The sequence below is a fragment of the Nicotiana tabacum genome, chromosome 15, assembly GCF_000715075.1.
Source record: "Nicotiana tabacum cultivar K326 chromosome 15, ASM71507v2, whole genome shotgun sequence".
Lineage (NCBI taxonomy): Eukaryota > Viridiplantae > Streptophyta > Magnoliopsida > Solanales > Solanaceae > Nicotiana > Nicotiana tabacum.
This window is the reverse complement of record NC_134094.1, coordinates 85,341,699-85,413,787: the sequence shown is the minus strand read 5'-3', so window position 1 is coordinate 85,413,787 and position 72,089 is coordinate 85,341,699. Positions and strand designations below refer to the sequence as shown.

The 72,089-nt window shown below is 38.0% G+C and overlaps 1 protein-coding gene and 1 pseudogene across 1 annotated transcript; both read right to left on the bottom strand.

The window, feature by feature from the left end:
* Positions 1-37,885: 37,885 nt before the first annotated feature.
* On the bottom strand, positions 37,886-39,836 carry LOC107800337 (beta-D-glucosyl crocetin beta-1,6-glucosyltransferase-like; annotated as a pseudogene).
* A 2,770-nt stretch (positions 39,837-42,606) lies between these two features.
* On the bottom strand, positions 42,607-52,550 carry LOC107800344 (chaperone protein dnaJ 6). The gene is made up of 8 exons (XM_016623500.2): positions 52,286-52,550; positions 50,215-50,313; positions 50,014-50,115; positions 43,919-43,975; positions 43,725-43,831; positions 43,555-43,637; positions 43,096-43,186; positions 42,607-43,021 (listed from the first exon to the last, which is right to left on the bottom strand). Exons 1-8 carry the CDS (start codon positions 52,406-52,408, stop codon positions 42,826-42,828), a joined length of 858 nt encoding a protein of 285 aa, XP_016478986.1. The 5' UTR covers positions 52,409-52,550; the 3' UTR covers positions 42,607-42,825.
* Positions 52,551-72,089: the final 19,539 nt, after the last annotated feature.

Genomic DNA, 72,089 nt, shown 5'->3' with positions numbered 1-72,089 from the left:
CGGTGACTTGGGACACCATAACAATTATTCCAAGTGGCAACTCTAATTAAAATAAATAATCTCATTTCAAATAATATCACTTTAATTGAAAAAACTCCTTATCTTCGAAAAAAGGAGGTATGACAGCTCTGGCGACTCTACTGGGGATTATAACCCAGAACTTCTAGTTCAGTGTTTAGAATTCGAGCTTGTTATGTGATCTATACTTAGCTTTATTGATTGTATGATATTATTGTATTTGCGAGCCTAATGTGCTAATTGTTTTTCATTTACCGCTTTGATATTGTTTGAACTGTATAAACTGTCTTCATACGCCTCCTTTATGAGTCTTCTGAATTATTGATGCACAGGTGCGCGTGACCCACTTTTCTGTTAGATGTCATACCAATTAGAACGAGACTGGTTCAGTAACTAGGTCGGATAGGCTTTCGTGCTCTTGGTACGTTTCCCCCACCTCGGCTCAAGCTGTCCGCTTGGGTAAGCGAGGTCTAAAACACCCTCTAAGATTTAAACCTAGAATAACATAGCCTCATGGCAGATCCCTAGTAGGAATATTTATTTGCATCACGTGCATTTGACTTTAAGGACTCAACACAGGGGTTGGGTCCGTCTAGGACAGGTGTATCTAAAATTACAGGACCATCCTGATGCAAGTTATGTGCTACTTGTGCATTTTATTTGATTCGATTTGTGCATGTTGAACGGATTCTAAAAATAAGAGAGAAAATCGAGGAAAAACCACGATAGAGAGGTAAGAGAGAGAAAATTCATCCAGTTCCTAAAAATCTCAGTATTTGGAGAAAGAAAAAAAAAAGAAAAAAAAAGATTTCTTGAAACTCTGCTGAAATTTTGAAAGGGTTTTACAAAATTGGCCAAAAATTACAAAAAATATTATTTTCCTCTATTTTGACATAACTGACCGAACTATGCAGGTCTAATTTTCACCGGATGTGAGATACATATGTAACCTTCATCGGGTCTGGCCCCCACTTTTCAAAAAATCCGAAATATTTTTCTTTTCCTTAATTCCTTTTTCAGAAGTCTTTCCTTAGATAATCCCAAAAAAGAAATTTTTTAAACCCAAAAATATTTTCCTCATTTTTCAAAAAAAAAAAAGAGAAAAAAGAAAGAACAATCAAAGTCCAAAAACACGATTTTCCCTTATTTAGAAATCTTCATCCCAAATTTTCAAAACATCCAAAAATATTTTTTAAATCCAGATTTTAAAAAACAAAATCAAATCAAATAGAAAAAAAAAAGAGAAAAAATGAATATTTGAATTCCAAAAAATTTTCGTTCTTCTTCGGACGTTTATCTTTCGGAAATAAAAAGAAAAAACTGAAAGCACAAAAAATATTTCTTAGAAGTCTTTATAAAAAGAAGAAAAGAAAAAATGGGTCAGTCTATTACCCAATCTCCCCGAACTACTTAATGATCCGATTCATGCGGCGTCATGATTAGGCAATCCCCATCGGATGCGATCATAGCCATAAACAAAACTGAGCGAAAAATCAAAAAAACAAATTGAGTGGAAAACAAACAAAGATAGAAAAAAAAAATAAAGAGTGACAAAAATATGAGGAGAAAACTCAAGAGAAAGGGAGAGGTCAAACCAAAAGAAAGCCGGAAATGAAATAAAAAAGTTACAGAGTGGAAAAGAGATAATGAAAGTCAGGATGAAACACGCAACCGTTCAAACACATGGTAGAAGCATTTAACTGTTTAGGTCCATTGCATCTCAATGTGCGATTTCCTATCTGTTAAACATCTCAAAACTAACAAGGTTGTTGCGTGCGCAATTTAGCCAGGTTCTATTCAGGTGGTTCGTTTTGTTGATAATCTGGCTTCCCATCCTTTCTTCACAAGATCCAAAGGAAAGGTTCTAATGGCCTCCAAAAGCAATCTACCAATTATCAATCCAGAGGATAGCCCGGCACCGGCTATTCCACAAACACAATCAGCAACTGCTGAAGAGAATAGGATGTTGCGTCTCCGCATGATGGAAATATGGGACACCTGGTCTAATGGTAGGGAACCGCCGAGTGCAATCCCTAGGTTCCCTGAGTTGATCCCAGGGTCAGGTGGGGCTACCAACGTCCCTGTGTCCAACCCCTTCATCTCGTGCGGGTACCCTCCAATGATGTCTAACGGTCCTGGCATACCTTCTGTGGTTCGCCCCAAGCGCCAGTTTCCAGAGCACCTCCAGTATAGTTCTCTGCAGTGCTTGTCTTCACCGCGGCGCAGCCAACTGTGCCCAGGTCGTGTTTTGAACCTCCGACTTTCACATTCCAGGGCCCACAATTTCAAGAGGATATGACCTATGTTACTACGGACTCATATACTCAACCTCCACAATATGGGTTTCCAGCTGAACTGAAAAGAATGGTCAAATATCCCGAGCAGGAGGAAATGGCTCAGAAAATGAAAAGCCAGGAGCAGAGTTTAAAGAACATGCAGGACCTGAGTAGCCAAAAGAGTGTCTCCTACTTCGACTTGTGCATGTTTCCCCCCGTCCATTTGCCAGTTGGTTTCAAAACGCCAAAATTTAAAAAGTACGACAGGCATGGAGACCTGATCGCTCATTTGAAAAGGTACTATAACCAGCTAAGGGGTGTTGGTGGAAAAGAAAAACTTCTAATGGCATACTTTGGAGAGAGTCTGGTAGGAATGGCCTCTGAATGGTATATGGACCAGAAAATCGCTCATTGGCACGTATGAGATGACCTTGCCAGAGATTTTGTCTGCCAGTTTCAATACAATGTGGATATTGCTCCGAATAGAAACTCCCTATCTAATCTGAAAAAGAAATCCACGGAAAGCTTCTGTGATATACTGTTAAGTGGTGCGAGCAGGTCGCCCGTGTGAAGCCTCCAATGGATGAGACAGAGATGGTCACACTTTTTTTAGAGGCAGACTACTTTTAGAACATGATGTCTGCTATGGGAAAGCCATTCGCTGCAGCCATAAAGATTGGATAAATAGTTGAAAATGTGTTTAAAATGGGTTAAAAATAGGCCGAATCTTAAGTCAAGCCGCCTTCAAGGCAACGTCACAGGCTGTTCAAAATGGTTTAGGGGGTTTGATAAACAAAAACAGGAGAGAAGAGGGAGCCATGATGGCTTCGAGCTCGAGGGGGCCCGCGGGTCATTCAACCAATCATACATTCCTCCCAAAGTCCCACAGCACTATTATCCCCATTAAGATGTTGCTTATGCCATGGCATCGCCTCCTTATGCGATGATGAACGCGAAACCTTACACGCGGCCACAACATTATACACAAAACCGACCTCCACCTCCCATAAATGCATGTCCGCACCAAGCTCCATATAATCCTTAACAAAATGTTCCCCAATACAATTCTCGCCCAAGAGAGCCTCTCAGAAAGAATCAGTTTACCCCTATTGGTGAGTCATATTCAAGTTTGTTCCAAAAGCTAATCAGGCTACATCTGCTGCAGCCAGTGGCCCCAAACCGGCCGAACCCTGAGTCCCCCTCGCACCGAGCTGATGCTAGATGTGAATATCACTCCAGAGCAGTGGGGCACGAAACAGAGGACTGTTGGACCCTCAAGAGGGCAGTTGAAAACTTGATTGAAGCTAAATGAATCGTTCTTCGGGATGAAGAGGCTTCTAATGTGACTAATAATCCTCTACCTACTCAAAACAACGGGCCAGTCATTGGAATGATCTGTGATGATAGGGAATTTGACCCGGCACTGAAAGCCATAGTATCCATCGCCGCAATAGAAGAGAAGCCTAAAAGTAGGCGCCAAACCTGAACGTTCCCTGTCAGATGGGAGTCCCGATAGCAGGTCTTGCTGTCCTTTCTGCGTCCGGATTATTTCAAGGTGTAATCCGGGTGTTTTACTTTACTGCTTTACTTTCTGATGTAAACCCTTCTATCTTTTTTTAAAAAATTCAAATAAATTAAATCAATAGTTCATTGTCCACGAATATCTCTTTTATTAATCTTGTCACTGCTCTTATTCTCTTTTCAGTTATGTTAAATGCAGATTATAATAACATGACATGCTTGCGGACTAAATGCCTAGATCCGAAAATGCTATCCGACTTCAAAATAATGAATCAGGAAGTGGAATCCAATGAAGATAAGGTTAAGGAAATAAAATAGAGAATCGGAATAGTATGAGAATAAGCCTAAGCCAAGTTCGAATGAAACCCGCAGAAATTGAAATTCTCTCTCTTCAGATTCGAAGCCGAGATTGAGGTTGAAGAATGGGTCAAGACCCGTTTGGAACAATTAACTTTGATTGATGAAAACCGATTGGCCGCAATATGCCACGGGCAGTTATACCAACAAAGAATGGCATGTGCCTATAACAAGAAAGTACGACCTAGGAAATTTGAAGTGGGACAAGTCGTTCTGAGACGTATCCTCCCACATCAAGAAGAAGCTAAAGGAGAATTTTCTACAAATTGGCAAGGTCAATACATTGTCATAAGAGTGTTGCCAAAGGGAATTGTACTTGAGTACCATCGAAGGAAACGTCCCCGAGACGACTGTCAATGCAGATGCAGTCAAAAGATACTATGTTTGACCATTTAATCAGCATTAATATTCTTTGATTGGGATGACAAAGGCTTTCATTCTCACTATCCAAACACTATCAACCATTTGCAAACCCCTTGAGTCGGTTACCTTTCTTTGATTACCCTCTTTGGAACCTCGAAATAAAGAAAAGGCGAAAAAGAAAAGAAAGAAAAAAGAAAAGAAGAAGAAAAAGGAAAAAAAAGAAAAAATTGATGATGAAAAATAATGAAGAAAAAGAAAAAAACAAAAAACAAAGAAAAATAAAAGAAAAGAAAAAAGAGAAGAAAAGGAAAAAAAACAAAAATCAAAACGAAGTTCATGTTGATTGAACTACGTTCGATCTGATTCCGAAAGGATACGTAGGCAGCCTCACTCTAGGGTTCGGTCTCACCAAACAAAAAATTCACATTCCCCACAAGTCGAAACTGGGGCAGCAGTTACGATGTTTTGGCGATGATTTCATCTGGAAGGTTCCATAGTTGTAGTTCAATCAAAAATTCTTTTTACTCAAATCCCTTTCAAGTCCTTCCGACCAATCCGCGAGAATGATTAAGAATTAGAGGTCACAGATATTGGACCTGGAGCTGTCAAGAAATGAGAGAAATAAAATGAGAGAGTCTTATTGGTGAAAACTCTCACGGGCACTGTAAAGTGATAGTGAGTAGAGAAATTAAAAAGAAAAAAAGAAAAATAAGAGTCTTGTTAGTGAAAATCTGCAAAGGGCACTATAAGGCGATGGCAAGAAGAGAAATGAGGGAGGTCAGCTGGTGAAAACTTGCAAAGGGAACTACTGATCGAAAAAAGGATCCTCGCAGTCATGGCATCAACACAGTCCCAGGCAGAGCTTCTCGATTTTGAAACAAATGTTGTGATAAGTTTCTTAGAGTCGGACGGTTTACACGGATCATGCATCCAGTCCAAAAGGCATGTCATGTTTATTGAAGTCCGCATGTACTCCCAGATAAGTCTTTTTTTCTGTTCCCCGAAAGGGACACCTCTTGTTTAAACTCATTCTCTATTCCGTTGTTTGTTTTTCTTTGAGTCTCTTTCGGTTTAACTTCGTGTCAGAATAATGGCAAAGAAAGAATGGAAAGACCGGTTACAGGGCTCTAGTTTGAAGCGAGCGGATACATTCAAAATGCACTCAGCCTCGATAAAGCATCAAGTCGATCCCGATTGGCCATGATTGGTAGATGCTCTGAAATTAGAAATTTTGAAGAAAAAAAAAAGAAACAAAGTTAAAGTTGAAATGCCCACAAAGGCAAAATAAAGTTGGAAATGTTAAGTCCCGCTAGGAGACTAGCCGTCATGGCAAAAGTTTGAAAAGCCAAAGGTTCTCCGGGGTCAGAAATGCAGTTGGTATTCAGAAAACAACCAGTTGCAGCTAAAATCAACAAGAAAATGGGCCGCTATCAAGAGACTGAAACACTCAAGGCCACAAAACCAACCACTATTTTAAACTGAAAATTGTTCTTTGTTGCAAAATAGGAAACACACAATGAAGGAAAAACAACCTTGAAAAAAAGCAGGTGCCAATGAAAGGAAATCGCGCGGAGACTAAAACAGCTTTGCAACAACAAAAACTCTCAAAAGGGAAGTCTTATCAAAATTCTTTCCCGAATTTTACTCATTTTCTGTATTAAAAAAAAAATCAAATCAAAATTTCAAAATCATGGTAGTATAGGGTACACCAATCTCTAGCTACATTATCCAAAGTAGGGTACACCATTCCTTAGTTGATGATATTTTAGACTTGGGTTACACCACTCCCTAGTCTCCTTACTGGTATAGGGTATACCAATCCCTAGTTGTGTCTTTCAACATAGGGTACACCATTCCCTAGTTGAATTGATCTTTAATGCATGGTACACCACTCCCTTATATCTTTATTTATAGAATTGAAACGCAGGGCACGCTATTCTCTGATATCATTCTTTTAGACATAAGGTACACTACTCCCTAGTCTCATTACCAGTATAGGGTATACGAATTCCTAGCTATGTTATTTCCAATATAGGGTACACCACTTCCTTGTTGATTGATCTTAAATATAGGGTACACCACTCCCTGATATCTTTATTGATAGAGCTTAAATGCAGGGTACACTACTCCCTGATATTATTCTTTTAGACATAGGGTACACTACTCCCTAAATGATGATATTTTAGACATAGGGTACACCACTTCCTAGTCTCCTTACCAGTACACCAATCCCTAGTAGTGTCTTCCACCATAGAGTTCACCATTCCCTAGTTGATGATATTTATACATAGGGTACACCACTCCCTAGTCTCCTCACCAATATAGGGTACACCAATCCCTAGTTGTGTTTTCCGACATAGGGTACACCACTCCCTAGTTGATTGAACTTAAACGCAGGGTACACCTCTCCCTGATATCATTACCAATTGATCTTAAATGCAGGGTACACCACTCCCTGATATCATTATTATTAATAGAGCTGAAATGCAGGGTACACCACTCTCTGATATCATTATTATTGATAAAGCTGAAATGCAGGATACATCACTCCCTGATATCATTATTAGACCTAGGGTACACCACTCCCTAGATAGGATAGAAGTGTACACCACTCCCTAGATTACAATACAAATATAACCTCTGTCTGAAATACAAAATAGACAGGCTAAAATAAACGAATATGATGGAGACTCTGCATGTTGCGGATTGTAATCATGGAATGCAGCTCACTATAAAGTCCCCTCCGCAGCTACGCCTATGCGCCAAGATGACCACCAACAATACTTGTTTCAGCACCTGCATAATTAGTCTAGAAGTGTAGCATGAGTACGTAAATCAACACATATCCAGTAAATATCTAGCCTAACTCCGGAGAAGCAGTGACAAGGGATCGACATCGACACTTATTAGTGGTCCAATAAATCAAGTATGATTATAGAAGTAGGCATGTAGGAAACATGGCAAGTAAGAATAGTGAAAACATATATAAGTACATAATATGATCCTCAACTGAACAGTAAACACAAAGTCCTCATATATCAGATACTATCTCGAATGGAATACATCATGTTCAAAACCAGATAAAATGTCACCTCTCAAGTCAAGAAAACTCACGGGTACACTGACTTCTTATCAAATATTACGTACGATTCTGCCGAGGCGAGCGGCCCGATCTCATAAGAGTGTTTCATAGAACTGTCGAGGCTAACGACCTGATCCCATAAGAGTGTTTTACAATATCCAGCCGAGGGAATGACCTGATACCATAATAGTGTATTGCAATAATCCTGTCAAGGCAAATGACCTGATCCCTTTAGAATATGATACATGATACTGCTCAAGCGAATGGCCCGATCCTATAAGAATATGTTACTCTGCCGAGGCGAACGGCCCAATCCCATAAGAGTACTGTTGAGGCGTTCAGCCCGATCCCATTAGAATATACTTTAAGGGGTCCTTGACCACACTCACGAAATATATGTGTGAGTTATGAAATTCAAGAAAGCTTTCCGATGAATACGCACAATGCGGGAGAAATCAGTGAAGGGATATAATTTCTACGGTTAATCAAGTAGCTCGTCAAGTATCTAAAATACCAAGTCCATTACTCTACGCAAGTCTAGTCTCAGTGTGAATTAAAGCATTTAAACAGGAAAGAATAACTAAAATAGTACATTTAAAGCATGGCGTGAGTCTAAGTCTACCCGGACATAATCAAGAATTCTAGTATACACACGGACACTTGTCACCTCATATGTACGTAGCTCCTATAACATGTAGAACATAACAAATATAACATCTACGGGATAAATTCTCCCTCACAAAGTTAGACAGGATTTACGTCGCTCCGAAATTCGATAACCGGCTCCAACGCCCCTCTAACTCCTCAAACCAATGCCAAACGATTCGAAACTAATAAAAAAATATGCAAACCACTCAAAATATTCTCCAATACTCATAATTTAATAATTTATAGCAATTTCAAACTCTACTCGAAAAGTCAACAAAGTCAACCACCGGGTCCACGTGCCTGGATTCCGAAATTTTTTGAAGATAAACATTACCCCTAGCACCACGAACTCAATATATAATTTATTCCTAATTCCATGTCGAAGTCAAAATTCAAAATTACTATTTTTAGGTTTTCTTCTAAAATCCAACAATTGCTACTTTCATGTTAAAATCTATATATAATCCATGTATTTAACTCACAATGAGTAAGAATTACTTAACTCATGATAGATGATGAAAATGGCACTTCAAAATCGCTCCAATGAGAGAAACGAGATAAAAATGAGCCAAAACCCGATTTGCATTCTTATACACTACCCAGGTGATGCCTTTCGCGATCGCGATCGCAAAGCAAAAGCTTCTGCTAACCCAAAAATAGCCATAGCAATCGCGTATGTACCTCCGCAATCACAAACCAAGAATAGCCCTTTCATCGCGAACGCAGAACAGCATCGCGCTCGCGAAGACCAATTCACCCAGCCCGGCTTCAATAGCTACACAAACGCGGGTTACCACTCGCGAACGCGAAGTCCCAGCCCAGGGCACTTCACAAACGCGAGGCTCCTATCGCGAACATGAAGATAGACGCCCCGACTTTTGATTACCTTTCGCAATTGCGACCCTTCGTCCACGATCGCGATTCCTACCGGACACACCAAAAACCAGCAGCTTAGAAACATAGATATATAGTCTGAAACCACCCCGAAACACACCCGAGGCCCACATGACCCCGTCCAATCACACCAACAAGTCCCAATACCTTATCTAAACTTATTCAAAGGCTCAAAACACCACACACAATATCAAAATCATAAATCGTCGATCAAAAACCTTCTCTCAACTTTCAAATCTTTGAACTTCACTAAACGCCCAATTCACACTTAGACCTACCGAATCACGACCAAATTTCATGCACAAGTTCCAATCCATAAAATGAACCTATCCAAGGTCTCGGAACACCGTCTGGAGTCCAATAATACCAAAGTACACTCTAAGTTAATCTTAGCAAATTTCAAACCTTCGGAAATGCAAACTTCCGATGATAAGCGTCGAATCGCTTCCGGACCATCCGATACTCGACTCGTACATACGTCCAAGTCTGAAATCATCTTACGAACCTATAGGAACCTTCAAGTCCTAATTTCGAGGTCGTTTACTCAAAAGTCAAACCTTGGTCAACTCTTCCAACTTAAAGCTTCCGAATTGAGAATTATTCTTTCAAATCAACTCCGAATTTCTCGAAAATCAAAACCAACCATACATGTAAGTCATAATACATGAAGTGAAACTGCTCAAGGTCTCAAACCGCCGAATAACATGCTAGAGCTCAAAACGACCGGTCGAGTCGTTATATTCTGCCCCACTTAAACATATGTTCGTCTTTGAACGGACCAAGAATCATTCTCAAAATTGTTAAAATCACTGTATAACTCCTCGTGCATTCACCCGTGCCACCGCAATCCATATGAACACCTTATCTCAACCCCTACTAAAGATCACATTTCTACTGCTTTTAGAAGGGGAACAAGGTAGGAATTGCCAAAGCAAATCCAAGGTTATCATAAAGCTATTCCAAAATAAAGATATCTATACTGTAGTTTGATATAAGACAATTTTGTCGGAGAAGCGGGCCACATGGATTAAAAATATAAATCTTGACCCATAATAATAATAACCTTTGAAAAAAAGGGGGGAAATCAAAACAAAGTACTGTAAATACTTAGGTAAAATCAAGTATACAAAAAAATAAAAATTATTGTAGTTATGTTTAGACTAATACCTGGATAGCCTCCTTTTTTCCAATAATCATTATCCAGCACTACCCAGAGAGAAAGACAAACACACTACGCTTTGATCCCCTTTTTACTGTTAAAGACTAAAGTTCTCATGCTTTGATGTTTATAGATTCGTCAAGTTGTAGGTATTCAATTATTGGGGTATCTTTGTTGAAGGAATACGCCATATCATGTTGAATAATGAATATAGCACCACCAAGATTACGGTGGGATAAATAGGATGTTGTCATCCTTAATAAGAGGTTTCAAGTTCAAGCAACAATTAAAATAAATTTTAGTAGAGAGTACTTTCTCTTTTAATGAATCCTATGCGACGCGAATTCGAATTAGTGCTCTAATTCGATATCGAGCATATCAGCATATCTATACTCTGCAGTATTGTGCAGATTTCGTGATCACAAGTTAAGAGAAGAAAACACCACCACATGCAGTATTCCTATCAAGGTATGTGGGAGATGCATCTCTCTATTTCAACAAATCACAAAAACAAAATAGTACTCCATTGTTTTTGGACAATAAAAAATATGGCATTATCTTTCTTAGTCTTTCTCCCCTCTATGAAATGAGCACAACAAGGTGCTAATATCATCATTGAGAAGCAAAAATAAACTAATCAAGAAGTGCCAAAATACAAGTTACATACTAATTTTTGTTCATACAAGTTACATATAATCTCTTACAAATTTCATAAATCCTTCAAGGTTCGGAGGAAGTTCCGTTGGTGGTGGCGGAAAAGTAGCTTGTTCATCGCCGCTTCTATTGTCGGATGAAGCAGCACCCTCATTAAGTTCAACTAGTATTTCTTCATAAGCTTCGTCTACCTCTGGTTGTGATTCAGCAAGTCTAAAGAGTTTTGATGATTTCAATAGCTCCGTATGATGATTTTGAACTTAGGAGTGTGTCTGGATGTTGATTTGAAATTTCATAGGTTATTTCGACGTGAATTGGCGAAAGTTGAAAAGTTTGACCGGGAGTTGACTTTATTGATATCGGGATCGGATCCCAATTTTGGAAGTTGGAATAGGTCTGTAATGTCGTTTATGACTTGTTTGTAAAATTTGAAGTCAATCGGAATTGTTTTGGTATGGATCGGCATTGGTTTCGGAATTCGGAAGTACATAGTTCATAGGATTGGATTTGGGTTGCGATTCGTAGAATCGATGTTGTTTGATATGATTTTTGGCCTTGAGTAGATACGTTATGTATTTTGGAACTTTTCGGTATATTCGGACGGGGTCCCGGGGCCCCGGGGGAAAACGGATTGAATTCGGATCAATATTTGGACTTGTTGGATTGCTGAAGTTTCCAGCTTCTGGTGTCATCGCACCTGCGGAGGGACTGGCCGCAGGTGCGGACTCGCAAAAGCGAGTTGTATTGGAATGGTCTTCACAGAAGCAAGGTCGTTTCTGCGATGGAGGGAATCGCATGCACGGGCTAGATCGCAGGTGCGACTTATTCGCCGTAGGAAATTCCGCACGTGCGAATTCGCTGGACAGAAAGAGGGATTTTTCAGGGTTTGATTCATAATCCATTTTTGGACATACAGGGCTCGGTGGGAGGCGATTTTCAAGATTTTTTCAGAGAGATCATTGGGGTAAGGAATCCTAACTCGATTTTGGTTAATTTACATAAATCTAATGATAATTTTATCATTTAATTAGTGGTTTGAGTTGAAAATTTGGGGGAGAAATGGTAGAAAGTTCTTAGGCTAAAAATTGAGGATTTGAAAGGCGATTTGAGGTCGGATTTGGGTAATTCTTCTATTATTGGACTCGTTATCGAATGGGTGTTCGGATTTTGTAATTTTGGTCGGGTTCCGAGACTCGGGCCCAGGTTGACTTTTTGACTTGACTTTTTATTTGTTCGCAAAGATCGTAATTTTATTGTTCGAATTAGTTTTCTATAGTTTATATTTATGGTATGAAGTTGTTTTGGCTAGATTCGAGTCGTTCGGCATTGGATAATCGAGGGAAAGAGCTACTAGCGGATTGATTTAGCATGATTTGAGGTAAATGACTTACCTAACCTTGTGTGGAGAAATTACCCCTTAGGATTGGTGTTGTTTGTGATAATTGTGATTTTTGGAAGCCTTGTACGCAAGGCGACGAGTGTGTACACGGGCTAAATGTGAAATTTACTGATTTTAACTACGTAGATCCCCTTCATGCCTTATTTGAGTTGTCTTAATATGTTATCTTCATCCTCATTAGTATAATTTCACATGCTCTACTTGTCTTATCTCTTACTTGCTAATTGCTCTACATGTTTAGTTGAAGTTCTTGTTTTCTTTATTCCGTATTCATTATCTAACTATTGAACTCTTTACTTGAAGTTGTCATTCTCGAAATATCTTGTTGTTGAAATTGGTATTGAGTTATAAAGGCCGTGATTCCTATTGAGGCAAAGTGTTACGTTGTGCAATATCATTCTGTTGAGTTATTCATTTTCGGTTGTTATTGTTGAGACTTTGTGTATATTGTGGCTGAGTCATGGGCTCCTTATTGTGAAAATACTGTATTTATTAATTTCTTTTGGCAAGTTATGGTATTGGGCACTTGAGGTGCGATTTGTGGTACAATGTAATATTGATACGCATGCGGTGATATAAGGTTTAGGGGTTGAAATGCATGTGGTGAAATAAGGTGGGCTTGATACGCGTGGCTAGTAGGGGAACTACTAGAAGTCATGTGGTGTGATAAGGTGGGCTAAAACGCGAGATGCTATTTCGGGAAAATGATTTTCAAAACTAAAAGTAAAGGCTCCCGCGATGATATAAGAAAAGATTGTGGATTACTTCTGTGATTTGAGAATATGAGGCGGTACCTCGGTAGTGACTCTTATTATTTCTCTGTTACTTCACTGGTGTTTGGTTGTTTGTTTCCTTGCCTTAACATTTCCTTTCTTTCTTCCGTGATGTATTATCTGCCTTGATTCTGTGTAGTTAATTTTGGAATATCCCTCACTTGTTTCATTTTTGTTATTATTATTATTATTGTACACTGCCTACATTTGTTCGGTCTTTTATTATTTCCAGTAGGGCCCTGACCTGATCTCGTCACTACTCTACCGAGATTAGGCTTGGCACTTACTGGGTACCGTTGTGGTGTACTCATGCTACTCTTCTGCATATCTTTTTGTGCAGATCCAGGTACTTCTTACCAGCCCAGGCATTAGTTGGGATTTCTGCTACGGAGACTTCAAGGTATACCCGCCAGCGTCCGCAAGCCTAGAAGTTCCCCCTCTCTCTAGATCTCTTTATTCATTATCTTTTCATATATAGACATTGATGTATAGGATTATCTAGTATTTCTACTTAAAGCTTGTGACTTGTATCTCGCCGGGTCTCGGGAGTTGTATATGTTGAGTTGCAAAGTTGTTTTATAAAGTTGCTGAGTTGAGACTTAATTATTAATTCAGTTGTTCCGCATGTTTGTTAGGCTTACCTAGTCTTAGAGATTATGTACCGTCACGACATCCTACGAAGGGAAATTAGGATCGTGACAGTAACTGTGCTAACAATAAACTGCTCTGTGTGCCTTGAAGCAATAATTCTATAAGCAATTATGCACTTTTGCATTATCCAATCATCATCAATCCAATGACCTGTAACAGTAAGTTAATCACAATCGTTGCTACTTCTACCAATATCAGTTGTAGTAGCAACACGATAATTTATATGAGTAAATAAATAGTGCAGATATTATTCATATTCATTGTGAGCACCTAATTTTTGCCCTAATATAAAATCAGCTGTGAGCACCTAATTTTTGCCCTAATATAAATTAATCCTAAAAAATCCAAAAAATAGCTTTAAATTATTTTTCTATATTTTTACTTAGTTTGCTTTGTACGTATTCATGTTTGATGCATTTTTAAGTTGCATTTTAAATCCTAAAGAAAATACAAAAATATTTTGAATTTTTACATTAAAAAAAAAAAATTTAATTGCATAATAAATTGCATTAGTAAAACACTAAAATACCAAAAAAATACATTAGTAACTCTACATGCATTCTTAGGCTAGTTAATTAATTAGGTCATTAGTCAATTAGTGAGTAAAATATATATAATAGTTTAGCTAGACAAATTAGTTTTAATTAAAATTTGAGTCCAAAGTGACTAATTTTATAATTGTTTCAAGCCCATACCCGTAGAAGCCCAATCCACCCCATAGTCTGGCCCATACTCTTCTCCCCCACTCTGTTAGAGGAGACCCTAATTCCACCCTCCCTTGGGATTTGACAACAGAGACAGAGAACGGACGTCCCCTCACAAAAACCCTATCCGCCGATTTCTTCTTATCGATTCCGTCCGAGCAGTTGCCCCCTCCCTCACCTCAGTCTCAGTAAAGGGACCGAAAGCGCGCACACACAAAGACAGACATATTCACAGTTTCATTCTCTCGTTGGCTTTGCTATCCGAAGTTCCATTTCGTCATTCCCTTCTAAGCTTCCTTTTCGCATCACTCAATTGAAATCTGAAGGTTCTAAAAAGTTTTTTTTGAGTGTTTCAGATCCGGATCACCGTATGCGTGCTCCCTTTGAAGTTAATCTCGTTGCGTTTTCATTGTTGATGTGCTGTTTCTGTTGCTGGATTTTTCCCTCTATTTCAGACCTCATTTGGTCATTTTCTGTCGATTTCTTGTCTGAGGTACGCCATACTTATATATGATCCTTTGTCAAATTCATAATTGAAATCTGAGTTTATTCGTGTTACATATTTGTTTTGAATTCACGGAGCCATCATGTTTATCTACCTGTGTGTTTGAAAAGTCAATTGTTTGTAATTTCAATTGTTGAATTTATGATGTCTGGGTTCGAATTTGCTGAAAGCAGTGTTACTTATGATAGTTTATTTATATCACATGTAAGCTTTATGGATCAATTTGTTTTGTACCATATAAATATATAGGCAACTGGTCTTTGGCATTTTAAGAATCCTGAGCCCAAAGTTAATTTCTGTTGCATTGGTACATGATAAAAGAGTTCATTTTGTATATTAAAATGGAGAATATGTCGAATATTAGTAGTAGATTTCTGGCAAAACTAAATGACTATTGTGATGAATGCACTTGTTGTGATTTCCCTTTTTCTAATATCAAAATATCTGAACGGGATTGTGATCACGTATGCAGAGGTATTAAATCCGCAAAGTTGAGATGCTGGTGCTCTGCTTTCAAGCACCGCTTTGAATTGGCCCATATTGGAGACTGATAATGATTAAGTCGAACACTGATTTTAGTTCAAATTAGATTATGTGAATAAAATCAAAAGTATAAAGAAATAATCATGAACATCGTAGCTTGCTTTAGACACGATTAATAAATTATCGTGACTATGGGTACGGTTCCTGTGGCATGGTCACGATACGTAAATCTCATTCGGGTGTGCATTTCATGTGACCCGACCATAACTTTTAATAATAATAAAAAATAAACATGTTGTAAGTCGCGGGTGCGTTTCACATGACGCGATTCACAATGTGTACAAAAACAAACGAGTGTGCGACATCGCGACTTGTTCAAACGAATTCCATAACTACTAAAAGCGGTTTTTAAAAGCTAAAATGCACAATAGGATATAAATATGTATTAATCAGATAATTAAGCCAATTATTAATAGTTGAGCAACCGTGCTAAAACCACGGAATTCGGGAGTGCCTCACACCTTCTCCCGGGTTAACAGAATTCCTTACCCAGTCTTCTGTGTTCGCAGACCATAAATAGAGTCAAACTTCCTCGATTTGGGATTTAAAATAAACCGGTGACTTGGGACACCATAATTTATTCCAAGTGGCGACTCTGATCAAATAAATAATCCCATTTCGAATATTGTCACTTTAATTGGAAAAACTCCATTATCCTATCCTTCGGGAAAAAGGAGGTGTGACAGCTCTGGCGACTCTGCTGGGGATCGAACCCAGAATCTCTGGTTCAGGGTTCAGAATTCGAGCTTAGAATAACTGTTATACTTGGTTTTTGTCTATTATCTGATTTTTACGTGTTTGAGCCTAATGTGCTAAATGCCGCTTTTTACGGCTTTGATATTGTTTGAACTGTATATAAACTGCTATGAAACCCTCCTTCTCTCTGAGTCTTCTAAATCTTCTGGGGAGCGTGCGCTTCGCGTGGCTTCTTTTCTGTTAGAGTCACATCCTAATTTTAGAACGAGGTTCGGACAAGTTGCAAAGCCGGTGAAGCTTCTGTATTCCCGGTACGCTGCCTCCCCCCTCCCCGGCTCGAGTTGTCCGCTCGGGTAAGCCAGGTCTAGAACAATACACCCAGGATTTAAAACTTAGAATAACACAGCCTCGTGCCGGATCCCTAGTAGGTACGTTTGCTTGCATCACGTGCATTTGACTTAGGGGACTCAACACAGGGGTTTGGTCCGTCTAGGATAGGTGCACCGAAAAATCAAAAGACCATCCTGATGCATTCTTTACGTGCTACTTGCGCATTAATCTGCTTGGCTTGCATGTTGACCGGCTTCTAGAGTAAGGAAAGAAAATTAAGAAGAAAAAAAAAAGAAAAAAAAAAACCAAGAGTGAGGTAGGATAGAAAAATGCCCGGTTTTGATAATCCCGATATTCAAAAATCTCGTTACTCTGCCAAAGTTTCAAAAAAAAAAAATAAAGAAGAAAAATCATTTCAAAACAAATCATATCTTTTTGTGCATCAAGATGGACCAAACTACGCGGGTTTGATTCTCACCGGATGTGAGATACGTAGGCAACCCTCATCGGGTCCGGCTCTGTTTTTGCAAAAATAACCAGAAAATATGAAAATGCGTCATTTTGTCATAAATAAATTTAGGGGATGTCACTTTCTGTCCAAATATCCAGAAACGTTCCGACGGGACGCAGGGAGTTTGTTTTACCAGAATAGCCACATATGGCTCTTTTCCTAATTTTGGCCACTTAGTAAGCACAACTTTAAAATCTTCATTTCTGAAGGGGCTAAAGGGCCGTATTTGCAAAGGTGGCCTTGAGTTATTTGAGTTTTATTTCGAACAAATAATCTTTCTTTTGGGGTAAAAAAAAAACAAAAAAAAACAAATTCAATCAAAAATCACTTGTTTTTAACCAGTCGCCTTAAATAAAATGTGCAGGATGAGCACTATTGAAAATATACCTTTTTGAGTCGTAGACGAGATTCCACTAGGACTCCATATGTGGTGGAACGACCTGGGGGAGGTCAGCAAGCGTTCTGTGACAAAGGCTTTAGGTAGGCTCACTGGTCTTCTGGAAATTAAACCAAGGGTTGATATAATCGAAGCTTTGATACCGTTTTGGGACTCGACACGCAATGTTTTCCATTTCTCTGATTTCGAGTTGACCCCTACACTAGAGGAAATAGCAGGTTATGCTGGTTTCGAAGGGAAGCTAAGGCATCAATATCCAGTAGCACCGAGAACTGTAACCCCTCATAAGTTTTTGGACCTCTTAAGTATTAGCCGGCAGGTTAAAGATGAAAATTTAGCCAGATGATTCTGCACATTTCGTTTCTTATACAGCCGGTATGGGGACCCCCACGGATTTGAGGCTCCGGACACTGGTTTGAATCATCAGGGAAATAAAGACAAATGGGAAGCACGCAGGGGTTTGGCCTTTGTGGTGGCATTTTTAGGCACTCTGATATGCCCAAGGAGTGACAGACATATAGAATTGGGGCTCGCAAGAGTGGCTGACTTTATGGTCAAAAAGGCTAATGGCATTATCATACCGATGATTCTCGCAGAAATTTACCGAGCTTTAACCGCTTGTCGAGTCGGGACAAAGTTTTTTGAGGGTTGCAACTTGCTTTTACAAATGTGGTTGGTAGAACATCTTTGTCATCGCCCAGGTTACATGAACTACGGTCTGACCGGACTCAATTGCATCGAAGAATATGAAAACCGAGTAAACGGTCATGAGTTGCTAGAAGGTACTGGGGCATGGTTCGCGTATTTGGGTTCTTTAAACTCAAATCGAATTGAGTGGACTTTCGGTTGGCTCCCGGTCGATGAAGTTATTTACATATCCGCCGGAGTGTGCTTTCTTTTATTAATGGGTCTTCGGAGTATTCAGCCATATGCCCCGCATCGGGTCCTACGCCAATTGGGCAGATACCAAACAGTCCTCTATGACAAAGATTTGAGTCCACAGGTTATTGAACTATGCCCAAAAGCCACATTTCCAGAGGAAAGGGTTCGCCAGATTTGGCACCAATGTAGGTTCCTGGAACCACAGACTCAAGTACGAGATTTGTCCATGGGTGAAGTAGGATCCAACTACGCCATATGGTATGGTAAAAGAAGTCGGGTCGATCAAAAGCCAGAACAACCCGCCAAAAGGCCCCTTGTTCAGCAATTCACTGATGGAGCACGAGAGCAATGGGTTTGGTTAGCTAAAGAAAAAGAATACCGGACTACTATAAACAAACTAGAAGAACAAATTGGAAAAATCAAATTTGATAGTAGTTTGCAGGCAGCTGAAGATGAAGGGGAAAAGAAGAGGTTGGCTAGGGAAAATGAAGCCCTTCGAGCCCAAATCCAGAGAATGAAAGTAGCCGCCGAGACACCGGTAAGAAGTGAGAGAGATGAGGAAATTATAACCAGCCTAAGGCAGAAAGTGCATGATTATGGTTTTGACTTGACAAAGGCCGAAAAGGACTTGTTAAATGCTCAAGAAAAGTTGGCCAAAAGTGCAGAAGAACATGCTAGATTAGCCCACCAGTTGAAGCAGAAATATGACAAAGAAGCAGCAATTTTACAGAAAAAGCTGGTTGCCCTGGAAAATGAAATGGTCAAGCAAATAAAGGATTTTAAGACAGAAAGAGAGCATTGGTATGCATTGATTTACCAACTACAAGAAAGCATGCAACAGTTACAAGACCAAAATAACATAGATACACAAGTGTTAGAGGCTCGGGCCCATCAGATTGGACGTTTGCTTCAAGAAAAGGGTGTCATCAGAATGAGGATTAAAGAGATAGCTGATTATGTTGTAATGAAATGCCATGAATGTGAAGACATGACCAAGTCTTTTTTGCTTCTGTAATGACATTCGTTCGACAGGTGATGGTTGACCTAGACCACCTTCAAGAAGATATTGCCCGTAGGCCCGTGCGGAGACCGGCTGATGTCCCGCAAGCCCCCGGAGTGCCAGTGGAGGTTCTTATGTATTTTTGATTTTTTTTAGTTAGTTTTTGAGTCTGTATTTTACTTTCCTCGAGTTTTGTTCGTCCTTGTCAAGGCTGCTTATTTCTTTATTTCAAGTCTGTAGATTTTTCTTTTTGTGGTCATCACTACTTTTAAGTCCTTGTAATAGAAAATCCAAAAAGATGTCTTTTATTAATGAAATATTGAAAAAAAAATTCATTTTGCATTTATTTCCCTGAACTACGTAATGATCTGATTCATGCGGCGTCATGATACGTAGGCAATCCCCATAGGATTCGATCATATTCTTAAAAGAAAATAGAAAAAGAGAGAGAAAATGAGAGAAGAAAGAAAAGAGGGGCCAAACTAAAGAAAAGAGGAAAGAATAAGTATTAAAAGAGCGAAACATAGCAAAGGAGAGAGGGAAAATCAGGATTGGAGAATTTGGAAAGGCCGGGATGAAACATATGAGCCGTCGCAAAGCATTTAGAAATGTTTAACTGCTCAGGTGCATTGCATCCCCAATATGCGATTACCTATCTATAAATTGCTTTAAAACTGACCAAGTTGTTGTGTGTGCATAAAGACAGGTTCTGTTTTAGGTGGTTAGTTTGTTGGCATCCTGGCAAGTCACCCCTATAACATCAGATCAAAGTGCAAGGCAGTCATGACTAGAAAAGAATCAGACACGGGTGTTGTCGACCCGCCAAGGGAGATTGTAGAATCAGAGTCTGAATTGAAAGAGGAGGTCTACAGGTTGAAGCATCAAATGGCAGAAATGTATCAAGCCTGGATCATGGGGCATCCTCCACCTTCATTCCCCGCTAACTACCCAGAAAATCTCGCTTCCATCCCACCACTATCACAAGCCCAAGATCCCATTACCATTGACCTTTCCCCTCAGCACGCACCAGGCTTTACCCCTTATCATCATTATCCTGGCACCTCGTCCCAAACCTTTCATGCCCCACCAGCCAAAACAACCGCATACCATGCTCCGACATCCGCTTCTGTTTTCGTAGACCCTCCGCGAGCCACTCTTAACAGATCTTCTAGTGAACCCGCGTTCCAAGCTCCAGATACCCAATATCATGTCCCGGAACCAACTTTCAAAGTCGCGTATCCTTATTCCCACACCCCTCACTTTGAACCTCCTGTCGAAACTGAGAAACCATACCAGAACGTGGAGCAGGGCGAGATGTTCAGGAAAGTGAAGAGTCTAGAGCAATCTTTGAGGAACATGCAAGGGATAGGGAGCCAAGTAAGTGTGGCTTACAAGGATTTATGCTTATTTCTGGATGTCCAACTGCCCGCTGGGTTCAAGATGCCCAAGTTTGACCCGTACGATGGACATGGAGATCCCGTGGCCCATTTGAGAGGCTTTTGCAGCAATATGAGAGGCGCCGGTGGGAAAGATGAATTATTAATGGCGTATTTCAGTCAGAGTCTGAGTGGGGCAGCTTTAGAATGGTACACCCGCCAAGACACTAGCAGGTGGTACACATGGGATGACTTGGCTCAGGCCTTTGCTCGGCACTTTCAGTACAATATAGACATTGTCCCGGATCGCCTATCTTTGACCAAGGTAGAGAAGAGGCCCAATGAAAGCTTTAGGGAATATGGTTTCAGATGGAGAGAACAAGCTGCACGAGTCTACCCTCCAATGGAGGAAGATGAGATGGTCGAGTACTTTCTTCAAGCCCTAGAGCCCACTTACTTTGGCCATTTGATCTCAGCCATAGGTAAGTCCTTCAACGATGTGGTAAAGATGGGAGGAATGGTGGAAGAGGGACTCAAGTCAAGCAAGATCATGAGCTACTCTGCCATAAAAGCAACCACACAGGCAATTCAAAGTGGCACCGGAAGCCTGTTAGGCAAAAAGAAGAAAGAAGATGTCGCTATGTTTGTCTCTGGATCGTGGCATGGCCCAAGGGATCCGCCTCACCAGTACACCCAAACTCAACCTCGGCCTCAAACCTACACCCAAGCTCATATAATCCATCTCAGCATTATTTCCCACCACAAGACCCTCGATATTCTGTCGTGCTACCCCAATACCATGTTCACCATGCACAGTCATATGCTCAACCCCCTCCTTACCCGTAATGGCGTGCTCCAACCCCACAAAATCCTTATACACCCCCACAACCATACCAAAACCCTACTGGTCCAAGTTTTCGACCAAGGCCAGATTACAGAAAAGAGAGGCAGCAGCGGAAAGAAACCTTCACCCCTCTTGGAGAGTCCTATACTAGTTTGTTTCAAAGGTTGAGGTAGTTGGACGTTTTGAGGCCGATTGAGCCAAAGATACCAAATCCGCCTCCAAGAACCTTGATTATTCCCTCAGATGCGCATATTGTTCTGATGCCCCTGGGCACGACACAGAGAAGTGTTGGCATTTGAAAAGGGCGATCCAAGAGCTTATTGATACAAATCAAATTGTGGTCCAGAGCCCGGAGGCGCCAAACATCAACCAAAATCCTTTGCCGGCCCATGCGGAGACACATATGATTGAGATAGTTCATAAGGACGGGGAGCCCAAGAATTCTTCCAAGTCTGTCATGATGATCCGGGCTAGCGAAAGTAATCCAGTTAAAGCTCCAGATTTTGCAAAAGCAATGCCTTTAATAGTTGAAGGGGTGTCGGAGAAGCCAAGCACGCTCAACGTGAAGCCATCTGTATTGGTTGTGAAAGGTCCTCCGATTGATGTTGAAGCGAACCAGGAAAAGCAAAAAGTGATCGTACCAGGGGTCCCGGGCAAGCCTGTCATAATCGTGGAAGGGACTCGTATTACCCCCGTTATTATTAAGCCAGTGACCCAATTACCAATGGTTGACACAAAAGCCGTCCCGTGGAATTACAAACAGGTGATAGTAACATATAAAGGGAAAGAAGTAGAGGAAGAAGTCAATGAAACCGGAGGACTGACTCGTTCTGGGAGATGTTTTACCCCAGAAGAACTGAGGAAAGCCAAGCCATTCAAGGATGGCCACATCCCAGTAAAGAAGCCGGTCACCGAAGAAGAGGCTGAAGAGTTCCTGAAAAAGATGAAAATGCAAGAGTATTCTATTGTAAAGCAGTTAAGGAAAACACCAGCTCAGATCTCTCTTTTGTCTTTACTGATACATTCAGACGAACACCGCAAAGTCCTGATGAAGATTTTGAATGAGGCCCATGTTCCTGATAAGATCACGGTAAACCACTTGGAAAAGATTGCTAACAAGATTTTCGAAGCAAACAGGATCACTTTCTCAGATGATGAACTCCCTATAGAGGGTACAGAACACAATCGAGCTCTTTATCTCACAGTGAAGTGCGAGGATTCTGCTGTCTCAAAGGTACTGGTAGATAACGGTTCTAGTGCAAATATTTGCCCTCTGTCCACTTTGCAAAAGTTAAAGATTGGCACTGAAAGGATCCACATTAATAATGTATGCGTTCGAGGCTTCGATGGAGGAGGGAAAGATTTTGTCGGTGATATAATGCTCAATTTGTCAATAGGGCCGGTTGAGTTCTCTATGGAGTTCCAAGTGCTAGATGTGGCTGTCTCTTATAACTTGTTGTTGGGTAGGCCCTGGATCCATGCTGCTAAGGCAATCCTATCTTCACTGCATCAAATGGTAAAGTTCGAATGGGACAGGCGGGAAATAGTTGTGCACGGTGATGAGAACTTATCTGCTTACAATGACACAATCGTTCCATTTATTGAAGTTGAAGATGATAAAGGGCCTTGGGTTTACCAAATGTTCGAAACAGTGTCTGTCGAGAAAATTCCCGAAGGAGAATGCACTCCAGGTCCGAAGATACCATCCGCGTCTGTCATGGTAGCAAATGAAATGTTGAAGAATGGTTTTCTGCCGGGCAAATGTCTGGGTTCATCTCTGCAGGGTATTGTGCATCCGGTATGTCCACGTGAAAGTTTCGGCACATTTGGTTTGGGATTCACACTCACAGGGAAGGACGTGAGAAGGGCTAAAAGTTTGAAAGGAAAGGCATGGTCACTCCCTAAACCTGTTCCACATATCTCCAAGTCTTTCGTCAAGTCAGGGGTCGCCAAACGCCCAATATCGTTGGTCCCAAAACCTGTGGTCGACTTTGATGAAGATCTAATCAAGAGGTTCCAGAGTCTGTTTGACGAGGTTAATATGGTCGAAATTGGGGAAGGTTCCAGTAATGCCGATGTGCAGCTTGTTGGGCCAAATGTGAAGCTTAGCAATTGGAAAGCTACTCCTCTCCCCATCCGAAAGGAGTTTTGGTAGTTTGCTTTGTTTTTCCTTTCTGTCATCTGGGTTATTCCAGGGTTGTAATCCAGATTTTTCTTAGTTTTTGCTTGTTTCAATGTACAAACCCTTCTATCCTTTTATTTTCAATGAAATACAATTTCCAGTTTTCCATTAATCCTGATAGCGTTTAATTTTTGTTTTTTGCTTTTTCTCTCTGTACAGTTCTTTTTATGCTGGTTTCAATGACATGACATGCACGAGGAATTTTCAGCCAAGTCTTAAAAGCCAATCTAATTCTGAAATAACGATCCAAGAAGTAGAGGGTGATAATGAAACAGAATACGATAAAGAAGCGGCATTTGAAGAAGTCAGTAGAGAACTAAAACACTTCGAAGAAAAACCCAAGCCTAATTTGAATGAAACCGAAGCAATCAATTTAGGGGATCAAAATAATGTCAGGGAAACCAAGATAAGTGTGCATCTGGAACCGCAAATCAAGGAAGAAATAATCAAAACACTGTTTGCATACAAAGATGTCTTTGCATGGTCGTATGATGACATGCCGGGTTTGAGCACTGATTGGGTAGCTCATAAATTGCCAACTGACCCTACATTCCCTCCTGTCAAGCAAAAGTTAAGGAAGTTCAAGACTGACATGAGTGTGAAGATTAAAGAAGAAATCACAAAGCAACTGGAGGCAAAAGTCATTCTGGTCACTCAATATCCCACTTGGTTAGCTAATGTGGTACCAGTACCAAAGAAGGATGGTAAGACGAGGGTGTGTGTTGATTATCGTGATCTCAACAAGGCAACTCCAAAGGATAACTTTCCATTGCCGAACATCCACATTCTGATTGATAATTGTGCCAAGCATGAGATCGGGTCTTTCGTGGATTGTTATGCGGGATATCATCAGTTCCTGATGGACGAGGAAGACGCAGAAAAGACAGCATTCATTACGCCATGGGGGACATATTGCTACCGGGTAATGCCATTCGGTTTAAAGAATGCTGGGGCAACTTACATGAGGGCAATGACTACCATATTCTATGACATGATACACAAGGAAATTGAGGTTTATGTAGATGATGTGATCATAAAGTCAAAGAAACAGTCCGACCATGTTGGGGATTTGAGAAAGTTTTCCAAAGGCTCCGCAGGTACAACCTCAAGCTCAATCCGGCGAAATGTGCATTTGGTGTCCCGTCGGGGAAACTGTTGGGATTCATAGTCAGTCGACGCGGTATCGAGTTGGACCCGTCAAAGATTAAGTCCATCCAAGAATTACCACCACCAAAGAATAAAACTGAGGTAATGAGCCTTCTCGGAAGGTTAAACTACATCAGCAGGTTTATTGCTCAACTCACGACAACTTGTGAGCCCATCTTTAAGTTGCTGAAGACGAATGTTGCGGTTAAGTGGACTGATGAGTGTCAGGAAGCATTTGATAAGATCAAGAGTTACCTGTCAAACCCACCTGTGCTGGTCCCCCCAGAATCTGGGAGACCTTTAATTCTCTATTTGACGGTATTGGATAATTCTTTCGGTTGTGTGTTGGGTCAACACGACATCACGGGCAAGAAAGAGCGAGCCATTTATTATCTCAGCAAGAAGTTCACTCCTTATGAGGTTAAGTATACTCTTTTTGAAAGGACATGTTGCGCCCTGACTTGGGTGGCACAAAAGTTGAAGCATTATCTGTCATCCTACACTACTTACCTCATTTCTCGCATGGATCCTCTAAAGTATATCTTTCAGAAGCCTATGCCTACAGGAAGATTGGCAAAGTGGCAGATTTTACTCACAGAGTTCGACATCATCTATGTGACTCGGACCGCGATGAAATCCCAAGCCTTGGCCGATCATTTGGCCGAGAATTTGGTGGATGAAGAATATGAGCCACTAAAGACTTATTTTCCTGATGAAGAAGTGATGTATGTTGATGAGGCTGATCATGATGAAAAGCCAGGTTGGAAACTCTTCTTTGATGGAGCTGCTAATATGAAAGGTGTCGGAATAGGGGTTGTACTCATTTCTGAAACAAGGCATCACTACCCCGTAACAGCTTAACTTCGATTTTATTGCACTAACAACATGGCTGAATATGAGGCATGCATTCTGGGTTTGAGGTTATCTATAGACATGGGAGTTCAAGAAATATTGGTTTTGGGAGATTCAGATTTGTTGGTTCACCAGATTCAGGGAGAATGGGAGACTCGTGATTTGAAGCTCATACCGTATCGACAATGTCTGCATGATCTTTGTCAACGATTCAGGTCGGTAGAATTCAGGCATATTCCCAGGATTCATAATGAGATTGCCGACGCCTTGGCTACTCTGGCGTCAATGTTACACCATCCGGATAAGACTTATGTCGACCCTCTGTATATCCAAATCCGTGATCATCATGCCTATTGTAATGTGGTTGAGGAGGAACTTGATGGTGAGCCTTGGTTCCATGATGTCAAGGAATACATCAAATCGGAGGTATATCCGGTACATGCCACAGGCGATCAAAAGAGAACCATTCGACGTCTGGCTAGTGGATTTTTCTTAAGTGGGGGAATATTGTACAAGAGAACTCTAGATCTAGGATTACTAAGGTGTATAGATGCTAAACAAGCCTCGACTATCATGGCCGAAGTGCATTCCGGGGTTTGCGGGCCACATATGAGCGGGTATGTCTTGGCGAAGAAGATTCTTCGAGCAGGTTATTATTGGCTCACCATGGAACGAGATTGCATCAGCTTCGTTCGCAAATGTCATCAATGCCAGGTGCACGGTGATTTGATTCATTCCCCGCCATCTGAGTTGCACACAATGTCTGCACCTTGGCCCTTCGTTGTTTGGGGCATAGATGTCATTAGACCAATTGAGCCGGCAGCTTCAAATGGGCATAGGTTTATTCTGGTGGCCATTGATTACTTTACCAAGTGGGTCGCTCAATCTCTCCAGTCTCTCGGGCTCACTATGTCATGAAACTAGCCCAAAATGATGATATAATGTATCAATAAATAACAACAGAGACTGAGATATGATATGCAATGAATGAACATGACTGAGTGTGAAATTGCAATGTAAGCAAATAACTTAATAGCAGTAATGACCTCAGTGGATCCCAACAGAATAAGCTTGTAGCCTAGATATGATTTCTAACATGGATCACAGCTCAATAACTCTAGTACGTAGAGATTTCATGGTTACAGATAAGCTCAGGTAAATACACTGTACCACATAAATAACTGAGTTACGATTCACACGGTGCACGCCCACACGCCCGTCACCTAGCATGTGTGTCACCTCACCAGCTGTCCCACTTCAAATTTTCGGGGACGCACCTTCTTGTTGTATGCTCTTGCTATTCTTTTCTGATACAATTGACCATGACATACTGTTGCCAATCTTTTTTCATCAATCAAACTCAATTGCTCTAGCCGAGTTTTGACCCACTCATCATCATCAATTTCAGCTTCAACAACGATCCGCAGGGATGGAATCTCAACTTCCGCAGGTATAACTACCTCGGTTCCATATACCAGCAAATAGGGAGTTGCACCTATTGAAGTACGAACATTAGTGCGATAACCCAGTAAAGCAAAAGGTAACTTTTCATGCCATTGCCTAGAACCTTGCACCATCTTACGAAGTATCTTCTTTATGTTCTTGTTAGCAGCCTCAACAGCTCCGTTTGCCTTAGGACGATACGGAGTGGAGTTTCGATGCATAATCTTGAACTGTTGGCATACCTCTTTCATCAAATGACTGTTGAGGTTAGCAGCATTATCTGTGATGATTACCTTGGGAATTCCGAACCGGCAAATGATGTTTGAATGAACAAAATCTACCACCGCCTTCTTGGTCACGGACTTGAAAGTTGCATCCTTCCACATCAGGTTGAAGCTAAAGGCAAGTTCGTCCCAAATTGGAAGGGGCCGTTCATTGTGACAAAGGTGTTGCCCAATGGTGCTTTGTATTTAACAAACATAGAAGGTAAATGTGTGGATATGGCTATCAATTCTGATGCAGTCAAGAGATATTATGTATGATTTTTTTTGCTTATCTTCAATTGCATTTTGTACTAGGCATGTTCAAAGTTGGAATGACGAAGGCATTTTATTCTGCTATCCCAAACACTTTTATCATTTGTTACCCCTTTTTGAGCCTTATTTATTTTCTTTCATACCCCTCTTTTGGAATCAGAAGCAGAGTTAGAAATATAAAAGAAAAGAAAAAAAAAGAAAAAAGAAAAAGAAAAGAGAAAAGCAGAGAAAGAAAAGAGAAAAGAAAAAGAAAAGCAAAGTAATAAAAACAAAACAACTTTTACTAGTTTGAACTACGTTCGACCTAAATTCCTTTTAAGGATACGTAGGCAGCCTTACACGGTTCGGTCCCATCAAAATAAAAATTTAAAATTCCCCAAATTCGAAGAAACTGGGGCAGAAGTTTTAGTTTTGAAAAAAAAAAAAAGATTTGATTCCAAAAGTTGTAATTTTGAACCCCTTCATCTTAAATTATTTTGAGCCTGCATGACACCCTTTCTTTCTAACCCTGTCCAAAACTTACACTACAGTCCAAAGAAAGACCTTCTGATCAACTTTGAGGATGCCAAGTCAAGTGAGATGGAGGTATTATTTACATCATGGGTAGCACCTTTGTTCATGGGCACAAGGATAAGTGAATAAATGAGAGTCTTATTGGTGAAAACCCTCACGGGCACCATAGGGCGATGGTGAGTCGAGAGAAAATTCAAATGAGAGAGTCTTATTGGTGAAAACCCTTACGGGCACTGTAAGGCGACAATGAGTTGAGAGAGGAGCAAATGAGTAAGGTTTGCTGGTGAAAACCCCTCGGGGCATTACATGCTAAATAAGGTTCATGACTTTACAGAGAAAATGAATTATGGAAACCCTGGTTTTGAAGTATGAAGATATGGCATGAACTGGAATGTGATTAGTTGGATGGATTAGGCTGATCAATCCGAAATGCATGTCATGATCATTGGAGCCGGCTGCTTCATTCAGATAAGTCTCTTTTCCATTTTTCTTCAAATAGTCATCTCTGTTTTTTCTTTTTTTATTCCTAATTCTCGAAGTCACTTCGCTTCGTTTCTTTTGGGTCTATTTTTCTAAGTCTCTGTCAAATTAGTCTTTTGTTAAGCAAGCAAGAAAGGATTTCAAAGCTCATTACCATCTTTTTATTTGCACCAAGCGAAATTCGGCCAGGCACATCACAAGGGACAAGATTTAGAATGAGCAATGCGGTGGTAACTGAAGTTCGGGTGGTCAAGTGATTCGTGAATTTGTAGGAAATGCAAAGGTTCAACAGTTGTCAGAATGAAAGTGCCATATGACGAGTTGAGTGTAAGGGATTCAAGTTATTCAGAGGTTTTGTGATCGAGGTCCGATTGAAAGGTCAAACAATTCTTTGTAGCCCGAAGCATCTAATCAGAATGAAGCAGGATAGTGGCAGAAGCAGACACTTTCAGCAAGGATGCCACAAACTAACCGCCACATTTTCAAACTGATAAAATTTTCTTTGTTTTAAGCAGGGGCAAGAAATCTTTTTTGCTTTGCCAGAAAATCCCCACGAGGAAAGCATGTTCCAGATAAGTTCAGTCTTAAGTTTTCAGGACCCTCCTGGATAATGGGATCTAGTTTTAAGTTTTCAGGACCCTCCGGGATAATGGGATGCAACTAACAATCAATGAATGTTCCTGGTACAAACTGGGGCAGAAAATTTTCTCTATTTTGTCTGTGTTGTTGTGATAGCAGGCGCCCACCTGGAGAACGAGGGAATTTATTTCAGTTTTAAGTCAAAATCAGGCGCCCACCTGGAGAACGAGGGAATTTATTTTAAGTTTTAAGTCATCAGGCGCCCACCTGGAGAACGAGGGAATTTATTTCAAGTTTTAAGTCATCAGGCGCCCACCTGGAGAACGGGGGAATTCATTTCAGTTTTAAGTCAACATCAGGCGCCCACCTGGAGAACGAGGGAATTCATTTCAAGTGTTAAGTCAACATCAGGCACCCACCTGGAAAACGAGGGAATTCATTTCAAGTTTTTAAGTCAGCAGGCGCCCACCTGGAGAATGAGGGAATTTATTTCAAGTTTTAAGTCATCAGGCGCCCACCTGGAGAACGAGGGAATTTATTTCAAGTTTTAAGTCATCAGGCGCCCACCTGGAGAACGAGGGAATTTATTTCAAGTTTTAAGTCATCAGGCGCCCACCTGGAGAACGAGGGAATTCATTTTAGTTTTAAGTCAAAAGCAGGCGCCCACCTGGAGAACGAGGGAATTTATTTCAGTTTTAAGTCAAAATCAGGCGCCCACCTGGAGAACGAGGGAATTTATTTTAAGTTTTAAGTCATCAGGCGCCCACCTGGAGAACGAGGGAATTTATTTCAAGTTTTAAGTCATCAGGCGCCCACCTGGAGAACGGGGGAATTCATTTCAGTTTTAAGTCAACATCAGGCGCCCACCTGGAGAACGAGGGAATTCATTTTAAGTGTTAAGTCAACATCAGGCACCCACCTGGAAAACGAGGGAATTCATTTCAAGTTTTTAAAGTCAGCAGGCGCCCACCTAGAGAATGAGGGAATTTATTTCAGTTTTAAGTCAAAATCAGGCGCCCGCCTGGAGAACGAGGGAATTTATTTTAAGTTTTAAGTCATCAGGCGCCCACCTGGAGAACGAGGGAATTTATTTCAAGTTTTAAGTCATCAGGCGCCCACCTGGAGAACGGGGGAATTCATTTCAGTTTTAAGTCAAAAGCAGGCGCCCACCTGGAGAATGAGGGAATTTATTTCAGCTTTAAGTCAAAATCAGGCGCCCACCTGGAGAACGAGAGAATTCATTTCAGTTTTAAGTCATCAGGCGCCCACCTGGAGAACGAGGGAATTCATTTCAGCTTTAAGTCAAAATCAGGCGCCCACCTGGAGAACGAGGGAATTTATTTCAAATTTTAAGTCATCAGGCGCCCACCTGGAGAACGAGGGAATTTATTTCAAATTTTAAGTCATCAGGCGCCCACCTGGAGAACGAGGGAATTCATTTCAGTTTTAAGTCATCAGGCGCCCACCTGGAGAACGAGGGAATTCATTTCAGTTTTAAGTCATCAGGCGCCCACCTGGAGAATGAGGGAATTCATGCAGCTTTAAGTCAAAATCAGGCGCCCAACTGGAGAACGAGGAAATTCATGCAGCTATAAGTCAACATCAGGCACCCACCTGGAGAATGAGGGAAGTTATTTCAAGTTCAAGTTAGAGGTAGCAGAAGCTCGCTTCAAGAATGCAAGTCGGCAGTCCGAGATGACCAAAAGAAGAAGTCTCAATCCAGAATAAAAGAAAGAAAATAAAAAGTGAATTCAAAATGCAGAAGCAGATGAAAAGATATGGGTTGCTCAAGACATGACTGAAGTCGCAAGCTTTGCATGTCCCGCCTTGATCCGAAAAGCCGAAGAAGAATGAACTAGCACCTACAACTAGTAAGCATCGAGGTTCAGATCAGAGTCTGCATGAAAAACCAGCCAAGACTCAAGATCACGCTTCAAAAGACTCATAGATAGGAATATTGTAACTTGTAGCTGATAGGCTTAGTTAGTCTTTTTTATTTTGACTTTGGTGTAATAAGGAGCTCAGCAAGCAGTAAACAGCAGCAACAACAGTGAAATCACAGCTTCCTGATAGTCTCATCTACCAAAGCTTTCAGAACTACACTGACCTGATTCCTTTATAGCCAAGGATATGTAGGCAACCTACGAGGCAAGGTTCAAAAAAACGCTTCCCAAGGAGTATCCAAACGGGCAAAAATTGCTCGTAATTGCTCACTTTATCTTTGCCCGAAAACTCTTCATGTTTCCGAACAAAGAGGGGCAGCTGTGAGCACCTAATTTTTGCCCTAATATAAAATTACTCCTAAAAAATCAAAAAACAAAATATATATATATATAGCTTTAAATTATTTTTCTATATTTTTACTTAGTTTGCTTTGTACGTATTCATATTTGATGCATTTTTAAGTTGCATTTTAAATCCTAAAGAAAATACAAAAATATTTTGAATTTTTTTAAAAAAAAAAAAAAAAATTTAATTGCATAATAAATTGCATTAGTAAAACACTAAAATACCAAAAAAATACATTAGTAACTCTACATGCATTCTTAGGCTAGTTAATTAATTAGGTCATTAGTCAATTAGTGAGTAAAATATATATAATAGTTTAGCTAGACAAATTAGTTTTAATTAAAATTTGAGTCCAAAGTGACTAATTGTATAATTGTTTCAAGCCCATACCCGTAGAAGCCCAATCCACCCCATAGTCTGGCCCATACTCTTCTCCCCCACTCTATTAGAGGAGACCCTAATTCCACCCTCCCTTGAGATTTGACAACAGAGACAGAGAACGGACACCCCCTCACAAAAACCCTATCCGCCGATTTCTTCTTACCGATTCCGTCCGAGCAGTTGCCCCCTCCCTCACCTCAGTCCCAGTAAAGGGACCGAAAGCGCACACACACATACACACAAAGACAGACATGTTCACAGTTTCATTCTCTCGTTGGCTTTGCTATCCGAAGTTCCATTTCGTCATTCCCTTCTAAGCTTCCTTTTCGCATCACTCAATTGAAATCTGAAGGTTCTAAAGAGTTTTTTTGAGTGTTTCAGATCCGGATCAGCGTATGCGTGCTCCCTTTGAAGTTAATCTCGTTGCGTTTTCATTGTTGATGTGCTGTTTCTGTTGCTGGATTTTTCCCTCTATTTCAGACCTCATTTGGTCATTTTCTGTCGATTTCTTGTCTGAGGTTCGCCATACTTATATATGATCCTTTGTCAAATTCATAATTGAAATCTGAGTTTATTCGTGTTACATATTTGTTTTGAATTCACGGAGCCATCATGTTTATCTACCTGTGTGTTTGAAAAGTCAATTGTTTGTAATTTCAATTGTTGAATTTATGATGTCTGGGTTCGAATTTGCTGAAAGCAGTGTTACTTATGATAGTTTATTTATATCACATGTAAGCTTTATGGATCAATTTGTTTTGTACCATATAAATATATAGGCAACTGGTCTTTGGCATTTTAAGAATCCTGAGCCCAAAGTTAATTTCTGTTGCATTGGTACATGATAAAAGAGTTCATTTTGTATATTAAAATGGAGAATATGTCGAATATTAGTAGTAGATTTCTGGCAAAACTAAATGACTATTGTGATGAATGCACTTGTTGTGATTTCCCTTTTTCTAATATCAAAATATCTGAACGGGATTGTGATCACGTATGCAGAGGTATTAAATCCGCAAAGTTGAGATGCTGGTGCTCTGCTTTCAAGCACCGCTTTGAATTGGCCCATATTGGAGACTGATAATGATTAAGTCGAACACTGGTTTTAGTTCAAATTAGATTATGTGAATAAAATCAAAAGTATAAAGAAATAATCATGAACATCGTAGCTTGCTTTAGACACGATTAATAAATCATCGTGACTATGGGTATGGTTCCTGTGGCATGATCACGATACGTAAATCTCATTCGGGTGTGCATTTCATGTGACCCGACCATAACTTTTAATAATAATAAAAAATAAACATATTGTAAGTCGCGGGTGCGTTTCACGTGACGCGATTCACAATGTGTACAAAAACAAACGAGTGTGCGACATCGCGACTTGTTCAAACGAATTCCATAACTACTAAAAGCGGTTTTTAAAAGCTAAAATGCACAATAGGTTATAAATATATATTAATCAGATAATTAAGCCAATTATTAATAGTTGAGCAACCGTGCTAAAACCACGGAATTCGGGAGTGCCTCACACCTTCTCCCGGGTTAACAGAATTCCTTACCCGGTCTTCTGTGTTCGCAGACCATAAATAGAGTCAAATTTCCTCGATTTGGGATTTAAAATAAATCGGTGACTTGGGACACCATAATTTATTCCAAGTGGCGACTCTGATCAAATAAATAATCCCATTTTGAATATTGTCACTTTAATTGGAAAAACTCCCTTATCCTATCCTTCGGGAAAAAGGAGGTGTGACATTCATGCTTATATTTATAAATATCGCTCTTTACGGTTGTGCGAGGAAAATCTTTATAAGTAGAATTATAAATTTTTCTAATATAATGCACAAACGCAGGGTTAGAAGGAAAACTATAGGGTAAGCATATAACATTTACCAATTTTGTCAATTCTTCTCGATCTTTTCTTGGATCATAATATAAAATACCACCAGTAACAATATTAATTCCCAGTTAAAATTGATTTGAACCGGTACTAGAGTCAGTCTGACTAGGACTAGGTGCACTTTTCCCCTCGGCCAGAGCTTTCTGACGTTGATATTTGACGTTATCATTAGGGTATTTTTTTTATGTGTCTAGCCAAAGATCTCATCCTCGACCGCATTCCCACATATTTAAAAGCTAACTCTAGACCATAAGTTTTACACTTAGCCTTATTTTTTGAAATTAGTTGAGTAAAAAAGGCCAAACAGGAGATGTTTCCTTCCGTTTGGTAGGTTCTCTAGAAAAAGTAGGGGCATTAACGGGAGTATCAGATGGGTTATCATTTGGATTAGCAGCGTTATTACTAGTTTGGTCAAGATCAGAAGCAAGACTAGTGGGTGTATAATCGCCCGGTTGAGTTTCATCAAGATCAATTTCCTCAGCATGATTTTCATCAATAGTATTATAATTATTATAATAGAGGGCATTCATTAATTCATAATTTTAAAATTCACCGGGTGCAATAATATGACAAAATTCAGTGTCTCTAAATTATAATAAATTATTATCGGTATCAAGAATAGCAAGTGTAGGATGGCTACGGGGTTTGGTTCGGGGAGTCGGGGACAGAGAGGAGGAACAATAGTACCATTAGATTCGCCAGTCTTAGATTTTCCCTTATTCTTACTTTTACCAAAAATATTTCTTAAGAAATGCATCTTAATTAATCAAGTAATAGTTACTAAATAAAACAAACAAAACTATAATATTAAGACTTAAGAGTTGGAATGAGTTTACCGAATTGACGAACAACTTGTTGAAAATTGATTATCGTTGAAGACTTGAAGATTCCAATTCACCAACTTAATAATTTTTTTCACAAATTATAACAACCTCAAAAAAAATTTACTATTGTTTGGAATAAAGTAAGCAATAGTAGCAACCTTACAATTTTTTTACTATTTTTTTTTTTAAAGTAAACAATTGTAGCAAGTATAGAAGAAAATTAGAGAGAGATTTTGATAGATTGATATTGATTTTGTAAGAAAAATAAAAGAATGGGGGTATTTATAGTAGAAAATGAGAAAAAAGTGTAATAATAAAGAGTTTGGGGTTAAAAATTAGTTGGGGGTTAAATGGCTATTTTTTAAATATCCAACGGCTTTTTTTTAAACACCCAACAGCTACTTTTTTTCAAAAGCCAAATGGCTCTTTTTTTTTAATATATCCCTTGGCGGACCAAACCGGCCCGGTCCTAACGGTTCTTTGCTAAAAACCGGCCTGGTCCTAACGGTTCTTTGCTAAAAAATGGCCCACGAGACCGGCGTGAGCCCACCTCTCGCGGGCCAAACGGTCCTAAATAGTTTAGCCCGCGGTCCCGGCCCGGCCCAGTTGCCAGCCTTAATGCGGCCATTAATAAGGAACAAATTATTATACATAAACTATATACTTTAAAAGAGTATTTTTGTCTTTAATAGTTTAATCCTCATATTACGGATACACATACGTATTCTTATTCCATTTTCTACGAGGCATAATATGAATTTTCGTATAACTTAATACGAGTATTATTTAATATCGTTCATCAAACATTGCATTAATTATGTGGCAATATTGTTTTCTGATACAAAACGAACCAAACACTATATTATCTTTTATGGGATTTTACACTTAGGTTAATTACTCCAGTACATCAATGCAACGACTCCTTCATGTATTTGAATAGGCTGAAATTTATTCCCATAAGCATGGTGTAGGACAGTTCGAATTCATTCACCGTTGTTCGAAGGCCTTCTTAATTAGTGGATGTAATCGACGCGAATTTAAGTTAATCGGACCAGTAATGTATGGCCACTTTATAAATAGTTAAATTGGAAAAAGATCACAATTTGAATCATATAGTTAAGAAATTTGAACTCCAAATGATCCACTCCTGTTAAATATAAGTAAGCGAAGACCAAAGCTATTTATTAGTTGGTGTCATAATGTTAATTACTAAAATTATGATTATAGTTTGATTCTGGTTCTAAATTAGAAGGATAGAATGCGAAAGGAAGTCGTGCTACACGACAAGAATAAGTTGAGGGGAAAGACTCAAAAACTTTTGAATCTAATGAAATGAAGCAGTATTTTAAATACTTTGAAAGAGAGACGAGAAACGGGCTAGATATGTATGGCAAATGATGCTATTGACTATAAGGGCATGTTCAAATAATTTCTTTCTTCTTTAGAAAAAATAAAAATAAAAAAATCTGTGCTTTTAAGTTTTTGACCATCGGTGATAAGAGGATGTTCTCTTCTTATCTTGGAGTGTTATATATAACGCCAAAACTTCTAAAAACTCTGGTAATTAACATGCATAAGAGAAGTGTCTATGCTCTTATTTGTTATCTCCTCCACTTGATATTGGAGTATCTTCAACCCCTAATTTGACAAATCATGCATATAATAAAACCAATTCAGAATGCAATCTAATTTGATCTAAATGTTAAGCACGAAACACCCTTTTCTTTTTGGTCAAAGTCACGCTATTAAAATCTCTGAACAATTTACATTCAGATATGCAACTCCATACATGTCATATCCGCCGTTAAATAATATTAGATTAAGAGACAATTTGGATTAGTTGATAAGCATAAGTGCCTAAAAATTATATATATATATATCATACATATTTTTTGTATATGTAGCTAGCGGGATTAATTATTTTTGGATGATCCGCCTAATGTAAAACCTGCCTAAAAATGATATAGTGATACGTAATAGGAAATGTATTACTCCTATTTATGAGTACCTTATAATGGAATATATATTTAGAAAATTTTGAATATGGAATATGCCGAATATTATCACGATCCAAAATCATGTGATGGGAACCCGACACATTATCCCATCAGGGTGGACCAACCCGTACAAGAATATCCATCTATATGCTTAATAACTACATGCGGAAGCCTTTTTAAAAATATAATTATTTCAAATGATTAAAACCATACATGAGACGTAATCTTTAAATCCACCAATTTCAATAATTAGAAATACATAAAGATAACAATGTTTCTTTGATGCATGTTGTATGAATAACTCTTAATTATAACTCCAAAAGAATAACAATTGTCTATGGAATCTCTAAAATATGAGAATGAAATAAACACTTGGGATAATTCCCGATTAAAAAAAAAATGTGATCAGTTACCACGAATAGAAGTGGTGCCTCATAATATACCTCGGAAAAAGATCATGCTAGCCATGTCCACTCGTCGTGTGCCACACCTCATCCTGAAACATCCAAAGTAAGCAGGGCCCTCGAGAGGGTCCCCTAAAGGATGTGTACACCTCAACGATACTCAATAAGTATTATAAACTCTCTCTAACTCGAGTTCCTGGACAATACTTTACAAAACATATGCAACCAATATTTGTATAAAGCAGTAAATAATTACATTAATTCACACTCTTTATCATTTTAATTAATACAATGTAATCAGAGGCGGTGCCGGGATTTCAACCTTATGGATTTTGGATTTTAGAACGGCGATTTTAAGTGTTAGTGACTGGATTCTAAATTTAATATGTGTACATATTTAATGAATTCTAAATACCAAATACACTGTTTGAGCAAAAGCTACTAAGTTTGGCATTTCAGCTTGTGCCTCTGCCCCTTAATGTAATCCATTATATAAACTTTTGAATCATTTATATCAACCAAAGATCCTAATAAAAATCATACAAAATCATTTCAATGTATTGAGTCATTGAAATCACCTTCGGCTTCTTAGCCTAAACATAAGAAATTATCTTTTACCTTTTCATTGAGAGTACTACTATACTATCACCGATACAAGAGGGTCAACTAGGTTATATACCTAACGGCAAGTATCATATACCCTACTTGCTCAGGTCGTCTCATCGCGGTGCCATACGAATCGACCTAGCCATGTTATTAATAGCACAAAATAATGCACATTGAAATAAGAATTTTTTTCTTAGGCTTCTTACATTTGTTAAATGAACTAACTAGAAAGATTAACAGTTGTTGCTCTTATTCTTCTCACAAAGTTGTGTTAGCTCCATCACAGCAGCATCAATATCTTCCACATTTTTAGATCTCAATTTCTCACCCAAATTTCTAACATTACATCTCAGATTCTCACCTGATTTTCCACATACTACATCTTTGATAACTCTTGCTATATATATCCCCTCTATGAAGTGTTCCATTATCATCCCTCACTACCTCCAAAGCTACTCCAATTTCCACTAGCAATTTAGCATTCATGGGTTGATCAAGATCCATGGGCATAGCTATAATTGGAATACCAGAGTTTATACTTTCTGAAATCGAATTCCATCCGCAATGACTCACGAATCCGCCAATACTTAAATGAGTTAAGATTTTTGCTTGTGGAGCCCATCCTCCCATAACCATCCCTCTATCTCCAATTCTCTCAAAAAAACCTTGTGGTAATGCCTCTTCAAGACTTTTATTTTCCCCTTTTGGAAACCTAACAACCCATATGAAATTCACATCACTAAGCTCTAATCCAAAAGCTACTTCTTCCAATTCTTCCTTTGTCAAGAAATACCCACTCTCAAAAGAGACTAACACAGTTGAGAACTTATCTTAATTCCCTAACCATTCCATAATCTCCATGTTTCCATCTACACTAGCCATAGGATCTTGAACTAGTGTACCAATTGCCAAAACCTTAAAATTGATTATTTCGGACATATAATCGATGTATTTTCCCTCCATCTCTAGCGATGTACCTATTAGCATCACGCCAGTAAATTCTTCATGAGCTCTCACTTCAGGCTCATCGTCTTCACGATGTTCTTTAACCACAGTATGAGCTTTCGTTAGCTCATAAGAACGTAAACAAAGAGCTGGAAATGGAAACTCAACATCTTGTATCACAAACAAGTGGCTGAAATAGGAACACATGGCTGCACAAGAAGTGAAAAATCTAGCAGCTGGGATGTTAAGGGAAGAAGCCACCCCCGCAGCCCATAATTGCTTGACATCATGGATTAACAAGTCAGGTTTTCGAGTTTTTAATAGGTTGAGAAGATTTGGTTTGGCCATTTTGAGGGCTTTTTGAAGGGTGGAATGGAGATGGAGTGGGAGGCCATTTGTTGTATGATAGTGAGGTGGAAGCTCAGGCAAGTCTGGTAATTGGGGTTCCACAAGCTGAATTGAGAAACAATAGCTTTCTGGGATTCTTGTCCTGATGAAACTGAGGTTAATAGGTGACGAACATAGGTCGACCAAGAAACCTCTGTCCGCGAGTTTTTTGGCTAGCTCAAGAAATGGAGAGATGTGACCATATGCCAGCCATGGAAACAAGAAAGCTTTCAATTTGGTAGATTTTGTACACATCGTGTGGTTTGTGCAGGAGAGGGAGAGAGTGTGAGAAAGAGTGTGAAAGACTAAGCTCAGACGAACTGCAGTCCGTCCCGCCCCTTCTTACTTCTTAGTGGAGAAGAAATATGGCAATAAATAGAGCTTCGGTTAAAACATATGTAGGTGAATAAAAAATTGGCTATTGATCAGCAGCTTGTTAGAATTGAAAGTGTTGATAAAGATGAAGAAGAGGATTGAGGCTGAGGTTTCAATGCTTTAGTCATTTTGTTTATAGGCGATACATTTTTTGCGTCAGAAAGGGACATCAACAAAGACGGACAACACAATTTGTTACTACTACTTATTCTTTCTAAGGATTTGAATTTAGTCGGCAACTTACATTGTGACCTTGTCTTAATGTTAAAATTGTACAAGTTGTTTTATCCAAGTGTATGCATGAACTTTAAAGTACTAATCTTTTTATTCCTCAACAACATAAGCTGCAGAATCAGAATACATGGTCAAAGAGAATGTGATGTATGCACCTCGTTGTCTTTCCTCTAATTTATTACAATACTAACTGTTAATTCTAGTTACAGGAACCCCAATGGCAACCTTACATATGATGAGTCTATGAAATTTTTTTTATTTTTTTTTTGGCTTTCCACGCATTGTCAGATATCTACCATTAATGGAGTACTATATTATAATCTTCATGCAACATTGGCCTTATTTATCTGAATCTTTTATAGTATCAGAAGCATCGAGCTACTTGCCTGAATTCTTTTACTATCTAAATTTTCTTTCAGCTTCTTCTCCCTTTTTTGGTGGAGTTCTGCTAGGGGTGTACAAAAGAAACCGACAAACCGCACCAAACCGATAATCCGAGTCAAACCGAGAAAAAAAATCCGACAATAGTTCGGTTTGATTTGGTTGTGTTGGGAAAAAAACCCGACCATAATTAGTTTGGTTTGGTGTTAACTAAATAAGTCAAACCGAAACCAAACCAACCCGATATTACATGTGTAGAAGTTTTAAATATATTTAATACATAAAAGTATTTATTATAATGTAATTTATAAATATTTCTTAAACTTTTTCATAGTTTAATATTTTAACGTATTATTTTAAATTTGGACTTATAATTTTTGAATGCTCAATAAGTTTTATACTCCATAAATGTTAGTAACTCCAATAAAGTTCGAACCAAAATCAAATTAATATTACGGCTAACAAAAGACATTCACTTCAATTGTACTAGAAATGACCATAGTGTTGGATAATTATTTATAGTTTTTCCATGATTTAGATAAAATGCATAATTGTTTTTAGTGTTTAGTCATGTAAATAATAGTACTTATTAGTCGTACTTATTTTATCAACTTAGTAATTTTAGATTATGTTCATTTTTATTATGTCTTATTAATAATATCTTTTATGCGAATTTATTATCCTTATTATTGAATATTTTAGTACAATGTCATGACTTATCTCATATTTTATGTTATTTTCTTGAAAAATACCTTGTATAGTTCTGTCTTATTTGAATTAAAGAAATATTTGGAGCACAAATTCTATATTTTGTATTATGAAGAATTTATGAAATAAAACCCAAAAAAACCCGAAAATCCGAGAAAAATGGAGATTAAAAAATTTATTGGTTTGGTTTGGTCTTTAAATTTAATAACCCCTTATAATTGGTTTGATTTGGTAATTAAAAAACTCAAACCAACCCGACCTATGTACACAGTACACCCTAAGTCATGTACTAACCCTCACCCCACCCACCCACCCCAAATCATTGCTGCTTGTTTCGGGCAAGAATTACCGTTGCTACCATTCATGCATCTCCTTTCTTTTGTCTTATGCACTTTCGTCGTCTTTGTTGTTTTTTTTGTCCCAAAATGGTGGATACTCTCCTTTCTTGCCATATCATTAATCTAATTATCTCAAGTAGGTTCATCCTCTCAATCTGTTTTATAGTTGTATGATCTCTTCGGCCATACCAATGGTTATAAGGCAGCTCTAGCTGAGTTATTCCGATGATCTTATTCTATTAATTTGAAACATCTAAGTGCCTGAAAATTCGATAACATACTTCAACTCATTCTTTCTATTTTATTGTATACCTCAATTACATGAAAATTTGGTCTCTATTAATCAACTTGTTTGTGACGATGGACGACCAATTTGACTTATCCTCCGTATTTCATGCTTAAAAGAAATTTCATGAAACATTTGAGTAATAGAAGTTTGACCGTAATGAGTGTACTCAAATACCCAAAAAAAATAATGCTCAAAAGCCTTGTTTTTTCTTTGCTTTTGGGGTGTTAACTTTTCAGGTACGATCACCTTTTATTTATTTACAAGAATTATCATTTCAGGATTAAAAGATAAGTAGTACTAACAAAAACAGACAATGGAAAAAGAATTCGACTTTTGGTACTCAACAAAATTTTATCATCAGAAACATATACTGCTAAATATTAGTAAATCTCAAAACATACGATTATACCACAACCAGAACCCCTAAATTCCTACCAAAATCAATAAACACTAACACTGCCCCATATAATATAGCATCTCTCATAATTGACAAATACAATCATCATTAATTAACATCAAAATTCTAATGCCTGAAGAGAGAAACAACACATAGAATGAGGGAACTTATAATAAATGCACTGGAAGATGACAAAGAAAATGCCGCACCGGCGCCGGAGCCAACCCCAACTCCTGAGCCGAAGTTTTAGCCATGGCAGAGAAAATGGCAAAGACAAAGGCAATCAATAATGCGTTGGGAATGCTAAGTTGAGCCATTGGTGCAGAATAAAATTTGCTGAATAATTTAGGGTTGGCTCGGAACTTCAGATTGTGGAGAAACTGAGGTTCTTATATAGCTATAGATACTTCTTGACCAATTTCAAAGTTTTTTGCTAGTGCGTTGTGCTTATACACTTCGTAGAGCCTTGTCTCTTCTTGTTTATTATTATATACTTCTTTAGTCCCACAGTAAGATTTTCTGAATTCAAACGTTGATTCCTTAATTTTATTGAAGTAAATTTCAAAATTAAAAACAAACTATAAATCAAAATATTAGAATTCAAAGTATTTGAAATTGTCGTAGTTAATAAAAACTATTCCGAAGAAATAGCAAATGACTCAAGAAACAGTTCAACGTTTCAACATATGGCCCAACAACTAAGACAATTCGGTTCCTTTAAGTCCCTTTACTTCTGCTCTTTTATCTCCAAAAATAAGCAATACATACACCAAAAAACTCCGAGAAAAGTGTAACAAACATGCACCTCCGGTCATAAATTTATCCAGCAAATCAAGAAGCAATTCAGGTTTGTATTACCAGTTTTTAACAGATATCAATTCAAGACATGATGGAGTTAAAATAAACAAAAGGATGCACGATATCACTCTTTCACAAAATAAAAGCATTTAAAACCCTTGCAGCAAGATGCGCAACCTAATACATAATGCTCAGGCACAAGAAAACAGTATAAACAAATTCGTGCAGCATGGTGTAGGTTGCAATACATTACAGTTACTTTCGCTTAGATTGCTTCCTACTCTCCAGTTTTCTGCGAGCAGCTTCAAATTCTTCCTCGCTTGGCTCTGTCGTAGATGGATCCCCACCATATTTGCTAGCCAAAGACGAGAACATAGAATTCATTTTGCCTCTGCGCTCATTTTGCCGCAGAGATATAATGGCATATAAATCCTCTGGTTCTTTCTTTGATCTGCAATGTTCCAAGTTCTCTAATTAGGATATAGCACTTTCAGTTAATGATGCGTAATGTAAACGATGACTCACTTTTGCCTCCGTCTCAATGGGCTTGTAGGCGGTTTTGTTTCAGACACTTCCTTTTCCCATTTCTCATATGCTTTGGTTGACTTTATCTCCCCTATCAAAGTAAAATATAAGGTGTGAATCACTTTCCAGAGAAGAAAGAGAAAACTTCTATGAGGGAGAGAGGATTTTGTGCCAACCACAGCAAAAACTATTGTTAAAACGAAAGAATTTTTATTGGAGTATTTATGCAGCAAAACAGATGGCTAAACAGTGTGTTGAAAGCCACATGTTTTTATCAAACAACACATTTATTTCTTAATTGTAAGGTCATCATAGAAGACAAATTGTGATATTTACTGATCCTTGAAATCTATTTTATCTACATAAGTTGGATCGCTATGACATACTTAATATGATGGCAGCTTCTAGAAAAAATAATTTGACAAAAGAAAGGTCATCCAGACAGAAATCAAACTCTACCTGCTGATATAGCCTCGTCCAGAATATCTTTGAAGCGGTGTGAATCTAATTTGGGATCAGAGCAAATCATGGAGCAAAAGAGCCTGCAGAAGAACACCAATTAGGTGGCAACCTAGAAATCACAGCATTAAACAGGAAAGAGCGCACTATTTCCGGCTTTCTGCTGATACCTCTTCATTTTACCCTTATACTTCTTGTATAGATCAATCAAGTCCTTCCTCTCCGACTCAGATCCTCTATAATTTGCTTCAAACTGTTCAATATCAGCCTCGGTAATCTGCAAAAAAAACATGTGTAGGTTCCTCCAATGTTAGAGTGTCTACTACTCAATTAATAGAGTGGAGCAACCATTTACTGTTGTTACCTTTGGATGCATAGCTCGGAAAAACTCCTTCAAGTTTTCAACATCTCCTGCCAGGTCCTGTTAGTAGGTAGATGATAATATGAAAACCTTACTTTTCAGATAGGTGTAAGTGAGTTGCTTCCAGATAGCACTTTAGCCAAAAAGAACATTCTATCCTCTAATACATGTGGATAAGATTGTTTACAGATCTCCACAGTTTTTAGAGTCTCAATATGTAAATATTTGATATCAAGAGTCAGATATCAGTTAGACTTGTCTGCAAGAACCAAAAAATATACAACATAGGTAAACATAAAAGACACTGTATGTGCGTGTCTACTGGAACATTAAATTTGACGCGCATAGAGAAGTGTTAATTTACTTCCCCAAGGGAAGATGGTCATCCTTATCCTTGTTGTTTGGTATACCTTTTTATTGGAAGTTAGGAAGTTAGTTAGGTGAAGTAGTTAGTTATTATTTGGACCATATTGTAATTACTAGAAGTTGGGAGGTCTCTATTATTATTTTCAGTTTTCCTAATTAGCTTGTATATACTGAGTTAGTTGGAGTTGTAAATGTCAGTTGAAAATTTCCCAATTCTCTCTTCTTCTTCACGTTCATAGTGCTCTCCAATGACTAAGATTTTGACATGGTATCAGAGTCATGGAGACTAATCCGTGAAGCCGTATAATTTCTTCAACTAATTGATTGTTCAGTTCATTCTCTTAATCTTCACTTCAAATTCTCTGTTTTATTTTTCAATTTGAGAAAAATTGCTCGAACTGGTGCGTTAATGGCGACGGAGATAATCGATCATACACATCCACTTTTCCTTCAACCTTCAGACACGCCAGGATTGGTTCTAATTCCAATTCAGCTCACAGGTTCGGAAAACTATGGACTGTGGAGCAGATTGATGCGTCTTGCTCTCAAAACTAAGCGGAAGCTAGGGTTTGTAACAGGAGCTTGTGCCAAGGAGTCGTTCGAGGAGAATCTCCATGAGGAATGGGAAACTTGTAACGCGATAGTGCACAGCTGGATTATGAACTCTGTTTCGAAGGATTTGCTTAGAGGGATCATTTATGCATCAGATGCACATGCAGTTTGGGAAGACCTACAGGAGCGATTTGATAAGGTGAATCGAGTGCGTATCTTTCAATTACACAGCAATTTCGCGATTATCTCAAGGAGCGGATTCTGTAGCTGTGTATTTTACCAAGTTGAAGGAGCTGTGGGCAGAGTATGATGTATTAGTACCATCTCCGAACTGTGGTTGTCCAAAATCTAAAGAGCATATGACTCATTTACAACAACAAAGAGTTATGCAGTTCCTAGATGGACTAAATGATACATACGATCAGGATCGTAGGCAAATTTTAATGAAAACCACTGAACCAACTCTTAATCAGGCATATGCACTTATAACACAGGATGAGAGTCAACAATGCGCAGGAGGTGGAGTTATAGGTCATAAGACAGATCCATTAGCTATGCAAGCAGGGAGAGGTCAAGGTTTTCGTGGAAGAAAACAATATCTGCAATGTGAACACTGTCGTATGAGAGGACATACAAAGGAAAATTGCTACAAGATCGTAGGGTACCCTGAAGATTTCAGAAGAAGGAAAGGATTTCAACCTAAAGGGGTACGAACTGCTACAAATCATGTGGAAGGTTCTGTGAATCATGAAGAAGGATATGTGGCTCAAGGCTCACAAGGAGCATCAGGAGCATCACAATCTAAAGGAGGAGATCATTTTTTCACAGAAGCACAGTACCAGCAGATCCTAGACTTGCTCAGCAAAGACTCACCACCAAGTGACATTAAGACTCAAAATCAAGCAACTGCTGCAGGTATAATTACTGCATTATCTTCCAGTGTGCATGTTTCAAACAAAAGGAATGATGACTGGATTGTAGATTCAGGAGCAACACATCACATATCATCTACTTTAGATTTAATGAGTGATGTAAGAAGAATAGATGACAGGACACAAGATAAAGTAACATTGCCAAATGGTGTTACTACAAAAATTGAACATGTGGGAAGTTCATATTTGTCAGATGTTCATAAACGGGAGAATGTTCTACATGTTCCTGATTTCAAGTTTAATCTAATGTCAGTGTCCAAGCTAACTAGAGATCTAAAGTGTGCTGCCACCTTTTTACCGGCACTATGTGTGTTTCAGGACCTTTACGATGGCAGGGTGAAGGCGATTGGTAAAGAAGATGAAGGTTTATATATACTGAAAGGAAGAAGAGTCAGACTTTTAGCAGCTCATGTAGATGTGAAAGGATCAAGTGGCAAAACATCATGTTTGTGGCATGAGAGATTAGGCCATGCCTCTGTTCCTGTTATGCAACATGTCTCTTTTTTGCAAAATAAAGTAGATAGTGATATGCAAAATAAATGTACTGTTTGCCCTTTAGCTAAACAGTCTGGACTTAGCTTCCCTAATAGTGAAAAAAGGAGTACTAGAGCTTTTAAATTGGTTCACATGGATGTATGGGGGCCATATAAGAAGAGCACTCATGATAGGAAGCATTACTTTCTTACAGTTGTAGATGATTTTTCTAGGGCAATTTGGATTTTCTTGATGCAGTTTAAGAATGAAACTATTATTTTTCTGAAGCAATTTGTTTACATGGTTAAAACACAGTTTGATACTTCTGTCAAGGTCTTGAGAACAGACAATGGAAAGGAATTTTTCAACAAACAGTGGAGTGAATTCTTGTTATCACAGGGTATTATTCACCAAAGTAGTTGTGTGTATACACCCCAGCAGAATGGGGTAGCTGAAAGGAAACACAGACATAAACTGAATACTGCCAGGGCATTAAAATTTCAAAGCCATGCAGACATAAACTGAATACTGCCAGGGCATTAAAATTTCAAAGCCATGTTCCAGATATGTTTTGGGGGGAGTGTGTACAAACTGCTGGTTACATAATAAACAGATTGCCTACCAGAATCTTGGATGGAAAGAGTCATTATGGAATGTTGTATGGTAGAGAGCCCTCAATAGCACATCTAAGAGTATTTGGGTGTCTATGCTATGCCACTAATCTGGTGCTAGATGATAAGTTTGCTGCAAGAGCAAGAACAGCTGTTCACATGGGGTATTCAACTACTCGAAAGGGTTATAGATTATATGACCTAACCACTAGAACATTCTTCATTAGCAGGGATGTTTCTTTCAGGGAGCATGAATTTCCATTTAAGAAAATAGAACAGCAGCATTCATTCACACTAAATGATTTTGGTGCTAGTTTTTTGGAGACAGAATTGCAGGTTCAAACAGGTATATTACCAGAAGTGACCAGTTCTGAGGGGCCATCTCAAGCTCCTAATACAGCAGAAACAACAAGCACCAGCTCACCAGTAGAGGGAGGCTATCATGTAGATCATGATGCTGCACCACCAGTAGAAGATTTAGAAGAATCATTAGTGCCAACTCTTAATTCAGATCAAGAGACGGAGACAGATGGACCTCCAGATACACATGGTGTACTGAACATTGTTGAAGATATGCCTGCTGATACACTCATTCAAGGTGTACAAGATGGGATCACTGAAGATGCTCAGAATGTGCAAGATGTACCTATGACTGAGGCTAGTTCCAATGCACCAACTAGACAGTCACTCAGAGTAAACAATCCACCTATATGGCAAAGGGACTATGTATTGCAGCCACAGAAGTCCTCAAAATGCAACTATCCAATCTCAAACTTCCTGTCTTATGAGAAGATGTCCTCAAAGTACAGAAGCTATGTGTCAGTTTTTTCAATCCTGAAAGAGCCTTATAACTTCAAGGAAGCTGTAAAGGATGAGAGGTGGATCACAGCCATGAAACAAGAGATACAAGCATTAGAAGATAATAAGACTTGGGAGGTTGTTGACTTACCACCAGGCAAAGCTTCTATTGGGTCCAAGTGGGTGTACAAAATAAAGTACCAAGCTAATGGAGAAGTAGAAAGATTCAAGGCACGACAAGTGGCAAAGGGATACAATCAACAAGAGGGACTAGACTATCATGAGACTTTTTCACCAGTTGCAAAGATGGTGACTGTTAGATCTGTGATAGCCCTTGCAGCCTCAAAGGATTGGTCCTTGTACCAAATGGATGTCTTCAATGCTTTCCTTCAAGGAGACCTATTTGAAGAAGTCTACATGGATTTGCCACAGGGTTTCCAAAGGCAGGGGGAGCAAAAGGTGTGTAGGTTGCTTAAGTCTTTATATGGTCTCAAACAAGCGTCAAGGCAATGGAATTTAAAACTTACAGAAGCTTTGGTGGGAGCAGGTTTTATGCAGAGTACTTATGACTATTCTATGTTCACCAATAAGTCGGGCAAGGATATTGTCATCATCCTCATCTATGTTGATGATTTGCTACTGACTGGAAGCAATAAGGACATGATTGATGAAGCTAAAGCAGCTCTGCATCAGCAATTCAAACTCAAAGACTTGGGAGAATTGAGGTATTTCTTAGGCATTGAGGTATTGAGATCCAATCATGGAATACTGCTTAACCAAAGAAAGTATACCTTAGAGCTCATCTCTAAGTTGGGCTTAAGTGGTGCCAAACCAGCCTTAACACCACTTGAAGTCAATCAGAAGGTCACCACAGTAGAGTATGACAAAGCCACTGGAGTAGAAAATGAAGATCCTTTGACAGATGCAAATAGCTATCAAAAGTTGATAGGGAAACTCCTATATCTAACAGTCACTCGACCAGATATCAGCTATGCAGTGCAGACTTTAAGTCAATTTATGCAACTGCCTAAGAAGTCACATATGGATGCTGCAATTAGAGTGGTCAGATACTTGAAATCTACACCAGGAATGGAAGTCCTGTTGAAACGAGGGCATGTTGATACATTGACAGCCTTTTGTGATTCTGACTGGGCAGCTTGCCCAATGACAAGGAGGTCTGTTAGTGGATATGCAGTTAAACTTGGTGAGTCCTTGATTTCATGGAAATCAAAGAAGCAACACACTGTTTCACGAAGTAGTGCTGAAGCAGAGTATCGCAGCATGGCATCAGCAGTTTCAGAGATAGTGTGGCTGTTGGGGTTGTTCTCAGAGTTGGGAGTGTTTATTCTTAAGCCTATCACATTGTTCTGTGATAGCAAAGCAGCGATGCAAATAGCTGTGAATCCCATATTCCATGAACGGACCAAACACATAGAGATAGACTGTCATTTTGTTCGTGAACATATCAAAGAAGGTCTCTTAACTACTCAGTATGTTTCCACTAAAGATCAACAAGCAGATCTCTTCACCAAGGGATTAACATCTGTACAGCATCGTTTTTTACTAAACAAGCTGGGGGTGTTGAACATTCTCCACCCTCCAGCTTGAGGGGGAGTATTGGAAGTTAGGAAGTTAGTTAGGTGAAGTAGTTAGTTATTATTGGGACCATATTGTAATTACTAGAAGTTGAGGGGTCTCTATTATTATTTTCAGTTTTCCTAATTAGCTTGTATATACTGAGTTAGTTGGAGTTGTAAATGTCAGTTGGAAATTTCCCAATTCTCTCCTCTTCTTCTTCACGTTTATAGTGCTCTCCAATGGCTAAGATTTTGACACTTTTCTTTTCTTTTTTTCTTTGGTATACCTACAAAGGAAGTTAAACACATTTCCTTACTCCTTTCATACCCTAACCAGGAGGAGCCGCACCCCCCTCCACTTCCCATTTCTTTCACTACCTAGAAAGAAATGTCAAATAGCACACCATTACCTCCTTTTATTCACATCCACTTGCCCCTCTTTCCACCTCAACCAAAGTAGGTTATAACAAAGAATTTGGCTCGAGATATTAGTTTCTAGAGAATATTGTATGAAGGTTAGATTTCAGTTTTATTCTTAGCAAAGAGCAGATCACCCAAACCCAACCCAACAGTCACCTTCGGAATCTTACATTATGGTAATGAAAATTTGGCTCATTATCATAACAATAAAGCAATCTTCTTACTATGTTGCACCATCATACGCAATAAAAATAACTAAAAGTTCCAATGTACTGAAGATGCTCAAAATTTCTTAAATATTATAAGAGTTTGCAAGGTTCACAGAAAGAAAGGAAAAAAAAAAAAAGAATCACAGTGGTATCACTCACAGCATCATCAACACAGCCAGTCTGATCATAAAGTGCTCGTTTTTCCTCATCACCTAGAATTGCTATCACCTTTTGCAGCTGTTGAAATTTCTCTTTTGCTTCCTATAGAAAGTAAATTTAAGATTACTCATTTTCAGTTGGCTAATGTAAACAGCAAAGTGAGGTAAAACATGCTCAATCATTATATGGACAGCCGTTTACCTCGTCATCCGGATTCTTATCGGGATGTAGCCGCAGAGCCAACTTGTAATATGCCTTTTTTATTTCCTGCTGGGATGCTGTTCTTTCGACCCCAAGAATCTACAAAGACGATGCCTTGTTAGTATTACTTGACACCAAAAAGAAATGCATGCACTTAGTTTGTAGAAAGATCTTCCAAACCATTATTCCATAGGCCCATGAAAATTTTATATCTATGGCTTCATAAGTAAGCATATCACATGCCGCGGACAATTTAGCACTCTTTCTACTTCTGCAGATGCCAATGTTCACATATACATAGCAGGAACTTATCCTATAATATTCCAATCAAATTAGCAATATGTGTATTTCTTCTCGCAATACTTTAAAGCAATCGTAATTAATACACTTCATATCCAACAAGATATCCTAAATTTGCAGATTGTACACTGAAACACAATAAAAGGAGTCACTAGCAGCTGCTCATTCTTACAACTGTTAACTCAATGGTCTTTAGGGCACCATACAGAGCTAAGGCTTCAGTAGTCAGCACTTCACATGCTTCAAACAGTTCAACATTCTTTGTACAGCTATGAAGAACGCAACTTGGCAGGATCCATGCATATACATATTTTACAGAGTAAATTTATCCTAGAATTGTCCAGTCTAATTTGTTTCATAGATATTTCTTCTTGCATAATTTATTTCATAACCATCAATACACTCCATAAGAATTTGAAGTTTTCAAAACAAAACACATATAGTGACTCATTAGCCGGTCTCATCCAATACAAGTACAAACTCAATGATCTTACAGGAAAAATATAGAGCACAGATTGGTACTAATCTTCAGCGTCACGTTATATTAACCAAAAATACTTTAACAAAATCCTAGAGTACTAAATTGAAATACATATATAAACAGAGGCAGACCTACTTTGGGGGTTGGGGGTCACGGGAACCTTAGCCTCGGCAAAAACCCTGTATATATATTTTGTACATATTTGTATATACATTGAGAACCCCTTAAATAATTTACTAGACCTCCTTAATCACAAAAGCCAAATGGGAGCATTGGTTAAGGCGTTAAGCTTGGTTGTTCAAGATTCCTTCCGTCACTTGTTGATCTGGATTCGAACCTAGCTCCTGCAACTTAGTTTAGTTTTCTTTTCTTTTTCTTACTTTCTTGAATACAACATAGTTTAAACTTAGTGTTCAACTGGTCTTTTTTCGTATTTTATATTTCTTAATGTAATTATAGTTTAGTACTTGTACATAATAGTATAATTTTTTCTAAATAGAATTATAATTAATTAGTATGTGTACATAATAATCAACTTAACTAATTTTATTCTTTAAAAAGTTCCTCCATCAAAATCAAATGCCTCAACCGCAGCTCCTATCTCCACAAATAAAAAGTACAAACCCTTCTACCTCCCTTCAAGAATTGCTTTGACAATGTAGCAGGCATCTGTCGAGTTCAACTCAGCAACAACGACTGAGAGTTTGAGACTCTTCTTCAGATCTTTGACTGCTAAACATACCGTTAATCTTGATTTTATTTGCGTAAGTTTTTGATATTTTTAAAATTTGAACACCTTTTTTATCACCCCTTTTTTATTTGAGAAAAACTATAAATTATGATGTTAGAAATCAGCTTAAATCAAATGTCTTCCCTTTCCATAGCACCCATTTTGTAAAGAAAATTGTATGCTTAGTGTTTCCTCTTTCTATAAAGAGTTGCACACCAAATTTTTTCGCCAGTAATTGATGCCCCAGTTACACTCAAATCCTAGGTCCGTTTCTGGATATAAACCAAATCCATAAACAAATACACAAATTTAAACATTAAGGAAAACTTCAGCATCTACTACAACTACAAGTACATACAAACAGACCTAATGTAGACTCAGGACATGACCAAACTATTTCATGTGACCTTCTCTAAATATATATAGTTAGAAAGATATATAAAGTTCTGTTTTTTTAGATACAAACCCGCAATTACTTGACATAAAAAGCTAAATCCACCCACAAAAGGTAACAAAATGCTTGAAATCAGGTAAGCGTAGAAAGAAAAAATTACAAGTACCTCATAAAGGCTCTTCTCATGTGACGAAGAACCGTTCACGTTCTCTTGATTTCCCTTCATTTCTACGTCTTCTTCTTCCGAATTCTCCACCGGAACCCTAGCCGTCTTCTTTCCCTTTCCCATACGTCAACGCTCGGAGATGCTTACACTACTTGTGCAAGTAAACGCGATTGAAAAATCAAAGTAAAGGCAATTTTGAATCGATTTAATCAAATTTATTAACAAATGAGGCATTTATAAAGGCGGAGGATTCCCGCCATATTGATCCTTGAGCTCTCCGAGTTCCCGCCAGGCGCCATTTGATCATTTCTGCAGTCCACGAGGGATTTATGGAGGGTCAGGATCTTGTCACATAAGCAAGAGTGCAAGTACAACTTTTTTGGGGGTAATTAGTACTCCTTCAACTTTTCTTTAAAAAGTAAGTACCATTAGAAAGGGCAAAAATACCCTTGAACTATTTGAAATAATTCAAAAATGCACTCCATTTATTTTTTGTATCAAAAATATCTCTATTGTCTATATTTTGGACCACAAATGCCCTTAAATCGTTAGTCTTGCCATTGAAGGTGATATGGCAGTCCAACTGGGTTAGATTTGCTTACATGGCCATCCACCTAAATAATCCAACATGACAAAATTATTTTTTGGAAAAAGTTGTTTTTCCGAGAAATTTTTTTTAAATACAAAATCAACACTTATTCCAAAAAAGTAAAAAAAATCCGGAATTTTTTTTATTTCGGATATTTTTATTAAAATAAAAAATCAACACTTATTCCGAAAAAAGTAAAAAATCTCCGAAAAAATTATTTATTTCGGAAATTTTTATTAAAATACAAAATCAACACTTATTCCGAAAAAAGTAAAATTTCCGAAAAATTATTTATTTCGAAAATTTTTATTAAAATACAAAATCAACACTTATTCCAAAAAAAGTAAAAAAAAATTCCCAAAAATTATTTATTTCGGAAATTTTTATTAAAATACACAATCAACACTTATTCCGAAAAAAGTAAAAAATTTCCGAAAAAAATATTTTTTCGGAAATTTTTATTAAAATACAAAATCAACACTTTTTCCGAAAAAAGTAAAAAAAATTCGAAAAAATTTATTTATTTTGGAAATTTTTATTAAAATACAAAATCAACACTTATCCCAAAAAAAATAAAAAAATTCCGAAAAAATATTTTTTCCGGAATTGTTTTTAGTTTTTTCGTAATAAGTGTTGATTTTGTATTTTTATAAAAAAAATTCAGAAAAATAATTTTTTCGAAAATATAATTTTGCCATGCTGGATTGCTTAGGTGGATGGTCAGGTAAGGAAATCTAACCCAGTTGGACTGCCATGTCATCTTCAATGGCAAGACTAACAGCTTAAGGACATTTGAGGTCCAAAATATAGACGGTAGGGATATTTTTAGTACTAAAAACAAACGGACATTTTTGGCCCTTTTTCGAAAAGTTAATTGTGATTTTATCGCATATCTTTAAGAGAAAGGGGCTTAAACTACCCCGATAAATGGTTTATATAAACTCCGTCCATCTATTCGTCTGAAAATATATGGAATGTTAATTCTATTATCAAAACTGCCCCCGCGAATAACGGCAGCACATGTGGGCCTCTCATTAAATGGTGTGGCAACCTTTTATTTGGTCACGTGGCTCTATGGGACTTAAATTAAAATTGGGTATTTTTTTCGACCCATTTAACTGACCCAACCCACTTTTTATTATCTGGGTCAGTTCTTTTTACCTTATACCCACCTATTTCAGTAGTCTTTTTCCCCAATTTAGTTATTAGGTCATCAGGTACGCTCATATCAACTTCTTCCCCAAAATTTCTCTTTTCAACTAATTAATTTTTGTATTTTTCCTTCGAATCTTGCGTTTGGTTGTAAAAGTTGTGCAATTATTGATTAACAAAAAATTCAAGATGTCTGAAAAATTTGTCTCTTCTGGTTCGTCGCGTCGTTGTGATTGTGGTTTAATTGCAAATTATTTTATGGCTAAGACTCCTTTGAATGTTAGTCATATATTCTACAAATGCCCTCGTTTTGACGAGGAAGCTTCATGCGGTTTGTAGGAATAGAGGGATGAAGAGATGCCACCATATGTGACGATGTTAATCAACAACTTAAATACTTCACTGAAGTATGTGAAAGTTGAAAGGAATTAACTGAAAAAGATAGTGGCTAACTTGGAAGAGGTTGTTTCTGCTGGAAAAACTGAAAATTGAGAAAATAATGAAAGAGATTGAGGGAATTAATTCAGCAAACTTAGAGAATGTGGCTAGGATAGAGGATAAACTACAAATGATAAAGTGGTTTATTATTTTTTCTTGGGTTGTCTTTGTGTTGGTGCTAGTTTTCAAGATGATGTAGTGTAGTTAGGTTATTTGATTCAAAGGTTGTAATTCTGCAAATTTTGTTGAAGGTTTTTTATGTTTATCGATCTGGGATGTTGTAATTATTGATGCGTTTATTGATGGTGCAGTTGTAATGGTCCTTTGTTGGTATGAAATAAAGTTTTTTATTGATAGTATAAATCTCATACAAATCTTTGCATATAAGAAAAATCACTAATAATAGAATGGTAATAAAATCACTAAGTCCAACAGAATCATCTCTTATAGATAGATAAGAAGAACATTGCCATTAATCCAGTAGAAAACATAGATTGTTTCAAAATTTAAGCCCAACAATACATTGCTATTGGACAAGTAAATGTGTGATCCAAAAACTTGTACCATTGTCACAACATTTACTTGTCTAAAAACCTAGAACACGAACAAACATCATGTAGTCAAACAGTCATACAAAAAAAGGAAGAAAATATATATTTCATTCGTCATTACTTGTTACACTACTCCCCCTTGCCCCTCCCCTTGCCTCTTCTAACTTTAAGTTTGCTAATCTTTTTCTCTTTCACACTTAATATTTGAGATATTGTCATTGCCTCATTTCCCTTCTAGGTAGTTCTCTTTGGGGAGTATGGCAGTTTTGTTGGTTGTGAACTACCAATGTGATCCCCTATGAATTGTATCTTCCTAGTCCCAGAATTTTGTTTATTCTTATGCTGAAGTCGAGTCTTAATGTCAGAGACAACCTTAGGCATCAAAAATGGGTCAGCTTCTGCACCAAAGTCTGCTTGAATAAGCCTTCTTCTAGTCTGAATATGCTGACTTGGCATATGAATTGTCTACGTATATTGACTAGATTGTTGACTTGGCATATGAGTGTACTGACTGGTGTGTTGACTGGATTGATGACTGGACAGATGACTTGGTTGACTAGCCTGACTTAGCAATTCTTGGTCTTGTACTGTAAAACCAGGATTAGGGACCATAAAAAACTCTGATTCTTGATCTTGAGTTGTCTGAGTGTGGTCTTGCACATTCTGGGACTGCATCAATGAAATGCAGATTGTAAGTATAAATTATTTACTACAATTTAAATTAAGAAAGTTAGATATACCTTATTGGCTAATGGACATCTTTTATTTTGGGTTGTTTTGCCACAAAAATCACAAGTCATTTGAAGACCTTTCCTAGAAGTTGACCATTCTCCTTGCCTTTTCCTAGCCTCATCCTTCTCTCTTGGCCTTTTCACTTTAGGTCTACCAACCATCTTTGCTAATGGTGGTGGTTCCATGTCTTGATTTGGCTCAAGTTTCCAGAATTTTTCACTTCTAACAAGTTGAAGTTTGTGCTGATACACCAACTGCCAAGCTTGTTTGGAATACCACCAGTGAATCCAAGTGTTGGGTCCAGCTTCTTATAAATGAATGGCTTGATAGCATGAGCACATGGGATTTCAAATATGTCTCAAATCCTACATGTGTACCTTTGTTGCTCCAAAATAACTATGTTCCTGTCTTCACCTTCACTTATTTCGAAACCTCTATCTCCGTTGAAATTTTTCTTGCACTTTGAAGCCATCTCTCTGTAATCATTGTATAGCTCCATTGCATATGGGTTGTATTCACCTCTCTAATTGCTAACTTCATTTGCTCTATCCTTTAGTTGATTCATCACCTTCAATTATCAACCAGTAAACATGAAGAATATTTAGCCAACAATAGACAAATTAACAAGAAGTAAACATAAAAGGTAGAAAGACTTCACTTTCACTCTTATATCCTCAAGCATCTTCACAATTGGCTTATGTCTAGCTTCAAGAATCCAAGAGTTGAAAGGAACTGTAAAGTTGTTATCCACTATTGGGTTCTTACATTGGGTATCAAAGTAAGCTCTACACCAACTTACTGTGGATATTTCAACAAGTCTCTGATAGCATCCTCAGACACTTCACCTAACTGTTTCAGCATATCCTTAAATTCTTCCTCATATGCACTCCAAGAACACCACCACATAGTTTTTTTTTATCTCGTCATTCTTTCAATCTCGGCTCCAGCTTGCTTCAATATGTCATGCACAATATGTGTGATAGAATTATGGACATACCTTCCTTAAAACATAAACGTCTTGAATTTGGCGCTTGCCCAACCCTTTTTGTTTTCCAGCCTCCTTGCAATTCACTATCAGAGACTCCATTTGCACTTTAGCATCCTTCAACTTCTATTTTAATTTATCCCTTTCTTCTACAAGTTCTTTTACTTTCACTCTTGGTCGATCACTCATTAAATGCAACATCGTCCGACTTGGTAGGTTCTCCCTCTCTAATGGACACGTAGATGAACGTCCATCAAATCATCTAAAATAATTACATCCACCATTTTTCTAACAACAAAATCATTCACATTATTGATTAATAAGAAACAAAGAGCGAAAAATTTCATAATCAATGAAACTAGTTACTCATTCTTGAAATTCTATAACCATAAAATCGGCGACCTGGGTTTGCTGGGGTGGTCGAGTCCTTCAACCTAGAATAATCACCGCAACAACATATATCAGGGTCCTCTTTCGTACATTGAATTTTGTGAATTTTGCGAGATTCGAATGTTTTTCAAATAGGAGGGAAAAAAAAGAAAATGAGACAGAGAAGATTCAGATATGAGAGAAGAAACAAGTAAATAAAACAAGAAGTAAAGAGAAAGAGAAAAGGAAGAAGAGTAAAGAACAAAGGAAGAAAGAGATGAAAAAGAGAGAAACATGTCTCAGATGGGGAAATTAGGGTTCTAATTTAATTTGGGAATGGATAGTTGAGTTAATAGATTCGTTGGGTTAGTTGACGTTAATATTTTAACGTTGGGGGAATCAACAATCAACAAAATTTTATCCCTTCACGTGCTCAAAAGAGGTGCATTACATCTAATGTGTCATGTCACGCAAAAGTGTTTATTTGGAATAAATCTGTGTTACATGAGGTGTTCAATCGGAACATACCTTAGATGAGTTATTTCAGAGGAAAATCGGAACGAGTTTAGGTGGACGTACATGATTTTCGCCTAATTTAAAGCTGTAAATACTTACTTTAATAAAAAAGATACTAATGCTAAAAATCAACGATGCTTCTATTTTGTGCGTATCAAATCGGAGCAAACAAGGAACCCTAAAGAAATCCTAAAATCGCGTTTGCTGGATTAGATAGACGAAATGTGAGAAATGGTAAAAAAAAAAAAAAAAAAAAAAAGGATTTTGTCGTGGGTATAAGGTAAAAGAACTGACCTAGGTAATAAAGAGTGAGTCTGATCAATTAAATTAGTAGAAAATTACCCAACTTCAATTTATGCCCCACAGAACCACGTGGCCAAATGAAAGGTTGCCACATCATTTAATGGGAGGCTCACATATGTTGTTGTTAGTCACGTGGGCAGTTTTGATAATAAAATTAACATCCCATATATTTTCAGACGAATAGATGGACAGGGGGTTTATATAAACCATTTACCATACGATAGGGGTATTTTAGGCCATTTTTTGTATTTTTAAATAATGTTAAATTCTCTTTTACTATAAACCTTATAATTAGGCTTATAAATACAATATCCCATTCAAACTAAAATTTTATTTATTGAATAGTACATATTGCAAATCTTGCTACTTCTTTTTTAGATGCAATTACTTAATTTTCTATTTTTTATGCAACGGTTTATGTATAAGCTGCTAAAGTATGTTACAGGGAATCTTACGAGAATGTACCAAAAAAGACACTATTTACCAACAATTAGATATTTTAATTATGCTATCAAAAATACTCAAATAAATTACCAATGATATATAACATTAAAACATATAGAACTTTTTTAAAAAAAAAAAACAATAGATATTGTTGTGATTTGTTGAAAACACATAGATGCGGTAGTGTGCAAAATTTGACGAAGTATAAAGGCGAGTTAGACTAGTTTGGAATCAAAATTCATTATCAATGATATAAAATATTAAAAACTTTAGGCAAAAGAGATCTTTTTCAGTGGGTAAGGTTGAAATTTGTTGAAAATATGTAGATGAGGCAATACATCAAATTTGAGCAAGATTGGAGGTGATTTGGACTGGTTTGGTATCAAAATTCTATATAAAATCGAGTTTAAAAACTTATTCTGCGACACATGTATCAAACATGTATCACACATGTATCTCACACACAGGTGCACATAGATATACAAGTGATACATATGTAATACATAAATAATACACAGTGTGATACACATATCATATTTTTCATGTTCATCTTCTATTTCAAATTGCCAATTTAAACCACCTCAAAACTCTACCAAATCATCCCAAAATTGAGATTCAATCTCCTTAAGATGTATTCAATCTATTCCAACAACACCCAATCAAAAAAAAAGTAAAAATTTGATATTTGTTTTAGCTACAAATAGCTAATTTGCTATTATTGATAGTATTTGGTTAATATTGGTCATATTTTATGAATTGACCAATTTTTGTAATAACTTACTTAAAAGTGGATATAACTGGTAATTTTCCTATGTTGTTTAAATAAAAGCTTCCACACATATGATACTTAAAATGCGTATAGATACCCCTCCTATAAAATTGGCAACACCAAAACGAAAACAAATGAAAAGGGCGTGGTAGCATCAGGATAGCCTGTTTGGCCAAAAGTATTTCTTTTTTTCAAAGTTAAGGTGTTTGACAAACTTTTAGAATGAAAAAAGTGATATTAAATAAAAGCATAAGTAGTTTTTAAGAAGCAATAAAAAGTAGTTTTTTTAGAAAAATATACTTAGAAGCACTTTTAAAAGTTTGTCAAACATTAAATGTTGTTTAAAAGTACTTTTTAAATTAACTGGTATCTATGAACGTGCGTTGCGCGTTAACAATGGCACGTGATGATTTAAAATTTTAAATATTTATTTATATGAAGGAGCAATAAAATTTAATTAATGAGAGGAATTTTATATATAATAATACAACAATCGTCTAAATGCCCAAATGTATTACTATATTAGCATAATACATGAATTTAAAATAAAAGGACATCATCAAAACTTACACAAATGATCAATTTTGTCATATTAGTTGGATAATTATGTATTATAGTTTAAAAATATTTAATGTGATGGTATCTTAACGAACACTTCTTTGTGTACAATATTTTTTTGTGTATGTTTCCTCCTAATGCTTTGGTTGCTCTGCCTTAAACCAGAACTATTGTTCTCTTGAAAGTGAAACATACAGTTGTTCGTGCAAGAAAATATATTGCGGTAAATATAGTCCAATATTTAGGATGTTTATCCTTATGCTTTATTTATTATATTTGCAAAACATAAACATACTAAAAATTATTTTCAATATCCTTAGTTTCGGAAGACGAAAGTTGAATTCAGGGATAAGAATATTCTTAGAAGCACATTGACCATCATCATAATTTTTTCATGTATGACGTTATTGTCAAAAATTCTACATACCATCTATGTGATGTTAGATAAGCTATTCGGCGTATTTAAGTTTTTCAGTAGCATGACGGGCATATTTTTCTTCAAAATCAACTTATATACAATGAAATATCAATTTTAACTTAGTCTATTATATAAACGGTGACACTGACATACGTAAAAAATAATAAAACTGGCAACAAACATGTATGGTAGAAGGTCATTTGGTATTAAAGTATATGGTAGAAGGTCATTTGGTATTAAAGTATTCAAGTATTCTTCTTGGTAGTAATTATATATATCATTTTTTGCTGAGTCAAAAATAGAAAAATATTTTATTTTTACTATAAATTTTTGCAATCAACCTTTTATTTAGTTGATCAACATATTCATTTCTGCTAGCTAAGATATCTTTTTAATTCTATCGTGCAATTTACACAAATTACGTTTTAATGTAATGATAGAAATATTTCTCTTATTAAATGCACTACTATTACCATTGAGATTGATAATCAAATGTTCAGGAAGAACCAAATCATTTTTTATTGGATGCTCTTCTTCGTTTCTGACACGAAGCAAGAAGACATTGAATATTTGATTTGTTCTTACTTTATATTTCTTGTTAGTTGAATCATTTTCATTCGAGGCCATAAGTATAACTTTGGCAAGCTAGCTTTTACGGTCTCTGCTTTTGTCAATTTTGGAACTATTGGTAGTACTTCACATAAATCACATCCCAAACCATTAACTTTTTTTTACCAAACAGTTCATTAATATCCAATATATCTCTAGAATTTCGGACAATTATTTCGATCTTTGACACTGTAACGACCAGGCCGGTCGTTCTGAGTATTACAACCTCATTTTTCCAATTACTTCTCAAATTGTACTTTACAGTTGTCGTGTGAATTGCCGGGGTAATTGGTTCGGGTCCAGTGAGGTTTTTGAAGGAATTGGAATACTTAGTTCCAAGGTTTAAAGCTTAAGTTAAAATAGTGATCGGATATGGACTTATGTGTAAACGACCTCAGATTTAAATTTTGATGATTCCAATAGCTCCGTATGGTGATTTTGGACTTAGGAGCGTGTCCGGAAAATTATTTGGAGGTTCGTAGTAGAATTTGGCTTGAATTGCCGAAAGTTGAATTTTTGGGAAGTTTGACCGGGGTTTGACTTTTTGATATCAAGATCGAAATCCGATTCCGAAAATTTGAATAGGTCTGTAGTGTGAAATGTGACTTGTGTGCAAAATTTGAGGTCAATCGGACGCGATTTGATAGGTTTCGGCGTCGTTTGTAGAATTTAAAATTTTGAAAATTTATTAGGCTTGAATCCGTGTGTAGTTCGTATTTTTGAGGTTGTTAGGTATGATTTGAGGCCTCGAGTAAGTCCGTGTTATGTTATGGAACTTGTTGGTATGTTCGTACGGGGACCCGAGGGCCTCGGGTGAGTTTCGAATGCTTAACAAATTGATTTTTTTAATTTGAAAGACTGCTGGAACTGAAGCCTTATGGTGTAATCGCACCTGCGGAAAAGTAGTCGCAGGTGCGAGCTCGCAAGTGCGAGCAGGGGTGCGTTGAAGTGAGGTGCGCATGTGCGGAAGATGCTTCGCAGGTGCGCAATCGCACCTGCACGAGAAGGAGCGCAGATGTGGGCGGATGCGCGTAGAAGCGGAAACTGGGCAGGCGAGTGGAGTCCACAAATGTGACGTTTTGCTCGCACAAGCGAATGCGCAGTTGCACAAATCTTGTCCGCAGATGCGGAAATCGCTGGGGCAGAACCTTAAATTCGAGGGTTCAACATTTTCACCCATTTTCGGATTTTGGAGCTCGGGTTGGACGATTTTGGAGAGAAAACTTTTCACGCAACTTGGGGTAAGTGTTCTTAACTCCATTGTGATTATATTCCATGAATTAATCTTCATTTTTGGTGTAAGTTTATTGAATCTTCAAGAGAAATAGAAGGAAATTTCTGTAATGTCACAAAACAAAAATTTCAAGTTTGAATACCGATTTGGAGTCAGATTTGAGTGAAATTAGTATGGTTGAATTTGTAATTGGATGGGTTGTCGTATTTTGTGTGTTTCGTCAGATTGCGAGACATGGGCCCCACGGGTATTTTTGGGGCATAATTTCGAATTTTATGGAAAATATTAGCGTTTTGATATGAAATTAATTCTTATAAATTGTGTGGACTAAGTCAAATTATTGTGACTAGATTCGAGCCGTTTGGAAGTTGATACGCGCAGAATGGAATTTCTGGAGCATTGCTTAGCTTGCTCGACATTGGATTTGACCTGTTCGAGGTAAGTAACTCTTCTAATCTTGGAGTTGAGGGTATGAACCCTGAATATATGTATTTTGTGAATTGTTGGGAGGTGACGCATATGCTAGGTGACGGGCGTGTGGGCGTGCACTATAGAAATTGTGACATAGTTGCTTTTGTGGAATTTTATAGTTAAATAATCTTGGCATTTTCCATGCGGTTTTATGTGTTAAAGAAATTGACCTGAAAAGCATATTAAAAATCATGTTGATGCTATGTGCCAGTATTATTGGGACCCCAAGAGGTCATATTGCTGTGAATTATTTGTTTTAAATTGAAAATTCATACTCGGTCATATTCATTTCATTGCATATCATATCTTAGTCTCTGTTGTTAATTATTGATACATCATATCATCATTTTTGGGCTATTTATCATGACATTGTGAGCCCGAGAGACTGGAGAGATTGATGACTGAGTGAGGCCGAGGGCCTGATTTGTGAGGATATTTATGGGATCGGGTTGCAGGCCGCAGCATGTTTGATATTGGCCGAGGGCCTGATTGTGAGGATGAGTGTGGATCGGTGCTGCCCGCATGCATCATACTTTATTATTATAGCACGTGAGTTGTCCGTGCAGTACGTGAGTTGTCCGTGTAGATTATCGCGCTTGGGCTGAAGGAGTCCCTCTGGAGTCTGTACACATCCCCCAGTGAATGCAGGTACCTACTGAGTGTGAGTGCCAAGTGCTGAGTGACTTGGAGGCATGAGTGATTGTGAGGTATGCCCGAGTGGCAAGCGTGATTGTGAGGTATGTCCGAGTGGCACGAGTGACTGTGAGGTTTGCCCGAGGGGTTGTATATGAGTGATGTTCTGCCCGAGGGGCTGTTTATAATTTTATCACTGAGTTGCATCTCATTGGCATGAACACATGACATACAGGCATAGAGATTGTATTTTTTTCTCATGTTGGACAACATCACATCATTCATGATTTCTCACACATTTTTATAGATGGGTATAGTGATGCATTTGTTTTACACGGGTTATCCGGAAGGAAAAATGAAACATATTATTTATTATTGAAAAGATTTTTGGAGAAATTTATTATTTTCAAACTATTCATATTATTGGCAACTTCGGCAAACGATTTGGGTTTTCACTGATGTATTTGAAAGAAAGAACTGCTATTTTTGAAATCATTATTTGGATGAATATTTTATCTCTGAGTTACTTCTGGTATTATTTGCTTTATGTTGTTATGGATTGTTGTGGACTATTGGTTTTGGACCCACCTTGGTGGAAGCTCGTCACTACTTTCAACCTACGGCTAGGTTTGTTACTTACTCAGTACATGGGGTCGGTTGTACTGATACTACACTTCTGTACATTACGTGCAGATGTTGGCTGCTGTTGTTACTGTGCTCGATAGTTGCGGGATTGAAGATGCACCTGCGTTCCTATTGTAGCTGCCTCTTGTTCAAGGTAGCCTTAGATTTATAAAAGCTCTGTTTATGTATTATTCAAATAGACTATGTATTTATTTCATTTCTGCTTTGTATACTCTATTCTTAGAAGCTCATGATTTGTACTACCAGTTCTTGGGGATTGTATAAGATCAAGATCTTTATATACTTAAATTGCTTTAATAATTATCATTGAAATTGGTTAGTTGGTAATTGGCTTACCTAACGGGATGGGTTAGGTGCCATCACGACTAGTTGGATTTTGGGTCGTGACAATGTGGTATAAGAACTCTAGGCTCATAGGTTCTACAAGTCATAAGCAAGTGTCTAGTAGAGTCTTGCGGATCGGTATGATGACGCCCATACTTATCTTCAAGAGGCTACAGGGCATTTAGGATATATATACTTCCCATATTTCTTTCCTTATCGTGCGAGATTGATTCAGCTTGAAATATAACTCTTTGAATTCCTTCCACGTATTCGTATGCACACATGAGCGCTTAGTATCAGTTGTGCATCGTCGGCTTGTGATTCCATGAACGATGTTGGAGATGTGTATTCTATGTTCTGGTGATGGGCAAGTCTGAAGGACTTGAGGCCAGTTTTAGACCGTAGCTTAAGCTCGGTAGCTTCAGTTGTAACTCGTATAACTGAACTTGTGGCTCGATGAGCGGTAGAATGCGGTGTGATGGGTATGATGTAACTGCGGGATGTGTTAAAACGATTGGAATATAACGAGAAGTGTTTCCTTGAAATGTAAAGGAAAAGGCCATTGGGTGCTTGATTTTCGATTTGATATGACGAACAGTCTCGGGTAATGAATGTTTTAAAGGATTTTTCACGTTGTTAAATTATGGGACAAATTAAATTCTCATGTCTTGTTAATGAATTTGGACTCAGAAAGATTAAGTGATTGCATAGTAATTATGGTTGCGAAAGGGTATAACAAGGTGCCAATTTGAGGCTGAGCAGGTGGGTTATCTCCTACAGAGTAATCTACGTAGGTGTGTTCCTTATAATATTGAGTGGAGAGTTTCTTTTCTACCAGCGGAGGGTGTGTGTTGATATTTGAATTTGAATATGGTTGAGAAAGTTGAATTGACTATCAAGAGAAACAAACGCATGCTTAGCGGATGATTGAGGTATTTTATGGTTGGTGTTGCATGAGCTTGAAAATTTTTTTTGTTGAACTCACTGTAGTATCATGGCAGTAATACAGTATGGGTGTTGTGATTTATTGAATGAAATGATTTATGGCTTTGAGCCAAGTGGGGGAACCTGCTGCAGACGGCTTAATTTCATGGTTATATATATTAAGTTTTAGTTTTGGTCTGAGACATACTTGTGGGTTAGCTATGACTTGCAGAAGTTGAGATCGAGGATGACTCGAATAAGGAAATTTCTGGTTAAGGATTATGTTGCACGTATGAGTAAATGAAATTCGCAGGATGAGTGAGTTGTTATTGGTGAATTATGTAGTGCGCACAGAGTATGACTTTGATATGTGGTGTTAAAGTAGAGTTACTTCTTTGAGTGTTGTTGTGCTAATGGGGCACGTGTCTTTTAGCCCATTTGGGCGGTGCAATTAGATTTGAGCAAAATGGGTGACTCCCGAGAAAATTTCAGTGGATTTGAAAATTATATATAGCAATTGAGAATTTTTCCGGACTTGTGTATGGATAAAATCCGAGAATTGCGTTTGATGGTGCCTGGACTTGCGAAAATTCTATATGACTATGGATTCTATATTTTTTGTATGAGGAAGGTAAGAAAAACAATTTCAAATTCACGTAAGGTATTCTCAGAGTGAGTGTTATAGTTGTGGTATTTTTGAAGGTGCTTAAGAAGAATACAGTTGTTTATGAGCCGTAGGGCATTGTGGTTCTATGCTAAGGTTTGTAGGGTAAGTTGTGGTTAAAGATCATGGTATTTTAGCAAGAAGAAGTATCAATCTGAAGACAAATTCGGAAGGGACTCGAAGAAAATAGGACAACTGGGTAGTAGGTTGGATCAGTATGGTAATGGATAAGATCGGTTCCTTGGGTGCATATGATATGGCGGTTTTCTACAGGTGCTTTGTGGCAATATACCTGGACTTTGGCGACTTGCGTGGCTTGGTCGAGTTAGAGAAATTTAGTTTTAAGGGCTTGATTATGTGCAAATGGATTCCAAATTATTCTTGATGGTTTCTATCGGTGTGGAGAACGTGTTGTGTATTGTGATTTCCTCTTGGAAAGAAGCAAGAGAAAGGTTTCTAACTAAAATGGTATGTAAATTATTGGTGACTCAAAGTTGATAATAAGATTCTTGTGCTTTTCACATGATGGCAAGATAGATGTTATGTGTTGTACGAAAGCTAGATTTCCATGTACAAGGTGGCAGTATAGTCTTGAAGAGAAGGTAACGAATGTTGGACAACATGGACGGTTTCAAATAACTAGATGAATATTATTACTACTTGGTGTTGTATGATAAAGGGGCGGACTTCAGAAGGCGCATTGTATTTTGACTTACGAATATATAAATTAGTATTGCGGTACTCACATGGTTGATAGACTGCTGATATTCAAATTTTGTCAAGTGGTACGGAAGAACTTTTAAAGTATTTCTCGTGGGATGATAGTGTATGAAAGAGGTGTTAGGCATTCGGGCGATGGAGATGGAATCAAATATGGTGATTCACATGCTCTATGGATTTGGAGATTTGGAGTTTCCAGGAGGAGATAGTTTCATGGTTGTGGACTGTGAAGTTATGGCCGGAGCTAGCCAGATGATTAAATGTGTTATGATTTAGTCATTATGGAATTTCAGAGGGATTTTTATCTATTTGTGGGTAACCCGAGTTGATTTGGGGGTCCATAGGTAGGCCCGATTAAGATGTGTATTCTACACCGAGCTGGAATGGTTGGCTCCATATTGCTATTATTGAGAGATGTGTCATTCGGTTGATGTTGAACTTATTCGTGTTCTCAAATGATCTGTGAGTTACTCCTTTATGCTATGAGGAGTTGTGATTCATTGGTTATGTGCACAGATGGTGCGGTTCTATTTGAGATTTATAGCGGAATTTGAGTGTGATGAGTATTTGGGTATTGCATGATCGATAGCGTAATGGTTATGTCCTTTCAGGTTTTGTGTGGTATTTTTGTCATTTGCCTTTCCGTCGTTATTAATTCGGAGCAGGGTGGCTCGGAGTATATAACATGAACCTCGTGTTAGAATCGGGTGATGGTTTTACGGTGTATGATGAATTTTCAGCGTTTCGTTGTGGAGGTACTTGTTAATCTGGCGAGGCAGTTCTCTTATTTGAGTCATTTTCCATGACTGGGTACATTTGAATTGTTGCGTATTGGTGCACGGATGGCACGAGTTGTGGCTCTGAGTTATATTGGTGAGACATGTCTATGGAACAATTGTGTTTAGTAATATAAGGTCATTGGACCTAGAATGGGTACTATCAAGTTTGATTTCGGTATATTCGGGAGTATAATATTGAAAGTCGGCTCAGAAAGCGATTATAGTTCTGGTTGGAGCAAGAGAGCTCCGTGACTTGTTGATCTGGTAAGTGGTCATGAAATTTCGCATGTTTCTTTTATTATCAACGGTGTACGAAGGTTTTGGGATGAGGTTTGGTTCGATATGGGTTTACTACTAGTATGCAGTTGGTTTTGGAGTAGTCACTGCAATCAGGAATGGTCCTACGAGCATGCGAGTTATATAATATGTTGGTTGATTATATCCGTGGTTATAGTTATAGCTCGATGCAACTTGTTCGGACTTATATGGTGTGTAAATGTAAGATTTGTGTCTTGAAAGAAATTTTAAAGGTTGGAAATCAAACTCCAAGGTTTATGGGCTAAGGTTAAATTAATGATTTTCAGTTGCATTGTGTAGTCAAGCCTTATGTGGGATAGGGTGACGTGGGTTCACCCTCGGGTACGTGTGTGGTAAGATGGAACAGTGATTTAATGGCTTGGAAACAACTGTTGGCACGTTCGAGAACGAACGTATGTTTAAGTGGGGGAGAATGTAACGACCCGGCCGGTCGTTTTGAGTATTACAACCTCGTTTCTCTATTTACTTCTCAAATTATACTTTACAGTTATTGTGTGAATTGCCGGGGTAATTGGTTCGGGTCCAGTGAGGTTTTTGAAGGAATTGGGACACTTAGTTCCAAGGTTTAAAGCTTAAGTTAAAATAGTGACCGGATGCGGACTTATGTGTAAACGACCTCGGATTCGAATTTTGATGACTCCAATAGCTCCGTATGGTGATTTTGGACTTAGGAACGTGTCCGAAAAATTATTTGGAGGTCCGTAGTAGAATTTGGCTTGAATTACCGAAAGTTGAATTTTTGGAAAGTTTGACCGGGGGTTTAACTTTTTGATATCGGGGTCGAAATCCTATTCCGGAAATTTAAATAGGTCTGTAGTGTGAAATGTGACTTGTGTGCAAAATTTGAGGTCAATCGGACGTGATTTGATAGGTTTCAGCGTCGTTTGTAGAATTTGAAAATTTGGAAATTTATTAGGTTTGAATCCGTGTGTAGTTCATATTTTTGAGGTTGTTAGGTATGATTTGAGGCCTCGAGTAGGTCCGTGTTATGTTATGGAACTTGTTGGTATGTTAGGACTGGGACCCAAGGGCCTCGGGTGAGTTTCAGATAGTTAACAGATTAATTTTTGAATTTGGAAGACTGCTGGAACTGAAGCCTTCTGGTATAATCGCACCTGCGGAAAAGTAGTCGCAGGTGCGAGCTCGCAAGTGCGAGCAGGGGTGCGCTGAAGCGAGGTGCGCATGTGTGGAAGATACTTCGCAGGTGCGCAATCGCACCTGCGCGAGAAGGAGCACAGATGCAAACGGATGCACGCAGAAGCGGAAACTGGGCAAGCGAGTGGAGTCCGCAAATGCGACGTTTTGCTCGCACAAGCGAATGCGCAGGTGCGTAAATCTTGTCCGCAGATGTGAAAATCGCTGGGGCAGAACCTTAAATTCGAGGATTCAACATTTTCACTCATTTTCGGATTTTAGATCTCGGGTTGGGTGATTTTGGAGAGAAAATTTTTCACGCAACTTGGGGTAAGTGTTCTTAACTCCCTTGTGATTATATTTCATGAATTAATCTTTATTTTTGGTGTAAGATTATTGAATCTTCAAGAGAAATAGAAGAAAATTTCTATAATGTCACAAAACAAAATTTTCAAGTTTGAATACCGATTTGGAGTCGGATTTGAGTGAAATTAGTATGGTTGAACTTGTAATTGGATGGGTTGTTGTATTTTGTGTATTTCGTCGAATTTCGAGACGTGGGCTCCATGGGTGATTTTTGGGGCGTAATTTCGTATTTTATGGAAAATATTAGCGTTTTGATATAGAATTAATTCTTATAAATTGTGTGGACTGAGTCAAATTATTGTGACTAGATTCGAGCCGTTTGGAAGTTGATACGCGCAGAATGGAATTTCTGGAGCGTTGCTTAGCTTGCTCGACATTGGATTTGGCATGTTCGAGGTAAGTAACTCTTCTAATCTTGGAGTTGAGGGTATGGACCCTGAATATATGTATTTTGTGAATTGTTGGGAGGTGACGGGCGTGTGCGCGTGCACTATAGAAATTGTGACATAATTGTTTCTGTGAAATATGTAGTTAAATAATCTTGGCATTTTCCATGTAGTTTTATGAGTTGTAGATATTGAGCTGAAAAGCATATTAAAAATCATGTTGAGGCTATGTGACAGTATTATTGGGACCTCAAGAGGTCATATTGCTGTGAATTATTTGTTTTAAATTAAAAATTCATACTCAGTCATATTCATTTTATTACATATCAGGTCATATTGCTGTATATGAGTGATGTTCTGCCCGAGGGGCTGTTTATGATTTTATCACTGAGTTGTATCGCATTGGCATGCACACATGACATACATGCATAGAGATGTATATTTTTTTTCTCATGCTGTACAACATCACATCATTCATGATTTCTCACACATTTTGACAGATGGGCATAGTGATGGATTTGTTTTACACGGGTTATCCGGAAGGAAAAATGAAACATATTATTTATTATTAAAAAGTTTTTTGGAGAAATTTATTATTTTCAAACTATTCATATTATTGGCAACTTCGGCAAACAATTTGGGTTTTTACTGATGTATTTGAAAGAAAGAACTACTATTTTTGAAATCATTATTTGGATGAGTATTTTATCCCTGAGTTACTTCTGGTATTATTTGTTTTATGTTGTTATGGATTGTTGTGGACTATTGGTTTTGGACCCGACCTTGGTGGAAGCTCGTCACTACTTTCAACCTACGGCTAGGTTTGTTACTTACTCAGTACATGGGGTCAGTTGTACTGATACTACACTTCTGCACATTGCGTGCAGATATTGGTTGTTGTTGTTGATGTGCTCGATGGTTGCGGGATTTGAAGATGTACCTGCGTTCCTGTTGTAGCTGTCTCTTGTTCAGGGTAGCCTTAGATTTATAAAAGCTCTGTTTATGTATTATTCAAACATACTATATATTTATTTTATTTACGCTTTGTATACTATATTCTTAGAAGCTCATGATTTGTACTACCAGTTCTTGGGGATTGTGTAAGATCAGGATCTTTATTCACTTAAATTGCTTTAATAATTATCATTGAAATTGGTTAGTTGGTAATTGGCTTACCTAACGGGATGGGTTATGTGCCATCACGACTAGTTGTATTTTGGGTCGTGACAGACACTTAGCCATAAGTGCTTCATCCCATATTATCAATTTTGCTTTCCTTATAAATTTAGCAACATTGCTCTCCTTTGATATATTTGTGATGGTTATTTAAGTTGTTTGAAGAAGTATATCAAATCTAAAGTGGGTGACCTCACAATAAAACCGGTGTTGGTACACCAGTTGCTATTATTGCTAACAATGTCATGCCTCTGATATGAAATTTGTAAGTAATGCATGACATGATAATATTATTTCGATTCCGCCGGAGGCATCTACAAAGAATAATCCCGTTATAGCAGAGTCAACTCTTTATAATATAATATTGAAAGCATGTTCTTGTGTGAGAACCCAAAAGGTCATCTTTAAATTTAATAACTATTTATGTGATCTAAGAATTCGAAAATCACTATTTATCATTCTTCAACTTGGGTGCACAGTCCGTATAATCTTTCGGAAAGTTTTATATGAAAAATTAATTAAAATGTGAAATAGAGCCTTAAAACTCAACTAAGTTTACTTTGGTCAACATTCCGAGCAAACCGACTCGGAACGGTATTTTGACAGTTTTAGTAGGTCTGTATCCTGATTTGGAACTTGGGTGTATGCCCGAAATTTAATTTGGAGGTCCCTATCTTGAATTATCGCCAGTTGGCGAAAACTATAGGCCTAAAGGCTTAAAGATTTCAAAGTTTGACTACAAATTGACTTTTATTGATATCGGGGTCGAATTCGAGTTCTGAAAATTTTCGTAGGTCTATTATGTCATTTATGACTTGTCTGTCGAATTCGGTGAGAAACGGAGTTGATTTGACGTGATTCGGATGTTCGGTTGTGGAAATAGAAGTTTTAAAGTTTTCTTAAAAAATTTATTTGATTTGGTATCCGATTTGTAATTCTAGGTGTTAAATTGGTGTCTTGATCGCGCGAGCGAGTTCGTATGGGATTTTTGGACTTGTGTGCATGTTTGGTTTGGAGCCCCGAGGGCTCGGGTGAGTTTCGGATAACCTACGAACCATTTGAACTTTGAGGAAAAAATCTGGTTTTTAGCTTCTGCTATCATCTGGTGCATTGTGCTTCGCGTTCGCGACCGAGAGTACGCGTTCGCGACCGAGGGCACGCGTTCGCGAAGGGTCGAAGTGCAAAGCTTCGTGTTTGCGATCAAAGCCTCGCGTTCGCGAAGAGGGAATGAGCAGAAACTGAAGCACCAAAATTGTGTTACGCGATCGCACAAGTCAGTACGCGATCGCGTAAGGTTGAGAAAATGTTCTCTGCGATCGCATGGCCATTTACGCGATCACGTAGAGTTAAAATTTCGGGCAACCAAAACATGATTCGCGATCGCAAAGAATTATCTGCGATCGTGAAGAGTAAAATGGACCTAGGCACAAGTTGTTCTACGCGATCGCGAATGAAGTTCCGCGATCGCGATGAGTAAAATTCTAGGCAAACAGAACTTAAGTTCTGAAAATGGGATTTCGACCCATTTTCCACTATTTTCGATTTTGAGCTCGGGTAAGACGATTTTTGGGCAATTTTATTGAAAAAATATTGGGGT

Excerpts from the sequence above, each read along its gene's own strand:
- LOC107800344 (XM_016623500.2), bottom strand. The coding sequence starts at position 52,408 with ATGGGAAAGGGAAAGAAGACGGCTAGGGTTCCGGTGGAGAATTCGGAA. Across the intron at positions 43,832-43,918 it reads TCCGAGCTATGCATCCAAAG|ATTACCGAGGCTGATATTGA; the intron begins GTAACAACAGTA and ends TTTTTTTTGCAG. Across the intron at positions 43,187-43,554 it reads GGACGAGGCTATATCAGCAG|GGGAGATAAAGTCAACCAAA; the intron begins GTAGAGTTTGAT and ends TTACTTTGATAG.